Raw genomic sequence first — 72,089 nt, 5'->3', positions numbered from 1 at the left:
CTGGGAGCCAGAGCTTAGCCTTAAAGAAGATGCTTCAGTTCCTGGAGTCCTGAAAGAAAAGCTTAACTCCATCATTAGAAACTGGGGTAGCTACACTGGTGGCCTGTCCTAGGCTCCAAAGTGCTAGTGCTTCAAGGGAATAGCTGCTTTCACCAGAACTGACCCCAGGGAGCAACTTCTAGGCACCCAACCTGGTAGATTCCCATAAAGTGTTTCTGTCAATTATTGATTGATTGATTGATTGATATTTACTATTCTGGGGATTACTCAACTACTTTCTTGACTACTTCTAATCAGTCTGTCCTGGGCTGTAGCAGTCATTTCCTCTCCCAAAGCTTCACCAGGAAGCAGCTTTCTGCTTCATCTTTACCTTTGGCCAAAGTTCAGAAGCTTTCTTTCAGCTGGTCACAGTACAACCATTATGTCCATAGGAAAATGGGGATTCCAGTTTACACTGGTGCCTGGGCCCATGAGCCCTGATGTTGCTGAGAGGCAGCTGGTTGCTGATTTCAAGCTTGGTGAAGCACCTTTGGTCTGGACATGGTCACAGATGATGGTCTTTTTCTGTGCTGGAATCAGGAGACAGCTCTTTCTGATTGAACTGAATTGGAGGATCATGGTCCTTGTTCCTCACAGCAGGGATAGGGCTTGGAAGGACTGGGATAGGACTGCATTTGGTCATATAGGCAGAAGACCTATGTAAGGCTGCAATAACAAGGCACAGATAAAGCCAGCTTCAACAGGAAACAATGTTTCTTCATCCTAGGATATGCCAAAGCTGTGTCACAGCAACCTTGCCCCACCCCCGCCCCACCCCCCTTTTCTGGAATGATTACAACTTTTTTTAGTCACTAAGAGATATGGTGTGTGTGTGTGTGTGTGTGTGTGTGTGTGTGTGCGTGTGTGTGTTGTGTGTGCCAGTTCTGAAACCTGAACTCAGGGCCTAGGTGCTGTCCCTTAACTTTTTTTTTTTTTTTTTGGTCTGGTCGTGGGGCCTGAACTCTGGGCCTGGGCGCTGTCCTTCAGCTCTTCAGCTCAAGGCTAGCGCTCTACCACTTGAGCCATAGCGCCACTTCCAGCTTTTTTTTCTTTTTGCTTATGTGGTGCTAAGGAATAGAACCCAGGGCCTCATGCCTGCAAGGCAAGTGCTCTACCACTGAGCCACCTTCCCAGCCCCTGTCCCTTAACTTTTTTGCTCAAGGCTGGTACTCTACCAATCGAGCCACAGATCAAACTTTCAGCTTTTTGGTAAAGCTCTTGGGCTGCTTTGAACCTCGGTCCTCAGATCTCAGCCTTCCAATTAGCTATGATTACAGGTGTGAACCACTGGTACCTGGTGTTATTTACTAAGAAATTTTATTCCTTCAAATTTTAGACAGTCCAAAATTGTAGTGTTTGAATTATAGCAGCCAGAATTTTCATTTCATTTTGACACAGAGACAAAGGATTTTCCATTTCAGCCTGGACACAGATAAATGGTTTCCAGATACTTTCAGGTGATAAGGATCCTGGATCCACTTCTCTGGCCCAATGCAGACTTTTTTTCACATAGCATTTTTTTTACTTTCATCTCATCCAAACATTGCTTCACTTCAGTTCCACCAAATGCTACCTTTCCCTGCAATTCTCTTATGACTCTAAGAAGCAGAAAACAGCTTCCTGTCATGGGATGGGCCATCATTCCTGGTGGATAGTCTCCCTTATTGCAGCAAGGCAATAAAAGTCTTTGTTGGACTAGGGGGATGTGGCGGTGGTTTTAAGCTGATGATAGGATAATGTGCAATCTGGCACAGGATTTTCACAACTGTGCCTTGATGGCAGATTCCAGTGTACATCATGATATATTTTATTCTCTATTTTACCCCAATTTTTGTTAGTGAATATTAGTTTACAAAAGGGTTTTATTGTGATGTTTCCATACAAGAACATAATATACCCCAGTCAAACTCAAACCCCCTATTGCTCCCCCTTATTGTCCACCCCTCTTCTTAGAATAATTTAATAGGTTTCATTGTTCTATTTTCTTATAAATATTAGACTTTGACCATGATCACCCCTACCCCAACACTCTTGCCTTTTGCCATCCCATCTGCTGCTGGTACCCAAACATAAGCAAAGTATGTTCTGCATTCTTGTCATTTTTAAGTACTAGATTTTGCATATGAGAGAGAACATGTGATATTTGACTTTCACAGTCTGTATGTCTTCATTCAACATGATGATCTCTAGTTCCATACATTTTCCTATAAATGCCATAAAATTTCACTCATTATGTCTGAATAACGTTTGGTAATAGATACATACTCCATTTTGGTTATTCATTCACTAGTTGACAGGTACTTAAATAGGTGGCTACAGAGCATGTTGCTGTCTCCCTTACAGGACTATTATGCCCTTTGTGTCTAGTTGTTATTTCAAGCTGATCCCAACTATTGGCCTGCCTGAAGTGAAGACCATCCATTAATATGATACGAATAATGTTAGAAGTTGATCAAGAATTGTGTTTTTTGCCATGCTAATTGTTAGAGTGTGAGGGAATGGGTCATAGATGACATTCTTCTTCCCTACTTGGGTTATGTATCAATTTCTGTTTATTGATGAATTCACTACTGATAAAGCTGCTACTAAAGAGCATGAATTCTTTTTTGCTAGGGATGTGTAGAATTAGACCATGAACATGGTAATGAACCCAGTTACCAGAGTCTCTGCAGTGCCTTAGGGATGCCACTGTTGCTCTTGTAACAGTGGGAATCATGAAAGAGCGGAGCAGAATGAATGCTTCAGTTGGTTTACATCTGAAGTAGGCAACTAGAGTGTCATATACTGTGGCACTTTTGAGAGTGGAAGTAATGGGAGAGTAATATACTTGGACGATAGGTGTGCACAATAATGTCTGGCCTGGCCTCCACTTGGGCATTGTGAGACAGAGAAAGTAAAGCAAGCAACTGTATAATGGAAGGGCACATCAAGAATGAAGAAAGTTATTCTCTCTCCGGTGATTTGTGTCAGAGAAGAAGGGGAGATTAAAGATAGTCATGATAGTTGCCTCACAAAGCTAAAAGGCTTATATAAAAAGGGAGCCCCATTGTTCTTTGTGACATCCAGGCTTCGGAGAAAGGAGGAGGATTTTACTTGGGTAAAGTTATTTGTGTGAGTCAGCTTTCCATTATGATAGCAAATCCTAGAGATAATCAACTTTTACTTGGGGACTCATAGTAAGGCTACAACACAAAGAAGCAAACCTGGTCCACCATGCAGGGTGTAACTCATCTCCTACCCAGGAAGCAAAAAAAGAGAAGAGGAGAAGCTATCCTCTTTAGAAGCATGTCTTCTATTATGGTTTGATTCTAAAATGTCCCCCAAAGGTTTATGTGTTAAAATCTTGATCCACAGTGAAGCAGTTCTCAGAGGTGGGTGTTTTGGAAGGTGAGTGGACCAAGGGGCTCTGATCTTGTTGATAGATTAGTCTGTTGATGAATTCACGATGTGATGTCATTAGTAAGAGATGTGGAACTTTTAGAAGGTAAGGGCCTATTTGAAGAAATTAGATCACTGTGGTGTGCCTTGGAAGCATATATATTGTCTAAAGCCCCTTCTCATTTCTTATGCTTCCTGGCACTTTTCACCATGAGATTCAGAGTACAGGCTCAGAAATAATGGATTTAACTGGTCCTGGACTGACATGTCTGAGATTGAGAACTACAATTCATCTCTCCTCCTTTTTAAGTTGTTTATCACACATGTTGAATAGGAAAGTTGGTTAACACAGCTCCCCATTGTTATACAGGAATTTGATCAGTGATATACAGAGAAGCCATACTTTAAGAGGTGCATTTAGGAGTCTTTAATAAAATACTGGCATCAGCACAACTATGTTTATTGCAGCATTATTTACCATAGCTAAGATATGGAACCAACCCAGATGCCCCTCAGTAGATGAATGGATCAAGAAAATGTGGTATATATACACAATGGAATTCTATGCCTCCATCAGAAAGAATGACATTGCCCCATTTGTTAGGAAATGGAAAAACTTGGAAAAAATTATATTAAGTGAAGTAAGCCAGGCCCAAAGAAACGTAGGTCCCATGGTTTCCCTTATTTGTAATATCTAGTATATGTATGAGTCAAGCGGAAAAGGTCAGATAATGTGATGTCAGGAAAATGAACCCTTAGATGTGTATTTTAATGTTTTTTTTTCTTTCATGCATGTGTTTCTAACACATTTATAAGATTATCTCTTTGTTGCTTTGTATGTCCCTCCCCCACAGTATAACCCCTGCTTTCACTATATTTGATGTCAGTATAACTTGTGGAGGAGATGGGGAAAAACCAGTTGTTTAAGGATACAGGTGGACCTGTTGCAACAATGAGAAGTACAAGTTGTCATGTCCAAAACGAGCTTTACAACGTTGGTGCAGGGGGGGGGGGGGAAGGAGAAGGATTGGGATTGGGGGGAGAGAGGGGAGGCTGGGAAGGGATGTGAAGGGTAAACAAAGGAGGAGGCTGCAATGCTTGGTAAGAAATGTACGCATTATCCTGCCCATGTAACTGTAACTCCTCTGTACAGTATGTTCACAAATAAAATTAAATTAAATTTAAAAAAAATAAAATAAAATAAAATAAAATGCTGGCATCTACAAGCAGACTCATGCCCAAAAAACTTGCAGCAGTGAATGTAGCTAGCACAAAGCTTATATAGACCAAAACCATATACTTGTGAGGAATTAAACTTAACTAAAGTGTTTTATATAAATAAAGCTAGCCAAGTGAGGAACTAAATCTGACAAAAGTATTTTACATAAGTAAAATAAGTCAGGTAAGGAAAAATTATGGGCTAGAGCAAGAATTCCATGGAGTAAGACTTTTCTGGAGCTAAATAACATGACACATCTGCAATTAAAAGAATGACCTATTTCATCTCTAGAGTTTTTCAGAAAGTCTCCTTCTCTATTAAAATGCCAAGATGGCAGTGAAGACAAGATGTCATTACTTAGACCCAGTATCCATATTTTACAATGACCTGTAGACCACCTCTTTTTTTTTTTTTTTAATTTAATTTTATTTTATTTGAGAACATACTGTACAGAGGGGTTACAATTACATGGGCAGGATAATGCATACATTTCTTACCAAGCATTGCAGCCTCCTCCTTTGTTTACCCTTCACCTCCCTTCCCAGCCTCCCCCCTCCCTCCCACCGAATCATACCACCCCTCCCCCCCTCCCCCCCGACATTGTAAAGCTGGTTTTGACATGACATTTTGTACTTCTCATTGTTGCAACAGGTCCACCTGAATCCTTAAACGACTTGTTTGTCCCCATCTCCTCCACATGGTATACTGACATCAAATATAGTGAAAGCGGGGGTTACACTGTGGGGGAGGGACATACAAAGCAACAAAGAAATAATATTATAAATGCGTTAGAAACACATGCATGAAAGAAACAAAAACATTAAAATACATATTTGAGGTTTCGTTTTCCTAACATCACATTATTTGACTTTTTCCGCTTGACTCATACCTATACTAGATATTGCAAATAAGGGAAACCATGGGACCTATGTTTCTTTGGGCCTGGCTTACTTCACTTAATATAATTTTTTCCAAGCCTTTCCATTTCCTAACAAATGGGGAAATGTCATTCTTTCTGATGGAGGCATAGAATTCCATTGTGTATATATACCACATCTTCTTGATCCATTCATCTACTGAGGGGCATCTGGGTTGGTTCCATGTCTTAGCTATGGTAAATAATGCTGCAATAAACATAGTTGTGCTGGTAGCTTTAGTGTGGCCTTGTTTGTGATCATTTGGGTAAATGCCCAAAAGTGGGATTGCTGGGTCATTGGGGAGCTCTATGTGGAGTCTTTTGAGGAACCTCCATACTGCTTTCCAAAGTGGTTGAACAAGTTTACATTCCCACCAACAATGAAGTAAGGTTCCTTTCTGTCCACATCCCCTCCAGCATCTGTTGTTGTTAGAGTTCTTGATTTTTGCTGTTCTAACTGGAGTGAGGTGATATCTCAATGTTGTTTTGATTTGCATTTCTTTTATGGCTAGGGATGTTGAACATTTCTTCATGTGTCTATTGGCCATCCTTCTTTCTTCTTCAGAGAAGCTTCTCTTTAAGTCTTTCGGCCACTTACTTATTGGGCAGTTGTTTCTTTGAGGATTTGTTGTTGGGTGGTTTAATTTTTTGAGTTCCAAGTATATTTTAGATATGAGACCCTTGTCCGTTGTATGGCTAGTAAAGATCTTCTCCCAGTCCGTGGGCTTTCTATTGATCTTGCTAGCTATGTCATTTGCCCTGCAGAAGCTCTGCAACCTTATACAATCCCATTTGTCCAGCCTTTCTTTGATTTGTTGTGTTTCCGGGTCTTTATTCAGAAAATTTCGGCCTGTGCCAAGGAGACCCAGGGTTTCTCCTATTCCATCCTGTAATGTTTTCAGAGTGTCTGCTTTGAGTTCAAGGTCTTTGATCCATTTGGAGTTGATTCTGGTGCAGGGTGATATATAAGGATCTAGCTTTAGTTTTCTACATGTAGTTAACCAGTTTTGCCAGCACCATTTACTGAAGAGGCTGTCTGTCTTCCATTCTATTGTTTTAGCTCCCTTATCGAAGATTAGATGGCTATAGGTCTGTAGGTTCATTTCTGGGTTTTCAATTCTATTCCATTGGTCCTGAGGTCTGTTCTTATGCCAATACCAAGCTGTTTTGATTACTATGGCTTTATAGTAGAGTTTGAAATTTGCTACTGATATTCCTCCAGCAGTGTTCTTTCCGTTGAGGAGCGTTTTTGCTATTCGGGGTCTTTTATTGTTCCATATGAATTTTTGGATTGCCTCTTCTATTTCCTTGAAGAATGAGGGTGGAATTTTGATAGGTATTGCGTTGAATTTGTAGATAGCCTTGGGGAGTATTGCCATTTTCACGATGTTAATCTTTCCAATCCAGGAGCATGGGAGGTTTTGCCATTTTTTAAGTTCTGTGTTGATTTCCTTTTTCAAGATTTTAAAGTTTTCATCATAGAGGTCCTTCACTTCTTTAGTTAAGTTAATTCCTAGGTATTTTATTTTTTGTGGGGCTATTACATGTAGACCACCTCTTAAAGATTGCAGCACCCTGCAACAGTGCTGAGCTGGGGACTAAGGGAGACACTTGAGTTCCAAATTATAACAGGTGTTGTTAAGGAGGGTAGGATCCCTGGGGAAAAATTCCTTTTTTGGGGGGGGGGGCAGGGGGGGAGGGGCGGAATCCGGTCGTGGGGCCTGAACTATGGGCCTGTATGCTGTCCCTCAGCTCTTCAGCTCAAGGCTAGCACTCTACCACTTGAGCCACAGTACTACTTCCAGCTTTTTTCTTTTTCGCTTATGTGGTACTGAGGAATTGAACCCAGGGCCTCATGCATGCAAGGCAAGCGCTCTATCACTGAGCCACCTGTCCAGCCCTGAAAAATTCCTTTCTTAACAGTTTAAGCCAGGGACTGCTGGTGGCTCATGCCTGTAATCCTAGCTACTTAGGAGGCTGAGATCTGAGGATCACTGTTCAAAGTCAGCCCAGGCAGGAAACTCTGTGAGACTCATCTCCAATAAACCACACAGAAAACTAGAAGTGGCATTGTAATTCAAGTGGTAGAGCACTAGCCTTGAGTTGAAGAGCTCAGGGACAGCGCCCCGACCCAGAGTTCAAGTCCCATGAATGACAAAGAAAAAAATTAGTTTATAAATATCTAATTAGTTCATTAAACAAATATGTATTAAGGACAATTAAGGGAAATATAATGATCAACTAGACACATGATTCTTCCTTTCAATCAAGGACTTTGTATTGAGGTAATGGGGAGAATAAAGAAAGATAAAGGAAAATTAATTATGTGATTATCAACTGCATGGTAGAAAACATCAAAGACTAGAGAAAGAAAACACAAGAAGTAAAGAGATTATTTTTGACATAGGGGCCAGGAGATGACATATAAGGAAGTAACCTTAAGAAAACAGAAAACTAGCCATCATTTGCATTTTATTATTTCCCAAATTAGACTGGTTTATAATAGATGGTATACTAGATTTAATCAAACAATGATTGAAAATTGGTGGTCTTATAAGAAAAAGAAGAGAAACAGAGAGACACATGTGCAACTTTTCTTTTGCCATGAAACAGCCTGATCTTCCTGGAGACTCTGCTAACAATACAGCCATTGTCAGATATAAATCCCTGAGCCTCCAGATTTGTAGGTTAAATAAACCTTTTATCTTTAAAAAAAAAAAAGGATTTCTTCATGTGTCTATTGGCCATTCTTACTTCCTCTTCAATGAAGTCTCTCTTTAAGTCTTTAGCCCACTTTATTTATCGGGCAGTTGTTTCTTTGAGGATTTGTTGTTGGGGGATTTAATTTTTTGGATTCTAAGTATATTTTAGGTATGAGACCTTTGTCTGTTGTATGGCTAGTGAAGATCTTCTCCCAGTCTGTAGGCTTTCTATTGATCTTGCTTGCTTTGTCCTTTGCCATACAGAAGCTCTGCAGTTTCACGCAATCCCATTTGTTCAACCTTTCTTTGATTTGTTGTGTTTCTGGGTCTTTATTAAGAAAATTTTGGGGATGTGAAGGGTAAACAAAGGAGGAGGCTGCAATGCTTGATAAGAAATGTATGCATTATCCTGCCCATGTAATTGTAACTCCTCTGTACAGTATGTTCACAAAATAAAATAAAATAAAAAATTAAAAAAAAAAAAGAAAAAGAAAATTTTGGCCTGTGCCAAGGAGCCTTACAGTTTCTCCTATTCCTTCCTGTCATGTTTTCAGAGTGTCTGTTTTGATCCATTTGGTGTTGATTCTGTTGCAGGGTAATATATAAAGATTTAGCTTTAGTTTTCTACAAGTATTTAACCAATTTTGCCAGCACCATTTACTGAAGAGGCTGTCTTTTTTCCATTCTGTTTCTTGAGCTCTCTTATCAAAGATTAGATGGTAGGTCTGTTGGTTCATTTCTGGGTCTTCAGTTCTATTCCATTGATCCTCAGGTCTGTTCTTGTGCCAGTACCAAACTGTTTTGATTAGTATGTCTTTGTAGTAGAGTTTGAAATTTGGTATTGATATTCCTGCAGCACTGTTCTTTCTGCTAAGGATTGTTTTTGCTATTCAGGGTCTTTTATTGTTCCATATGAATTTTTGGGTTTTGGGTTGCTTCTTCTATTTCCTTGAAGAATGAGGTTGGAATATTGATAGATATCACATTCAATTTGTAGATAGCCTTTAGCAGTATTGCAATTTTCACGATATTAATCTTCCCATTCTAGGAGCATGGGGGTTTTTTCTGCTTCCTTAGTTCTACTTTAATTTCCTTTTTCAGGTTTTTAACGTTTTCATCATAGAGGTCCTTCACTTCTTTAGTTAACTCCTAGGTATTTTATTTTTTTGGGGGACTATTGCAAAAGGAGTTGCTTTCCTGATTTCATCCATGCTTTTCTCGTTATTGGCATACATAAAAGCCATTGATTTTTGAGGGTTAATTTTATACCCTGTTACTTTGCCAAAGTTTCAGATCAGCTTGAGTAACTTGTGAGTGGAGTCCATGGTGTTCTTTAAATACAAGATCATGTCATCTGCAAAGAAGGAGAGTTTTACTTTGTCTTTTCCTATTTGGATCTCCTTCATGTTTGCATCTTGTCTTATTGCTCTAGCTAGATAGGAAATGTACTCATTACCTTACTCATGTAACTCTAACCCCTCTGTACAGTATCTTAATAATAAAAAATATAAATACAGAAAAAAGAAAATTTTTAAAGTTCATAACTGCAGAACTAGGGCAGAAGATCATTCATTATTATTTTAGTGAGTTCATGGTGCTTTCTCTATTCGCAGGCTGTTCAGATATTTTCATGTGCATGAGACTAGCACACATAATGAAATAATGCTAATACTTCACAGGTTTCTATGTAATGTCTTGAATTAGTACTAATTATATCACTATTATTTATAAAATTCAAAAAAGCACCAAACTATGAATAAATGAAATTAGGTACAGAAATATGCCTGATATAGAATATGTAAAAGTTCAGGGAACTTGGCATGATAAAGGAACTGAAAGTTGGCATAACTAAATATAATTATGGAGTTACCTTAAAGAGTAGACAGTTAGTAGCAGGTCACAGATTATCTAGGCAAGCCTGTGAACTGTGGTAAATAATTTGCATTTGGTGGGAGAAAATGTTAAAAGGAGTGACATTGATCAAGAGGCACTGTATTCATAAACTGCTCTGTTGAGTGGCAACTCCTGTTTACAACTACTGAAAGAAAATAAAATAATTAAAAAAAGAATTTGCATTTCCTTCTAAGTACAAATGAAACATTGAGAAAGTCTAAACATTGGAATGACATAGTTATGAAGACATCCCTGGCTGCCATATGGAGACTGGATTTATTTGGTACAATTGTAGACTGAAGGCACCAACCAGGAGCTGATCTACAGCTCAGGTAAGCTATACTGGTATCTTGGCATAGGGTGGTTGGTGGCAGGTTAAAGAGAAATGAATGATTTGCGATGAATTTTGGTGGTAGTGTTTGCAAATTAACTTTTTGATGGAGTAAATGTAGAGATTAGGGAAAAGAATCATCAGAGATAATACCTAGTTTTCTGTCTTAAAAAGCCAAGAAGGGGAAGATTGGTTGTGGGACTAGATAGGTTGAGGAAAATTAAGGATTTGACTTATGACATCCTCTATTTGTAAACTCTGATACAGTACAAACTGTCAGGACGACAAAATATGAAGTTTAAAAGTGAGTTCTGGGACAAATAAATTTGTCATGTTAGATCTAAAATTTAAGGTTATAAAAGCAAATAAGGTTACTCAGAGAAATACTATAGAGAAGGGGACTCAAGGATGATTTCTAAACAACTTCTTCCTTTAGATATCACATGAGAAGCAACCAGTATACAAGAGAAAGCCAGTGAGGCTGGAAAAACCCCAAAGTAACTTGGTCTCCCAATCATTTGCTCTGAATGCTAAAGTATGAGAAGCACAAATGGCATTCAGTGTTGGCTGAGATGAGGAGGGCAGAGCAGCCACAGAGTAGGCAGCAAACAGAGATGCCCTGAATGATGCTTAGAATAAAGATTTGGGTGGAGATGTCAGAGCTCAGAGGTCAGACTGGAGCATGCTGAGCATATTAATAATCTGAGATAAATAAATTAGAATAACCATGACTAATACTGAATGACAACACACTAGGTCAGCAAAAATATTTCTTCTAATTTAAAAGCAAGTCTTGAGCAAGGAGGCATGAACACATCATTGGGAGTATAAATGGGCATAGTCATATCTGAGAATATATATCATCTGTCAAAAATAACACATTTATCTCCATGGTCTCATAATTCATTTTTCTATAGTAAGGAAATAATTGCATGTGTACAGTACTATATTAGTATATTACTGTCACATTGTTTGAAAAAACAAGAAATGAAGGCATGGTTGAACAATTGATATTTAATCCATTTTGCTGGATACACTATGAAAACTATAAAGAATTAGACAGAAACTGGGTACTAGTAGCTTATGTCTGCAATCCCAGCTTCATGAGAGGTGGAGACTGGGGAGACTCATAGTTTGAAGTCACCTGGGCACAAAGGTTCACAAAATCTTTTCTTAACCAAGAGCTGGGCCCAACGATAGGCATCTATTTTATCCTGTTATCATAGCTATGATGGGAAGCCTAATACAGGCAGATTATACTGAACTACTTGCCCAGGAAGAAAGCAAGAACCTATCAAAAATAATTAGCAAAAACAGGGCTGGTGACATGGCTCATCAGTAAAGCATATACATAGCAAGGCCTTGAGTTCAAACTTCAGTATACCCAAAAATAAATATATAAACAAATAAGAATGAGACAGTATCATGCATACCAGTGTAGATATCTGCTCAAATGTACTGTTGAGTCAAAAAAGTACATTAGCAAAAATACAATCCTATACCAATAAGAGAAATGCCTGTGGGTAAGCAACATACAATTACAAATACACAAAAGGTTACACAAAACAACACCATATACTCCTATATTTAATGCATAATAAATGAACCAGAATGATACCAATGCAAATTGATGGCTATCATTTGAGGAGGGGAACAGGAGCCAGGATTTGGCAAAAGGAATTTGGATTTACTGGTATGTTTTGATTATTTTCTTTTAATGCATGTGAATGCATCTGTTTACTTTTATTTTTTCCTGTATGCCATCTTTGGCATCTGTTTATTAACAATAGTTGACAGTTAACATTTTTTAAGTGAAAAGAATAAGTGGCATGTGAGGAAAATAGCTAACAGAGACTGTGAATTTGTCAAAGGTTGGGACCCTGGAGGTAGACACTGCTTGAACTTTCTCTGACAAGATAACCAGCACATGGTCATCGGAGCAAATGGGAGACCATGAATACCTAGGATGACCATTTGATGGTGACAAAACTCTAGGTGTTAAACCACTCTTTTATCCTAGGACTGAGAATAAGTGTGTCCCCCAACTTTTTGTTACCATATAATACTTCATTATTAGATGATAATTGCACATCTGTTTTGATATCAGTATTGTGGCTTGAACTCAGGGCCAGTGGCTCTCAGTTCTTTTTTCACTCAAGGCTAGCACTCTACCACTTAAACTATGCCTCCACTTTTTTTGATGGTTAATTGGATGTGAGTTTTATGGTAGGGGAGAATGATGAACAGGGTGACATTGATCAAATGCTTTGGACCCATAAACTGACAAGGTGAATTAAAATCTCTTTGGTAAAAATAAATAAATAAAGTAACCTCATGGATTTGTCTTCACAGACTGTTCCTACTTGTGTCCTTGTACAGTTACTATATTCATCAGCATAACTGTATCCAGAGCCCTCTTAGAGTCAGGCAGTGGATACTGGGTCATCATGGGCCACTCTGAGCTGTGGTTTGTTCTGCAACTATCATTTCCTGAGTGGACATCTTAACATCATCAGAGTCCTCTGAAGTCACAGTGAACATACAGGGAAGAGGAGGAGGAATTGGGAAGAGAAGTGCCTAAGCAGCCTCTCCCTGCTTTTCTGCTCCAGTCTCAGTTATTTCCTGAAGTTGAGGGCTGCTGGGGCTATTGTAATGCAAGTTCCTCCCAACATATTTCTGTATCAATGGAAAGATACTAATACATGATGAGAATTTATTCCCGCAATATTGTTTGAGAAACCAATACACAGGAGGCATAGAACAATGTATGAAAAGAGAAATGAAATGTGCCTTGAGAAGGCAGAAATGTTGTGACTTAAAGGAGAGATAGTATTGTCTTTGGAAGGAAAGTTGAAGAGATGTCTCTAAACGCTTCAAATAGATCTAAAATGATATGAATAAAGCACTGAGGGCTTGTAGAGAAGTTTGCTTTGATGGACACTCTCTCACCAGAAAACAGAATTCGTGATGAAAAGTGACTCCAAGGAATAGGAAGAGAGGGCTGAGGGACTAAAGTAAGGAAATGAGGAAGCTAATATAAACCAGAGTTCTTGATTCTGCCCTGCCATGTGATTTTGGCTTATTCCTTCTTGGAACAATGTAGAATGTATCTCAGAATTGTCCTGGTAAGGTTTGGAAGAGACTAGCTAGCCTCACCTCTCCTATTCCCCACTTGCAAAGGGTTCCCTGTGAGCAGCCCTCTGCCTCTCTCTGTCTCTGTCTCTGTCTCTACCTCTGTCTCTTTCTCTTTCTGTCTGTCTCTGTCTCTCTCTCTATCTGTTTCTCTCTCTCACTTCCAGGTTTGCACAATGTGGGCACAACTGTACTCTCCCAGATGTCCTAGAAGACCCTTGAAGGGAGAAAGATGCCCATACTGTCAGATTATACCTTCTCAAAGTTCCTTGCACAGAAGTGACAGGACTAAAAAAGGCTAGCAGAATGTAAAATATGGCTCAAGGAGTATTCCTAATAGAATCATGAGCAGGGAGGAGACAAAACAATGCCAGAATACTAGGGTTTTGATTGTCTGAGAAATTTTAACTCAGCAACAGGTATGCATCTGAGAACTGGGCACTTCAGCTGGTGTAGGTGCAGGTCTACTGAAGGAGAAGAGCATATGCTCGTGGTCATAGTATATTTTTTTTTTGGATATTAAGGAGAGCATATATCTTTTTATTATTTAAAAATTATTTTCTTTCTTTTTTTTTTTTTTTTGGGTCCAGTCGTGGGGCCTGAACTCTGGGCATGGGCGCTGTCCCTCAGCTCTTCAGCTCAAGGCTAGTGCTCTACCACTTGAGCCACAGCACCACTTCCGGCTTTTTTCTTTTTTGCTTATATGGTGCTGAGGAATCGAACCCAGGGCCTCATGCATACAAGGCAAGCGCTCTACCACTGAGCCACCTTCCCAGCCCCTAAAAATTATTTTCTTGACAAAATGCATACACACATACAAGTGATATAAATATATTCATGCTATATAACAAAATCTTGATATATTTATACATTATATAATATATACGCTAATAAGCCTATGCATGGTCTCACATACTTATGAATATTTTGTGGGGAGATTAAAAATCTACTCTAGAAATTTCAAAGTATATTCAATGCATTATTATGGCTACAGTCCCTATGCTGTACAAAGAATCTCTTGAATTCATTCATTCTAACAAAATTTTGCATCCTTTTACAACAATTCACCAATCCTCATACTCTGTGTGATCTTTGATAAATACTATTTCACTCTCTGCCTCTGTAAGTTTGACTTTTTGGAATTACATATAAATGAGATCATATAGTTTTTGACTTTTTCTGTTTGGCTCATTTTATTTAAGTCGATGTTCTCCACATTCATCTACGTAGTTGCAAATGACAGAATTCTCTTCTTTGTTGAGGAGGAGGGCGAAGGGCGTGTTGATCCTGGGGCTTGAATCCAGGGCCAGAGCACTGAGTTCCACTTTTTTTTTTTTTAATTTTATTTTATTTTATTTGAGAACATACTGTACAGAGGGGTTACAATTACATGGGCAGGATAATGCATACATTTCTTACCAAGCATTGCAGCCTCCTCCTTTGTTTACCCTTCACCTCCCTTCCCAGCCTCCTCCCTCCCCCCCACCCAATCATACCCCCCCTCCCCCCCACACACCGATATTGTAAAGCTGGTTTTGACATGACATTTTGTACTTCTCATTGTTGCAACAGGTCCACCTGAATCCTTAAACGACTTGTTTGTCCCCATCTCCTCCACATGTTATACTGACATCAAATATAGTGAAAGCGGGGGTTACACTGTGGGAGAGGGACATACAAAGCAACAAAGAAATAATCTTATAAATGCATTAGAAACGAATGCATGAAAGAAAGAAAAACATTAAAATACATATTTGAGGGTTCGTTTTCCTAACATCACATTATCTGACTTTTTCCGCTTGACTCATACCTATACTAGATATTGCAAATAAGGGAAACCATGGGACCTATGTTTCTTTGGGCCTGGCTTACTTCACTTAATATAATTTTTTCCAAGCCTTTCCATTTCCTAACAAATGGGGAAATGTCATTCTTTCTGATGGAGGCATAGAATTCCATTGTGTATATATACCACATTTTCTTGATCCATTCATCTACTGAGGGGCATCTGGGTTGGTTCCATATCTTAGCTATGGTAAATAATGCTGCAATAAACATAGTTGTGCTGGTAGCTTTAGTGTGGTCTTTTTTGTAAACATTAGGGTAAATGCCCAAAAGTGGGATTGCTGGGTCATAGGGGAGTTCTATGTGAAGTCTTTTGAGGAACCTCCATACTGCTTTCCAAAGTGGTTGAACAAGTTTACATTCTCACCAACAATGAAGTAAGGTTCCTTTCTGTCCACATCCCCTCCAGCATCTGTTGTTGGTAGAGTTCTTGATTTTTGCTGTTCTAACTGGAGTGAGGTGATATCTCAATGTTGTTTTGATTTGCATTTCTTTTATAGCTAGGGATGTTGAACATTTCTTCATGTGTCTATTGGCCACCCTTCTTTCTTCTTCAGAGAAGCTTCTCTTTAAGTCTTTTGCCCACTTACTTATTGGGCAGTTGTTTCTTTGAGGATTTGTTGTTGGGTGGTTTAATTTTTTGAGTTCCAAGTATATTTTAGATATGAGACCCTTGTCCGTTGTATGGCTAGTAAAGATCTTCTCCCAATCCGTGGGCTTTCTATTGATCTTGCTAGCTATGTCATTTGCCCTGCAGAAGCTCTGCAACCTTATGCAATCCCATTTGTCCAACCTTTCTTTGATTTGTTGTGTTTCTGGGTCTCTATTCAGAAAATTTCGGCCTGAGCCAAGGAGACCTAGGGTTTCTCCTATTCCATCCTGTAATGTTTTCAGTGTGTCTGCTTTGAATTCAAGGTCTTTGATCCATTTGGAGTTGATTCTGGTGCAGGGTGATATATAAGGATCTAGCTTTAGTTTTCTACATGTAGTTAACCAGTTTTGCCAGCACCATTTACTGAAGAGGCTGTCTGTCTTCCATTCTATTGTTTTAGCTCCCTTATCGAAGATTAGATGGCTATAGGTCTGTAGGTTCATTTCTGGGTTTTCAATTCTATTCCATTGGTCCTGAGGTCTGTTCTTATGCCAATACCAAGCTGTTTTGATTACTATGGCTTTACAGTAGAGTTTGAAATTTGGTATTGATATTCCTCCAGCAGTGTTCTTTCCGTTGAGGAGCGTTTTTGCTATTCGGGGTCTTTTATTGTTCCATATGAATTTTTGGATTGCCTCTTCTATTTCCTTGAAGAATGAGGGTGGAATTTTGATAGGTATTGCGTTGAATTTGTAGATAGCCTTGGGAAGTATTGCCATTTTCACGATGTTAATCTTTCCAATCCAGGAGCATGGGAGGTTTTGCCATTTTTTAAGTTCTGTGTTGATTTCCTTTTTCAAGATTTTAAAGTTTTCATCATAGAGGTCCTTCACTTCTTTAGTTAAGTTAATTCCTAGGTATTTTATTTTTTGTGGGGCTATTACAAATGGAGTTGCTTTCCTAATTTCAGCCACACTTTTCTCATTGTTGGCATACAGAAAAGCCATTGATTTTTGGGGGTTAATTTTATAACCTGCTACTTTGCCAAAGTTTTGAATCAGCTTGAGTAATTTGGGAGTAGAGTCTATGGGATTCTTTAAATACAAGATCATGTCATCTGCAAAGAGGGAGAGTTTTATTTCTTCTTTCCTTATTTGGATCCCCTTTATGTCTGTATCTTGTCTTATTGCTGTAGCTAGGCATTCTAATACTAGATTGAAGAGAAGTGGAGAGAGTGGGCATCCTTGTCTTGTTCCTGAGTTAAGAGGAAATGGCTTTAGTTTTTCACCATTGAGTATAATGCTGGCTGTAGGTTTGTCATATACAGCCTTTATTGTATTGAGGAATGTTCCATGGATTCCTAATTTTTCCAAAACCTTCATCATAAAGGGGTGTTGGATCTTGTCGAACGCTTTTTCTGCATCTATTGAGATAACCATGTGGTTCTTATTCTTGCTCCTGTTGATGTGATGAATAATATTAATTGATTTGCGTATATTGAACCAGCTTTGCATCCCTGAAATGAATCCTGTTTGGTCGTGGTGTATGATTTTTTGGATGAATTGTTGAAGTCGGTTGGCCAAAATTTTGTTGAGAAGTTTTGCATCAATGTTCATCAAAGAAATGGGTCTATAGTTCTCTTTCTTTGATGAGTCCCTGCCTGGTTTTGGGATGAGGGTTATGATGGCTTCATAGAATGTGTTCGGTAGTGAGCTTTCTCTTTCAATTTCATTGAAGAGTTAGAGGAGTATTGATGTGAGCTCTGCTTTGAAGGCCTTGTAAAATTCCGCTGTAAAACCATCTGGTCCTGGACTTTTCTTAGCTGGGAGGTCTCTTATTGCTGTTTCTATTTCAATGCTTGGTATGGGCCTGTTAAGATAGTTTACCTCATCTTGGTTTAGTTTTGGCATGTCAATATTTGCTAGGAAGAGGTCCATTTCTGTCAAGTTCTCAAACTTATTAGCATAAAGTTTTGAGAAGTATTCCCTTATAATGTTCTGAATCTTGGTTGTTTCCGTGGTGATGTTTCCATTCTCATCTCTGAGTTTATTAATTTGGGTGTGTTCTCTTCTTTTTCTGATAAGATTTGCTAAGGGTCTGTCAATTTTGTTAAGTTTTTCGAAGAACCAACTCTTTGTTTTGTTGATTCTTTCTATAGTTTTTTTGGATTCTAATTCATTTAATTCTGATTTAATTTTGATTATTTCTTTCCGTCTACTGGATTGGGGTTTATCTTGCTGCTCTTTTTCAAGGAGGTTTAGATGTGTCATTAAATTGCTAGTTTCAGATCTCTCCAATTTGTTGATGTAGGAGCTCAGAGCTATAAACTTGCCTCTGAGTACTGCCTTTGCTGTGTCCCAGAGGAGCTGGTATTTTGTGTGTTCATTTTTGTTGAATAGCATGAACATTTGAATTTCCTTTCTAATCTCTTCCATGACCCACTCATGATTCAGCAGTGTGTTGTTCAGCCTCCATGTGATACCGGACTTTCTTTGGTGGCTTTTGGTGTTGAGTTCTAATTTTATTCCCTTGTGGTCAGAGAGAATGCAAGGTATAACTTCAATGTTTCTGAATTTAGACAAGTTTGCTTTGTGGCCTAAAATGTGGTCTATTTTAGAAAACGTTCCATGTGCTGCTGAGAAAAACGTGTATTCTGATGCTGCTGGGTGAAATGTTCAGTAAATGTCTGTTAAGTCTAGTTGATCTATGCAGCTGTTTAGATCTGCGGTTTCTCTGTTGAGTTTTTGCCGAGTTGATCTATCTAGTGGGGAGAGTGGTGTGTTAAAATCCCCAACAATTAATGTCTTTGGATCTATATGGGATTTGAGGGAAAGTAGTGTTTCTTTGATAAATTTGGGTGCTCCATTGTTTGGCGAATAGATATTTAGAATTGTAATATCCTCCTGAAGGAGAGATCCTTTAATTAGTATGTAGTGACCTTCTTTATCTCTTCTCACGAATTTTAATTTGCAGTCTATTTTATCTGATATTAGGATTGCAACTCCCGCCTGTTTATGGGGTCCGTTTGCTTGGTAGATTTTGTTCCAGCCTTTAACATTGAAAATGTGTTTGTTTTTACGGGCAAGATGTAACTCCTGCAGGCAGCAGATAGAAGGGTCTTGTTTTTTAATCCAACTAGACAGTCTATGTCGCTTAATTGGAGAGTTCAGTCCGTTAACGTTAAGAGATAGGACTGAGAGGTATTTGGGAGTTCCTGCCATGTTATCTACCTTCTTGGGGGCTGCGAAAACTGGGTTCTTCCTATGGTTCTTGGATTCTCAGTTTGGGTGCAGTTTCTTGGCCTTTATTGTGGTCTTGTTGGTTTTCTATGTGTAGGACATCTTTAAGAATCTTTTGTAAGGCTGGTTTGGTAGAGATGTATTGTTTCAATTTTTCTTTGCTATGGAAGGTTTTTATTTGGCCTTCAGTTATGAAGGAGAGTTTAGCTGGGTACAGTATTCTTGGTTGATAGTTGTTTGTTTTTAGGGCATGGCATACATCATTCCAGGCTCTTCTTGCTTTGATTGTCTCTGCTGAGAAATCTGAGGTGTTTCTAATTGGTTTCCCTTTATAGGTGATTACCCTTTTCTCCTTGACAGCTTGAAGGATCTTTTCCTTGTTCTGAGTTGATCCTGTGTGGATTATAATGTGATGGTGGGATGTCCTATTCTGGTCTGGTCTATTTGGGGTTCTAAAGGCTTCTTGTATCTGAACAGGCCTATCTTTTTGCATGTTTGGGAAGTTCTCTGCTAGGATCCTGTTAAACAAATTTCCTAGACCATTAACTTCTGTTTCTAGGTGCTCCTCTACACCCATTATCCTTAGATTAGGCCTTCTGATGGTGTCTTCCAGGTGTTGGATAGATCTATCATATTTCTTGGACTTGTCTTGGATGGTTGTATGTTCTTTCTCTATAATATCTAGGCTGTCTTCAGTCCCTGAGATTCGATCTTCTGCATGGTCTAACCTGCTGTCAAGACTCTCTACTTTGTTTTTTATCTCTTTTCCTTCTAATTGATCAGCTTTGATGACTTCAAGTTCTTTGTTGAAGCTCTGTTTTAGGTCTTGTATGAATTTCTTTACTTCCTTAATTTGGTGTTCAGTGTTTGTCCTCAAATCACTTAGTTGATTGGTTATGGTTTCTTTGAACTCCCATTCCTTCTGTTGGGTTCCATTCAGCATTCCCTTTGTGGTCTCCCTGACTTCCTTCAGCTCTTTGTTAATGGATTCCATGAATGCCTTTAGTGATCTTTGTGTGTTCTCTACCTGGTCTCTCAATTCCTGTATTACTCTTTGATTAGCTTCCTCCCATTCGTGGGATTCCTGCAGTTCTCTTTGAGTGTTCTCAGCCTGCTCACGCCATTCCTCCCTTTCTCTTTGAGTATTCTCAAGTTGTTCACGCAAATCCTGTATCAGTTTTTGAGTAGCTTCCTCACACTTATGATATTCCTGTATAAACTTCTGGGATGCCTCCTCTCTCTCCCTATCACGCTCATACAGAGTCCTTTGTACATTTTCAAACTTCTCATTTATCATGTTTGCCAGCAGTGTTTGTAGAGCTATTTGGGAACTCTCCTCTGGATTATTCATTATCTGTTCTAACCCCTGATTATCAAGATTGGGAATTGAGATACCCGAATTTGCCATTTTTCTTTTTTTTCGGCTTACTCTGCCCATTTGAGATGAAGATAGCACCAGTTTTGTGCTAGAACACTATCTTAAGGCAACCATCAACCAAAGTTTGCATTTGTACAGTTAATAGTCTACAGATACAATCTAGTTCAACAGATACATCTATTCGACATCAAACAACTATATGTTAAAGGACTTTGAACCGCAGAGAAGAATTTGGAAAACCAGAAATTATTAGGGTTAGGGAGAGATGTGGGTAAAAAATAGGAATAGATTGGTGTGGGGAGGCACAGGGAGAGTTAACTATGTCCTAATCACAATGCAGGAAATAGGTTGGGTAGGATGCAAGTAGAGAGAGAGAGAAAAAGAAGAAAGGAAAGAGGAATAAAAAGAGACCAGAAAAAAAATAGAAATGTAAAAATTAATGTTATTATAGAGATTAAAAGACCATCTATTTAGAGAGGAATGTGAATATGTTGAGAGAAAGGGAGGGACATAGAGGAGATGTGAAAAACTTTTAAAAAATGCTTAAAATATTATATAGGTATAAAGAGGTAGTACTGCTATTAATGAATTTAAGTCTCAGAGGTTTTGAATAGAGTAATAAGTTTGTGGATTAAATGTGTACACAATGGGGGATAGGGTCTACTAGTTAACTACGGGTTTATCTGAGGATGTGCAGGACAAGAGTTAAGTCACATAAAGAAGAACAAAAGAGAGGAAAAGGTGGAAAGGGTAGGAAAGTGAGAAGAAAAGATCAGAAGTTCAGTAGAGCTAGACAAAAAACAAAAAGATAATTAAGAATGAAAGAAAAAGAGAAAGAAGACAAGAAAAGAAAGGAAAACATACATTCACGTATTCCTAAAATAAAAATTATAAGAGGAGAAAAAAAAAGTTACTGGAAAACAATTATTTTTTCAGAAGAGGCAAAAATGAAAGATTAATAAAAGTTTTAGAAAAGGAAAAAATTTTTTTTGTATATATAAGGTAACAAAAAACAAAAAAAAACAAATAAAAAAAGAAAAGAAGAAGAAGAAAAAAAAAGTTCTTTGATTTTTTTTGGGGGGGTGGAGGGGTGGGAAGAATCCTGTATCTCCCTTTTGTCTGTAACCAGAGTCTTGTTGGAGTCTCTGGTCAGCTTGAGGTCCTGTGGCTTGATTGGTTTCTTAAGTCAGTTTGTTGGAACAGGCAGAAAAATGCTCTGCTTTACCCAAGATTTTGAGATCCCCCTCCCAGGTTAGTTTACTGGGAGGATGATCTGCTTTGAGAATCACAAAAGAGGGGGATGCAGTGATGAGGCTAGGTTCTGGGTAGAGTTGAGGCCTTTCAACAAACAGTAGCTTTTCCCTGGGGCTATTTTGTGAAAAAAACTCACAGTACCCAGCCTGGAGCCATTCTCAGGGTTTCTGTTTATCAATTGATTGTGGTGGCTGCTAGAGGGAGGGGCAGCCTCTGGCTCTGGTTACCCAGTGAGGAGAGCCACTCCAATGTCTGGCGCCTGAGCTGGGTGACTTTTCCCTGGATGGAACTGAGTCTGTGAGGTCACTTCGCCATTAAGTTCTTGTGACCTGCTAAATGACTCATTTTATTCCAAGGCCTGAGTTGGAGCTAGCAGCTCCTCCGAGCTTTGTCGGTATCCAAGATGGAGATCACCGGTGCTGGGGGGAGGAGGGGTGGCCTTCCCTCCTCTGGTCCCTGAGAAGGAGTGAGGACGTCGGGCTTCTACTCACGCCGAGTCTTGGATCCTGGGTTGTCTCTGGTCTGCAAAGTGCAGGATGAAGTTGTCCGCTCCTTGTCGGTTCTTGCTGGTGTTGAGTAGAATCCGCTCGTCCGCTGCGTCTGGCTCCTTCGTCCCGGACTTTGTCTCAGGTATGACCCCGCGGCGGTGGTCGCCACAGCGACCCTGCCACCACAGCGGCAGCTGCTGGCAAGCGCTCAGATGTGTCTGCTTGGCTTCCCCTCTCTTGACTAACTCTCTGTCCTGTGATGGCACACTTGGTGTGATTCTCTGGCTTGGGACTGTTCACTGGAACTCTGAAACTGCTTTCTATGCAAGAGCTTGTTCAGATTCCAGCTTCTCCTCCACCATCTTCCCGGAACTCCCCCATAGTCAGTATATTATAATATATTGTGTTCTATGTGTTTGGTTCCTGTATTTATAGGTTGTATTATGGGCTTTAATGAAAATATCCTTCACAAAGTGAACAATGACTTACCATGATGACTCTATAGACTATTTCTATTGTTGACATCCCAGAACACATGAATAATAAGATAATATCTTTCACGCTTCTTTCCAATGTCTTTATAAAGTAAAATTATGGCAGTGCAATCAGTTCTGAGAAGTGGCCTAAAAGAAATTGAAGCTGATATGAATAATTCTTTGAAAAAATGGATTTATTTTATTCATCACAGTTAAAAACCATACTTAATATTGCATACAATTGCATATTAAATTATTAACTAAGAGTAGTTTGAATCCAATATAATAATCAAGACATAAAATTTTGTTTTATATTTGTCCCATTCTTTAGATGTATCCTTTTGAGTATATTTATAATATTTATCATACATAAAGTTAATAATTTTATTGATGTAAACAAAAATGCTTGGAATCCACCTACTCCTTTGACTATGGGTTGGCAAAGGAATAAGAAATATATGGTTTAACTGGACTTGACCGCTGAATGGGTACTGAGCTAAGATCAGGAAGGAATGAAAAGCAATTCTAAGGTTTCCTACTAGAATACTTTCCATCTGAGAGGCACAATATAAACAATGTCTGAAGGACAGGTGGTTGGCATTGAACTATTGGAAACCTCATCAGGCACAGTGTCTCTTAAGGTCACTTAGTATTTTCAAGTAAAAGAGTCTGATGGTTTGATTCTACATCCTGGAATTGATTGTCTATATACAATGTTGGATTGAATTCTTAAGATATGAATAGAAGTTAATAGTAATTTTGCCCCTTTTCCTGGGTGAGAATGATGGAGTGTCTTGCTGTGGAGTAGGTGCCTATGAACCAGCCAGGATAGGAGACAGACTCAAAGACAGGGTGGAGCCATCCATACTGTGGTAAAAGAGCTTCTGTGCTTTGTTCCAGTATGCAACCATGTTGTACATCTCCTGGGAATAGAAAAAATACTTGTTAGTAAGGAAGACTGTAGAGTGGAAGGAAATACGTTTGAAATACATCTTAGCTGCATACCTTCAGTTGCAAAGTAGGTGTTCCCTGATTTCTGTGCAGAAAAGACAGATTTTTGCCTTCAATTCCCAGGAAAACCAGATTATCTTTTTCTCCATCTTGGAATTTTGTATCTCTACATGCTATTAAGTGAAGAACATGTAAGGAAAAGTGGAGAAGATGTCAGGCTCCAAGCACAGAGAAATCTAGTCCTCTGGTCTCATTCTCAGTTATTTCTTCAAACCATAGGAAAGGGAACTTCCAGGACTCCCTCAAGCCAGTGACATGGCAAAGATCCCTTGGTTGTTTTTCTGAAACCCATTTCCTTTTTCTTCCTTCCTGCCAGAATCTCAGTTGTCATTAGGGCACATTGTTCCCCAAAAGTTAAAATAAAACTGTTACTACCATTGCAGCTACATGTGAGCATATGCTTAAATTGTGGCCCAGGAGATATAACTGGCAGTGTTTTATGGAACTTTAAATTTTTTCTAAAAAGAATTGGTTAGTTGCTGCTGCTGTTGTTGTTTGTTTATACTGGAGCTTGAATTCAAGCCTTGTATTCTTGCTTATAGCTGGTGCTCTTCAACTTGAGTCACTCCTCTACTTCTAGCTTTTTGCTGGTTAATTGGATGTAAGATTCTCTCTGATTTGTCTGGGCTGGCTTCAAATCATGATCCTCATAACTTAGTCTTCTGAGTAGCCATGAGCCACCAGTACCTGGCAACATGACTAATCTTGAAAGAGTTTCTTTACTACACTCTTCCTCAGAGAAAGCTTCCATGAGTCCCTTTCCCAGATGCACATTTTGAAGCTAGAATGGTGAGCAAACCCTGAGTGAAGCTCCCATCTCTGGCAACTGTAGTGGTCCTGGGTCTCCAGGATGTGATATCTTGAGATACATCTGGGATGGTTAGGATATTCCCATGTATCACCCCAGGTTCTATCTGGTGCAGCAAATTATTATGGCGAATCCACCATACTCATTACTTTAATCTGAGAACATTTTAGAGCCTGGCAGCAAACTTGCCCCTCTGACAACCTCTGCCATCCCATCTTTCTCCACCCTTCATCCAAAGACATCTTTAAGGGTCCTGTTTGTGGCCATCCATGCTACTTGAGATGTTTGACTCTCAAGGAACATATACTTCTGGGCTTCTGGAAGAGGATGCCAGAGCAGTTTCCTAAGATATTCATGATGAGAAGCAGTTGTTCACAGTCCTTCCTGATTTAAGATCTTCAGAGATTGATTCAATAATTATCCCTAACCAGGGATAAACAAATCACAAACCAACATTATTAAAAGAAACTCCAGTTCCTCCAGTACTCCGTACTTTGGACCAAGATCTCCCTCCAGCTACTACAAAACTGGATAAAGAGCAATGAAAGGTTTGCCACACATGGCTTCTGAGCCATGGAAGCTACCTGTGTCCAGAGGTGTCTTATTGCTTGGGATCAAGCTTCTGGCTTTAGCTTCCTCTAAGGGTTGTGAGAAGCTAGTCTAGAACCCTCAGGCTTTTGAATGAACAAGGAATGCACCTAGTCTCCTGACCCTGGATGTGCCCACTTTGGTAAGAAACCTGAGCTGACACAGAGGTCCTCTGAGACTTTGGAGAGAGCCAGGAAAGCAATACAGGTGTGTCTGCTCTGGGCCCCTAGAGAAACAAGAGCAGAGCAAGCACCAGGAAATAATAGTGAAGAAATGCAGAGGCCAGCTGCTGAGCTAAGAAGGAGAACATCTTTGCTACCACCTCAGAGGCAGAGGTGTAGCTCTCCTAACTCATGAAGGATTGTGAGGCTGTAGTCCTGATCAACTTGATCTCTGAAAAAATCAGTATACTCTTTTTAGCCATTTTGCATATACAGTGTGTCACCCTTATGTTACACAACTGTTGACAGCCTGTTTTGATAAAGGTGTAAGAGCTTTATAACACTTTAGGGGCCATGAATCTAACAGTATCCCTTAGAGATGACAAAATTTACAGTCTAGTCAACGTAGAAGCCAAATCTTTGTTTTTAGCCACTTCATGCTTTGGGTCCCAAATTCTTGCATACTTTACTAGCTGAAACACAAACTGAAACCTCCACTATATTCAGAGGTGGAGAATACCATGAGACACCTTGGAGGTTTGGGACTTTCTAATTATGAGCTAAGAATTACATGGAGCTGAGCGTCAGTGTCTCATGCCTGTAATTTAACTGCTCAGGAGGCCGAGATATAAAGGATCAAAGTTCAAATCCAGCCTGGGCAGAAAAATCTGAGAGGCTCCAGCTTCAATAAACCATCAAAAAGCCAGGCTATAGATATGCCATCTGTGACCAAGAAAGCAGAGTGAATGCAAGGCATCCTACCCCACAAAAAGAATCAGATACAGCATGCACATTGACAATGAAAGAAAATAATTATTCCTGAAACAACATTGCTGATCACCGCTAATCATTCAAACAATTATCAAACAAACAAATGGCTACTTATTCTGTTTTCATGTATCTCCCAACTACTCTACTGGTATTAGTTCCAGACTCTGAAATCTATCAGTAAGTCTTTTCCTTGGAATATTGCAATACCCTCTAACTCCTGCCTTGTTAAAATTAACAGAAGTGACAAACAGGAAGCATAAACATGGTCTTATCATTTCTTTGCTTAGCACTTCCTCATGGCTTTACTTTATACCCAAAATAATAACACACAAACCCACATGAATTGGTTTCTCTATTTTTTTTCTCTGTCTCTGACCCAGCTTAGTGGTTTTCATTGCCCTAGCTACATGGGATTCCTGCTTATTCTCCTAAATTGTTCCTATTTGGGCCACTGAATATATCCATTTAGCTCCTTATTATTGTAGTGTTGTTTAGAACTTTTTTCTTTTACGTTCTGTCGCTGTAGGTTGATGTAAGCTACTCCCGTGTTGAGTATTTTCATGATTGTGTTGAGTATTTTCATGATTGTTATTGCTGTTGAGTTTCATACAGGGTACATTTAAGGTAACTGTAAGGGATTGGATTCTTATGGGCTTGATTTTAAGATTGATATGTGGATTCAGAGAAATATTTAATATAGGCTGAATCATTTTCCACTACTTAAGTAATGTCTTTTTAATTTTTTCACCAGTACCTTGTGAATCTTTTCCAGGCCAGTTGGTAGAAACAAATATTTTTCTCACTAATCCTTTGGAATGGTGTTTTTTTTAAATCCATACCATTAGAAATAATAATTACAATACCATCAAGGGTAGAACTGAAAACTTGTGAAATACCACTATATAAAACTCTTACATCAAGCTTAAAGTGGCTTAAATTATTGGAACTTAGTCTCATTAAGAATATGTAAACCCGAGGGTAGCAAAAATATTTAATATTTAAAGATGTACAGCTAACAGGACAAATAAACCAAAAGAACAAAAAGTATTAACTGAAGAAAAGACAAGAGAAGATAAAGAATGATTGGAATCATAGAAAACAGAATGATGATGGATAGTAATCTATCTACATCAAAACTTAACTATAAATGCTATGAACATAAGAGTTAAAAGATTTTTTTCAGACTGGATAAAAATGTAAGACTTAATTATAATCACAAGACACATAAGTCACTTCAGAACTGAAAGATAAATGCTATTTTTATTCACATATACCTAAAAGGACAAAATGAGGCTTAGAGAGATTAAGTGACTCACCTAAGACCACAAGATTAGGAAGAGATGGACCTAGTATCAATACTAGCAATTTGATTCACATATCAATTAACCTTCATTCCCCAATATGGAAACCAACTGTCCAACCAACTCATTTCACAATTGTAGATTGAAGCAGTATAGTAAAAGAGATAGTAGAACTGGATATCAGGGGATCTCATTGGAAGGAGTTTATTTATACAAAGAACCCAGGGGCTACTGGAGAAGAACGAATGTATCAGGAACCACAGCAGGGACCAGCTGAGTTGTTCTAGAGAAAAGTACCATGCCACTGTGTAGCAAATATTGAACCCGGGGAAGAAATTTGAATTGCTTACTCAACATGTGATGACTTGGAGCATTCACGAGGGCCTTGCATGTCAACAGAGAGACTGTGGTGATACACAAAACAGTCTCCAGAGACCTTGGGCGGAATTGGACCTCCAATTATACCTCAGCGCCTCCTTCTCTGAGCTATACTAAGGAACATCATGGGGAGAAATACGTAAGTTGTTAATTTGGCTCATAACACAGTAGAGAAATATAAGGATGTCCATGAACAGAGGGAGGCTTGTGGGCCAGGATCTTAGCACTGTATAGGGTGTGATATGGTTTTGTTGTTGTACTTGTTGAGTCTTCTGGCACCTTCTGGACTGAGATGGGGTGGAGTGTTGTAATGGGGGCAGGAAACAGCCAGTTCTACAGGCTGGAATTTGAGGGAATGTGTGGGCACCCACAAGACAGGTGAGGCTCCAGTAGTGTACGTAACACCCACATGCAGTTTCTCTTGATTGAGTCACCAAGGGCAGGGCCATAGCCACCTCCTTACCTGAAATCCAGATGAGACCCTGCAAAACAGACCCAGGAGCTTCCCTGTCTGTAGCTAAGAGGCCTTCAAAGCACTAAGAACTCACCTTTCATGAATTTGTAGCTTGTTACTGGAACTGCTGGGCATGAAATTGAAAATAAGCTGATGTGGGAGAAAATAGTAAATGGTCAGGAAGGGTGTGGGTCTGGTTCCTCAAGCCAGTGCAAGCTGCATGTGAGATTCTGACCTCACAGGAGGGGGAGCTCTTGGCCAGGCTGCAGTGAGCATACCCCACTCCCAACATCTCCAAAGTGAATCCCTGTCTCTCATTTTCCATGTCTTTCCTCAGTTAATCCAGGCAATGAGCATCCATAGCAGATGTAGGTATAGAGTAGGTATGAGAGCTGAGGAGGAGTGGCACTTAAGAGGGTAGAATAATCACTTTTCATCTCTTGCTCTCACTCTGCTCTTCCTCTCTGCCTTGCATCTGATCTTTTTTAATACATTTCAAAATTATTATATATGTCTTTTTTGATGTATTGCAAATTTATTATATTTTTTGAATTTTTATTTTTGTTTTGTGTCAGTACTCTGAACCTTCTGAGAATTCTTGGCTTTTTTGCTCAAGGCTGGTGGTCTACTGCTTGAGTGACACCTCCACTTCCAAAATTCATTATTTCAAATTGTGATTATATGTATAATATATAATATAAATAACATTCATCGGGGCTGGGAAGGTGGCTCAGTGGTAGAGCACTTGCCTTGCATGCCTGAGGCCCTGGGTTCGATTCCTCAGCACCACATAAGCAAAAAGAAAAAAAAAAGCCGGAAGTGGCACTGTGGCTCAAGTGGTAGAGCGCTAGCCTTGAGCTGAAGAGCTGAGGGACAGCGCCCAGGCCCAGAGTTCAGGCCCCAGGACCGGACAAAAAATAAAAAATAAAAAAATAAAAATAAATAACATTCATGTTATAAGATAATAATATATTAGATTGTGTCATTGAATATTATATATAATACTTATATAATACCATATATTACAGAATATATTATATATTCCATAATATATAATATGTTATATAAAATATGTACAATATAGAAAAAATATATAATATTATATATAATTGTATTATAAATGATATTATCTATTATAAAATAGAATGTATTTTAGTCATATATGTTATATAATAGATATTATACAATATATAATATGCATCATATAATATATTTAATATATAATTATATATTTATATTATATAAAACACAATATGTTATTATATTATACTATATTAATATAATGTACATAAAATATTGTATTATCTATAATAAAATATATACTATAATATATAATATATTATAGAATATTATATATTTTATATAATATATTGTATAATGCTATATATTATATGATTATTACATTATATAATAAAATATCATGTATATTATATATTACATCATATATGTTATGTATTACATATTGTACAATATTTTATTATATATTATGTACTATATATGATGTATAGTATACATATTATATATTTATATATTTATACATAATATGTATTACATGTATAATATAATATATAGCTGGTATATTAATCTATATCTAACATCTAATATATATATAATCTATGATATATATGCATATACATATATACATATGTAAATTCCATATACATACATAGTATATATTATATATGTGATATATAATATAGTATATACCCTATACTATATTCTATATTGTATATAGAATATATTATATATGATATATTATATTTGATAAAACATATACTATATTCTATATTATCTATTTGTTCATATATAATATAATGCATACATATATAAATATATTATGTTTTTAATATTTATGTAAATATTTCTATTTATATAAATAATATACAATATATAATATGTAATATTGTATTATAATAATATAATACATTAATTCATGTTATTATATATTATTAAAATAGAATATACTAAAATATAATCTAACAATATATTATGTTATTAATTCACTCATTACCACCAAACTGATTTCTTTGTTGCTTTGTATGTCCCTCCCCTATGATATAACCCCTGCTTTCACTGTATTTGATGTTGGTATAATTTGTAGAGGGGAAGGGCAAAAACAAATCGTTTAAATAGGGATACAGGTGGGCCCATTGCAACAATGAGATGTACAAGTTGTTATGTCAAAAATGAACTTTACAACTTTGACCGGGGTGGGGAGGTGGGGTGGGGTCGAAGATGGGAAGGGATAGGAAGGGGAAACAAAGGAGGAGGCAACAATGCTTGATAAGAAATGTACTCATTATCTTGCCCATGTAATTGTAACCCCTCTATACGTTATTTTCACAATAAAAAAATGAATACAGTGGCAATCTCAGTAATATATAGTAATATAATATAATCATGTTATAATAATATGTTCTTTAATAGCATATGATATTTAATATATTTTAATATTAACATCATAATATCAATATAGATAATAATAATTGTAATTATTATTGTATTCTTAGGTTCCACCTATATTTCTGTATGTATCACAATTCCATTGCTTTGGAAGTCTAAATAAGTTTCTAATTAATCTATATGCCACAGTTTTCTATTCTTTCAAACTACACACTTGAGTTTCCATTATTTTACCATTGTGAATAGTGCTGCTATGAATAGGGTAATAAACTGTCTTTTCAAGTTTCTGCTTCCAGTTCTTTCTAGTGTATACACAAAAGCAGAATTGCTGGAGCTTAACATCATTTTTTGCTAAGATACTTGTTTTTGTTGTCAGATAAAGGATTATATAAATACCAATTAAGTTTAGATGGCAGTATTTTTCAGGTCTTGTAAATTCTAACTCCTATAATCCAGGTTTTCAATGTATTTGTCCAATCGATTATGGAGGGAGGAGTTTTGAATTCATCAGCAAAAACTAAAGATACGTCTGCTCCTTGTTTTAGTTCTATCATCATGTACTTTTGAAGGTTTGCTGTTAGGTGTGTGTATATTTAAGGGTGTAATGGGTTTTGGAAGAGTTGATCCCTTTATCATAATGGTATGTTCCTCTTCATTCTCAATAATTTTTCTTATTTTAAAATCTGCTTTGATTGATATTGATCATAGTTTCTTGTTTAGCTTTTACATGGCATACCTTTCTCCATACTTTTATCTTTTAACTATTTTTGTTTTATGAATTTTGTTATCAGTTTATTCATTTAGTTAGTTAATTCTTTTTTTTATTACATAGTATTTCTGAGACAAGGACTCACTCTGTAGTCCAAACTGACCTCAGTGTTATGATCCTTCTCCCCCAGCTTCCCAAGTTCTGGGACTATAGTTGTAAACTACCCTAACCAACATGAGTCTTTTTTTCTTTCTTTCTTTCTTTCTTTCTTTCTTTCTTTCTTTCTTTCTTTCTTTCTTTCTTTCTTTCTTTCTTTCTTTCTTTCTTTCTTTCTTTCTTTCTTTCTTTCTTTCTTCCTCTCTTCCTTCCTTCCTTCCTTTCTTTCTTTCTTTCTTTTCAGGCATGGGGCTTGAACTCTGGGCCTGGGCATCATCCCTGAGCTCTTCAGCTCAAGGCAAGCATTCTACCACTTGAGCCACAGTGCCACTTCTGAATTTTTCTGCTTATGTGGTGCTGAGAAATCAAACCTAGGGCTTCATGCATGCAAAATAAGCACTCTACCACTGAGACACCTTCTCAGCCCTATGAGTGTTTCTTATGAGATAAGAACTCTAGGCTTTTTAACACAGTGCCTGTCAGAGTAACTTCTTGTCAGAAATATGAAATCCTAATCAGTCAGCTGAGTTGAGATGAGCTGGTTCCTGTCTCTGGGCAGGGAAAGCCATACCAGCACATAAAATGAGGTATTTACCCTTGAAACAGCTTCAGAGTTAGGTGAAAGTGAGTTAGTCTGTCCTGTGTATTTGTTGCTGTCTTCACATACCTCTGAGGAGTGGAAGAGAGCTAGGAAAAACTGACAGGTTAGAAACAGGTGACCAGGTTTTGTGCTATGGGTTGACCCAACTCTTTACAGACACATGCAGTTGTTGCAGTGCTCCAATGATGAGTCTATTACTGCCCTCTTTATAGGAAACTAATCTGGGGTAGGATGCTGTGTCAAAATAATGGTGATGACACTGCTGATAATTGTGATGATGATGATAATGATGGTGGTATTGATGATGGTGGTGATTGTGATGACGGTGGTGGTGATGATGGTGGTGACAATGCTGGTGGTGATGCAATGGTGGGATGGTCAGATAGCTCACATTTAAGCACCTGTTATATCCAAGACACTTGATTGAGAAACATACATTAACCCATTTAATTCTGGTAACAGTAGCACTTTCATCTAATCTTTCGTTCATAATTGAAAATTCTAAAATACAGAGAGCTTGAGCAAATAACTTGACCAAAGACACATGGTAGTAAGCAGACTTATGGTCAGAACTGAGGTACTCTTGATCAGAGTTCAGCATTTTCTATAAATAAACATGCAACATCATAGATCATGTGGTCTCATTCCCAAATACTCATCTCTGAAGTCATAGGCAAAAGCAGCCACCGACAACAAGTCATCAAATGAGTGAGTCCAATTAAAGTCTTATTTATAAAGTCTTATAAATAAACCATGTTGTAGGCTGAAAGACCAAAGTTTGCAAACTTATGGTCTTAACTGCTCAATCAAGAAAATGAGGACTCACAAGCATAAAAGCTCTGTGGAAAATAAAGGAATAATTATGAGCAAAATGATAGACAATTCATTGACCTTTACTGTGAAGTGGCATATAATTCATTCAATGTTGATGAAATATTTATTTATTGAAGACATATTGCTTACCAGAAATACTCTAAGTGCTTAGGTTATAACAATCAACACAATAGATGTGAAAATTTCATTTATTTGAGTTTTTCCAGCAGCATTGGGTCAAGGCATATAATAAATAATAAACAGGGGCCAGGAATGTGGCTTAGTTGGAGAGTGCTTGCCTAGCATGCATGAGGCCTGGGTTTGATTCCTTAGTACCACATAAACAAAATAATAATAATAATATATTTTTAAAAAACAAAATAAATAATAAACATAATATATGGATGGATTCTATAATATCTTGTATGGTGAGTATTACAAATGAATCATGATAAGGAGGATGTGGGAGCAGGAGATATAGCCATAGGATGGTAAGCACAGGTCTCACAGAGAAGGTGGCCTTGAGGCAAAGACCGAAAGGAGGTAAAGGGAGTGAACTACACTGGTGCTTTTTTTTTTTTTGAATAATATTTTATTTTGAATTTATTATCAAGGGGAACAGTGCACCAGTTGTCTAATGATGACAGAACTGTCTTCTGAGTCTTTAAAAACTCTGTTAACTTAGTATACAATTAAAATATTAAAGGATATGTCATAGAATATGTCTCATAGAATATAGACATGACATTTTGTACTTCTCATTGTTGCAACAGGTCTACCTGAATCCTTAAACGACTTGTTTGTCCCCATCTCCTCCACAAGTTATACTGACATCAAATATAGTGAAAGCGGGGGTTACACTGTGAGGGAGGGACATACAAAGCAACAAAGAAATAATCTTATAAATGCGTTAGAAACACATGCATGAAAGAAAAAAAACATTAAAATACATATTTAAGGGTTCGTTTTCCTGGTGCTTTTTAAGCAAGGAAAATAGTCCGTGCAAAGGCTTGAGGTGGGACTATGTCTGCTTGTTCAATGAAGAGCAAGGAGAGTCTCCTTAATGAGGAGGAAGAAGAACAAGAGTTAATGAGAGCCCAACTGTGTAGGACTTTGGATACATGGCAAAGACTTGCCTTGTCTTCTACCCTCAGAGGTATAGGAACCAGAGCAGTGACAAGATCAGACTGAGGTGGTTACAAAGATCACTCTGACAGCTGTGTTGTTGTATCTTGGGGTCAATAGCCTTTGGCTGAAGTTTCCTGCATTTACTTTTGACTCTAATACTAATTAAAGGTCAAAATCAGGCAATATAATGAACATTTCTATGTTTGATTCTTTTTCTTTTTCTTTCTTTTTGTCAGTCATGAGGCTTGAACTCTGGGCCTGGGTGCTTTCCCTGCACTCTTCAGTGCAAGACGAGTGCTCTACCACTTGTGCCACAGCATCACTTCCTGTTTTCTATTGGTTTATTGGAGTTAAGATTCTCATGGAGTTTCTTGCCTGGGCTGGCTTTGAACTGTGATCCTCAGATCTCAGCCTCCTGAATAGCTAGGATTATAGGCGTGAGCCACCGGCGCCTGGCTTATTGATTCTTATATCCATTAAATACATCATAATAGTAGTTACCCATGGGTCACTATATGAGCATAAAGTGAAAAATCCAGGCAAACTACCGAATGCTAAGGACATAGAAACAAGAGGATCTTGAGAGGGCTTGGGATGTGGTTCAGGCTTTAGAGCATTTGTCTAGCATTCTCAGGGTCTTGGGTTCAATCCCCACAGCTTTCCTCCCCCTCAATAAAATTTCCAAGAATATAACCAGACCTGAATAAATATTGGCTATTTTAATGTTTATTAAATTTATCTCTCTAACAAGAATTTGTTATCTATCATAATTGTGCTTATGCATTAATAACATGGATAGCTTCATATGTTAAGTCTTTATCTCTGCCCCCTTGCAGGCACTGCCTTCTTCACAAACGTGGTGATGAGTAGCCATGGAGGATTACCAATTTTCAGCTGTGACATATTCTGGGGCACATGAAGACTACAAAGTATTGAGATGTTTGTTGAGAAGGGGATACCCACTGAAGATGTCAGTGAATGAAAAAAACAATAGTAATAGAAACTGTTGGTGATGAAGACAAAGTATATTGGTTACCTATCACATTTAACAAACTATTCCTAACCCTAACAGCTTAACCAAGCAACATCTATTTATTCACATAAGTTTTGAGAATCAGGGAGCAGAAGACTGGCCTCACAAGAGTTCTCATGAGATTGCAGGCCAGATGTCAGCCTGGGTTGCCATCATCTGAAGGTTTGATAGGAACAGGAGGTTCTGCATTGGAGATTGTTACCTCACAGGATGTCAGCATTCCTCACTGTGAGGCCTCTCTGTATGGACACTTTCATATCCTTGTCCTATGGTCTCTGGCTTCCCCTGGGTGATTCAACTAGGAGAGATGAAGGAGGAAACTGAAGTACCTTTAAAAGGAAAAATGTTTATTTGAATCACAGTTCTAAAGGCTGGGAAGTTGAAGATCAGTAGCTGGATCTAGTGAGGGTGTTCTTGCTGGTGGTGACCTTTCGGGTCCCAAGGCAGAACAGGGTATTACATAGTAACAGAGGTATGCCCAAGAGGCAGAGCCACTCAGAGATAATCAATTAGCTCATTCACCCATTTACCATTAAATGGATCCATCCATTCTTCTGTCCTCAAGACTTACCTTTTAAAGATCCCAATTAGTCTCAGTTCTTGAGACCTCATATTTAAATATGTTGGAATTGGGATCAGCATGAGTTGGAGGTTAAATTTCAGCATGAACTATTTTTTCCTTCATTTCCTCTACATTTTTATTAGCATATATTAGTTGTACAAGAAGGTTTCACTGTGATATTTCCATACAAATATACAATATACCCTGATGAAATTCACCATCTATATCATTCTCCTTCATTCCTTCTTCCTTTTTAAATCAATTTCAAGAGTTTCATGGTTCTCTTTTTATATACATATATAAAGTACTTCAACAGCATTTATCCTTTATCCTCCTCCTCCCTCTCCTTATGCCTTCCCCCTCCCACTGGTACCCAATCCCCCAATAAAACCTGCTTTACATTCATGTCATTCATGTGTTAATGTTTATTAATTGTACATATTGGCACCATGTTATGTTACACCTGCATCTATTGTACTTTATTTTTTTATTTTTTATTGTGAAACAGTATAAAGGAGATACAATTACATGGGCAAGGTAATCTATTGTACTTTAATCAGATTAACTCCTCTGGTTGGTATCTTACCATCCCCCACTATTCCCCTACAACAGCTTCAGTTGCTTTTAGCGGGTTTCATTATGCCACCTTCACACATAGATGCAATGTATTTTAATGTATTTCTCTTTCTGTGTCTCCCCACTCATCTCTCATCTATATGAGAGTTACAATGGTCATAAGTTTTGCTGGGGTCATTTAAACCATAGTGATACACTGGAACCTAGTTAATTGTCATTGGAAAGTAAAACCAAAGCATAGGGTCCCAGAGAACAACAACTTCTTCTTTTTCTTCCTCCTCCTCCTCCTTCTTCTCTTCTTCTTCCTCTTCTTCCTCTTCTTCGTCTTCCTCTTCTTCTGTTAGTTGTGGGGCTTGAACTAAGGTCATGGGCACTGTTCCTGAGCGTTTTCACTCAAGGCTAGTGTTCTACCACTTTGAGCCACAGGTACCATTTCCAGTTTTTTTTTTGTGTGTATACACACACACACACACACATAATTTTAAAGATACTGTACAGAGGGGTTACAGTTACTAAGGTAATCAGCCCATTTCCTATGGAGCATTGTTACACCCTATTGGCTCACGCCTGTAATCCTAGCTACTCAGGAGGCTGAGATCTGAGGATAATGGTTCAAAGCCAACCTGGGCAGGAAAGTACATGAGACTCTTATCTCCAATAGACCACCAGAAAACCGGAAGTGATGTTGTGGCTCAAGTGGCAAAGTGCTATCCTTGAGCTGAAGAGCACAGGGAAAGCGCCCAATCTCAGAGTTCAAGCCCCACGACCGACAAAAAAAAAAAAAAAAGAGTCTCACAGACTTTCCTACCCAGGCTGACTTTGAGCCGAAATCCTCAGATCTTAGCTTCCTGAGTAGCTAGGATTACAAGCATGTACCACTGGTACCCGGCCAAGAACTGTTAATGGGGCCAGCTTTGATGATGTGCCAGTATGACATCTAATTGCAGGCTGACATAATTCTGTCTTCTTTTCAAGTTTTATTCTCTATTAGAAAGAAGGTAAAAAAAAGCCTTATAAGCTCCATGAAAAAGTCCACTGGACGCACAGATGCAATTCATGGGTCCCAGGCAGATGGCAGTCTGACTCCATTTGAAATGATACCCACTTCTACAAAAGAAACCTGTTTGCTCAGTACTGCTTTGCTTATAGGACAATTCTTTCTGAAATTTTGTTTTATTTTGCTTTTGCAATTTTTAAATTGTTTTCATTTAGACAATTTTACAGTTTTCTGTAAATAACATTATGTGACTAATGCGATATTTCCCGTCTGGGTATTTTATTTATTCTTAAACACTAAGAACTTTCTGGCCCATGTGTTTGAATATCATCCCTTTAACATTTGCACCTTAACAATAAATAGTTATCAATGATACTCAAGACATGATTAAATTATTACTGTACACTTAAGTTCATCAGACAGAACTAGTGGAGGTATGAAAAGTGCATTGATTATTTTATAATCACATAATTTTTTTTTACTAGTTTTAGGTATTTAAAAGAGGGAGAAAAATGAGGGGGGGGGTAATAAGTTAGACAAGAAATGTATTCACTACCTTACTTATGTAACTATAACCCCTCTGTACATCACCTTGACAATAAAATTAAAATGAAAAAAAGAGGAAGATCTGTGTTGGAATCATAGAGGTCTATCACACCAATTAACAAAAGACAAGCAAATAAACAAAAAACAATAGCAAAATGAAGGACCAGTAATAATAGATTGGAATACAAGATCTATGTTCCAGCTATGCCATAAAATACTAGATTTAAGTTGTGGAGAAAAAAGTGTTGTCATTAGAGTTTGGATAGTACTTTCAAAGACAATGTTTATGTTCTTTTTCTGCTAATCTGGATTTTCCGGTTTTTCTGCAATGAACTTGTTGCCTAAACATTCCCTAAGCAGGAGATCTCCACCTCCCACATTACCATAGGGCTGGCACAGGCAGGAAGAAAGGAGGGACTGGAGGAAAGAAGGAAGAAAAGGCAGGAGGAAAGAGATGTTTTAGAATCTAGTTTTCTTGAGCTATTTCTTATTCTCTTAGAGATCTGGAAAGCACCCGAGAAAGCTCTTGAGGCTTGTGGAGGGAGATGGTCTCCAGAAGACTCCTTCCAGGAGAAATAATGAGGAGCAGCAGGTGTTTCTGTAGGCTTTGGGTGATGTAAAATCACTCTGGGAAACCCTACTCCTCCCTAGGTTGAGTTCCAGGGCTCCTCCCTGGTTCATTAGTATCCTTAAAAGGCCAAGACATCCTTGGAGGAACAGGCAGACACCACAAGCTTTTGCCAGGAGAAAGGAGGTATTCTGAGGTATTCTTTTGGGGGTGTTAGCAGTAGTGGAGCTTCAGCTGATCTATAACCGTAAGATCTATAACCTCTGTTCAGGAGAGGCTGATCCAATGCTAGAGGACTCAGGGGCCTGCTTGTTACCCAGACCTCTATCAGCACAGCCTTTTCTGTCTAAATTTTTTCTACTGTTTGTTTCAAAATAGGGTAGCCTACTGTGGAGCTCAAGATGGTCCTGAGTGGAGCATTGTGCTTTCGGTGAGTATCTGAACCTCTGATGTGGTAACCTTGAGGAAAGTGAGTCCCTGGCAGAGTAGTCCAGCCTAATGAAAGAGGATGGGAGGAGCTCTACTTGCCCAGTTGGAGCGCTCACTAGTACACCAAGTAATCTGGGAAGTTGGGACCAGCATTTTACTGCCTTTAGGGAATTTCTAGCTTTCTTGCATATAGGAATGTGACTGAGCAAGGCATCTCCCTGCTAAGTAGGGGCTAGTAACCCCATTGTAGAGCTGCTGTACAGCTTGGCCCATTCATAGTGAGAATGGATCAGGAGGCCCCATTTTCTAGAATCTTACTGTTGCCACCTACAGCAATGAATTGACATCTATCAGCCACTAGGAGGAAAGTACAATAAAAAACCACTAATCTGTCTTTCCATTCATTGGCATGTGCTGATTAGGCTCTCATCTCTGCCCCAGAATTTACAGTGCTGGGTAAGAAAAGAGTCTTTTTTCTTATTGAAGTCAGTCTGGTTCAGTCAGCCATTTACCTCTAAGGCTTCTGTGGATTGAAAGTATTTGAAAAAATAAACATGCACAGACTGTTTTCTTATTATTTCCTTGAAAATGTAGTACAACAACTGTTTACATGACATTTATATGACATTAGGTATTCTAAGTTATTTGGAGTTGATGTAAGTACATGGGATGGGATGGATAGGTAATATTATGAGCACTTGAGCACCTGTGGCTTTTGCTGGGACTAATTCACGGTGGAAACTAAGGGTTGACTGTGTCCTGTTTTCCGAACGTGTCTCTGGGACTTAGTTACATGAGATGCTCTGATGGAGTGAAGGTGGGAGATAGCCTGTTGTACAAGATCCACAGCACAACTCAGCTATCAACTGAGTCTTACCAGTTGTATAGCTAGTTTTATCAAGTTTGGCCAAACGTCAAACCAAGTTTTATACTACTGATGTTTTCTCTCCAAGTAATACTGGAAGAAAACTGCTTTTGGAAGAAAATCAACTAGTTTCATCTATGAGAAGTATCTAAGAAAATTAAAATATAAGAATTTTAAAATAAGTACTCATTTTGGATAGAATATATGGCCAGATGGAAATAAATGTACCTTGAAATTTTCAGTAATTATTGGTGAATCAGGAAGAGGTCTGAGTAGTATCTAACACATCATCTAGTCTAGCAATAAAGAGACCCAAGTTCAGGGAATGTAAGCAACTTGTCTTTTGTGGCCCAGCAGAAAAGGTAGCTGAGTCTAGGATCCAACTCACAGTCCAGCTTCCTTTCTAATAGAGCACAGAGAGGAGATTGGATAGAATAGGAAAAGTTGAATAGGTAAAGGAGCATAAATGGGAGACCAAGGGATCATCCCATTGTTAGGATATGGCTAGGAAGGAAGGTTGTGCTGTTGTATTAGGTACAATGGGAAGAGGATAAGACAATATGCCTGAGATTGGAGGACACTCTGGAGCCTGAGCAAGCTGGAGCACTAACCACTCCCCTAACAGAGTCCCTTCCTGATGTTTCAGAATGAAGGATTCAGCCCTGAAGGTGCTCTATCTGCGTGACAACCAGCTTTTAGCCGGAGGGCTGAATGCTGGGAAGATTGTTAAAGGTTGGTGTTAGAACATAACTGTGATTCTAGGCCTTTGAATCTTCTGCCTATAGTGGCTCAAATCCCAGGTCTGACATGTCGGAGAGTCATAAACAAGTGTTCTAGCAAAGCAAAGACCCAGGCCTTAAAGTACCTAAAGTCTCTGTGCAGAAGGAGAACATTTTTGAGAACAAGTGGTTTTCCATTTTGTCTTAGCAAGTGCTAAAGAAGGGATTCAATGTGCTGCCTTTCCTTACTCACATGTGGGTGGGCTTTGCCTCTCAACTCTGGGCTCATCCACCCTCTGAAGGTCATGTTCATCCAAAGTGGTGGGATCCAGACAGCAGATGGTGCTATCTGTCCTCCTGTTTATGCATGCCTATGTATGTGCACAATGCATGCATACATGTAATGTGTGTACTCATAAGTGTGTATGGGTGTGTGGGGTGTAGAAGGATATACAGAGAGGAATGAGATATTTTCTGCCCACATGAATCTCATGGAGATTGTGAGATATCTAAACAACTCTAATGGGAGGCTCATCAAATCAAGTTTCAGAGCTAGATGCTGGTTGGTGGTTTATCCCTATAATCTTAGAAAAATAAGGTCTAAGGATAGTAGTTTGAAGCCAGGGAGATCAGAAAAGTCTGAGAGACTCAGTCTACAAAATAACTGGCAGTGTGGCTCAAATAGTAGAGAGCCAACTGAGCAAGAATAGCAAACTAGCATGAGGTTTTGAGTCCAAGCCCTAGTACTGCTACGAACAAAACAAAAATGATCAAAACATCTGGAAAGAGGTGTGAGAGTAAAGGGTATTAAAAGCAGTATTTGGAAAAGTAGTCTCCTGAAATTTATGGAAGACATGATGATTTGGCCCTGAGCAAGGGGTTTGAGGTGGGGAGTGGTAAAACACATTTCTGTGCCTTGATGTCCACTCTGGACTGGTTAACAGAAAATTGTCCTTCCCTGTGTGACAGCTGTTAAGATCCTTCCCTTTTTCCCAGCTTAAAGTCAGGATGCCTCACACTCCTGCCCAGAATCCAAGTCCTGCTGTTCAGAATCCAGGACTTGAGTTAGAATGGACAGACAGAAGGGGAGCCAAGTTTCCAATACCTTGTCTTTACCTGTAGGTGAAGAGATCAGCGTTGTCCCCAATCGGTCACTGGATGCCAGGCTCTCTCCAGTCATCCTGGGTGTCCAGGGAGGAAGCCAATGCTTGTCTTGTGGGATGGAGAAGGAACCAACTCTGAAATTAGAGGTGAGTCCTATTGGGTCATCATCATCTGGGATTAAGCCAATAGATCCTGAACAAACTCTGTCTTGGTGTTCTGTGCCTGGGCACCTTGGGGACCCCTTACAAGTGCTGTGGATCATATCTTTATCTCTCCCCAATGGCCCTTGCCTTGCCTAAGCATCTTCCTACTGCCCCTACTCCTGTCCCTCACTCTTCATACCCTTCTGCTGGCAGCCAGTGAACATTATGGAACTCTACCTTGGTGCCAAGGAATCCAAGAGCTTCACTTTCTACCGACGGGACATGGGGTTCACTTCCAGCTTCGAGTCAGCTGCATACCCTGGCTGGTTCCTCTGCACTGTGCCAGAAGCTGACCAGCCTGTCAGGCTCACCCAGATTCCTGAGGACGCCACCTGGGATGCTCCCATCACAGACTTCTACTTCCAACAGTCTGATTAGGACACTGTGTATCCCCTAAACTCCCTGGGTACTGTCAGCCTGGACAGGGACAGAAGTAATCTAAGAGTCCTATACTGGACTCCCACCTCTGACTTACAAGGCACTCAAGTACTCTCTTTACCCAGTTTGGGTAAATTCTGAGATTTGGGGCACAGTCCATACATCCTTTCTCCACTGGGTACTATTATTGGAGTGGAACCTTGTAAGAACCACATGGGATAAACTGGGAGCAAACTAGGGGTTGGAACTGGTGAAAATCCTTTATTCTTGATAGTTTATGACTCAGTGCCCCACATTTCCACTGGAGTACCTGTCAGTCCCCTCTGTGCAGGAAGTGAAGTGCCACATAATTAGGGACCAAGGTCCATAGCTGGCCTGGCTCCTCCTCTTTCCCTTCAATCCTGTCACCATGGACTGCTGCTTTCTTCCATCTTTGCCTAGCCTGTGACCCTGAGGTGAGAGGGTAGTGGTATGGAGAAAACAGCTTCAGCTGAGAAGCTAGAAAGAAAGAGACAATCATGCCATCTTTAAAAAAAAAAATGAGTCATAATTAAATGCTAGAGGCTGGTCTCCACTCATTTGGAAAGCTACTTATGGCTAATGAAATAAGAAGAGCATGTTACAAAGTAAAGTATCTTACTATTACATTTTTGTATTTTTAAAAATGCTATCTACATGTTTCTGCATTAAAAAAAAGTCTGCCTCAATTGCTTGCATCAATTGTAGCAATGTCTGAGTAGTGGCAGTAATTGAAACTTTTCTTTCTCTTTACTTATTTGTACTTTTCAAGTTTTCCATAATGAAAATGGATTACTTGTATAATAATAAGAAATTAACTCAGGCATCTGTGGTTCATGGCTGTAATCTTAGCTATTTAGGTGTCAGAGATCTGAAGATCAAGGTTCAAAACCAGCCCAGGCAGGAAAGTCCATGAGATTTTTATTTCCAATCTGCTGCCAAAGAAGCCATAAGTGGAGCTGTGGCTCAAGTGGTAGAGCACTAACCTTGAACACAAAAGCTCAAGGACATCACCTAGGTCCTGAGTTTGAACTCCAGGACTGGCACAGAAAAGAAAGAAAGAATGAATGAACGAAGGAAGGAAGAGAGGGAGAGAAGGAGGAAAGGAGGGAGGTAGGAAGAAAAGGAAGGAAGGACAGAAAGAAAGAAAAAAAGAAAAAGAGAAAGAAGGAAAGAAGAAAGGAAGGAAAGAAAGAAAGAGAGAGAGAGGGAGGGAGGGAGGAAGGAAGGAAGAGAAGGAAGGAGAGAAAGAAAGACAAAAAGAAAGAAAGAGAGGGGCTGGGGAGGTGGCTCAGTGGTAAAGTGCTTGCCTTGCATGCATGAAGCCCTGGGTTCGATTCCTCAGCACCACATAAGCAAAAAGAAAAAAGACGGAAGTGATGCTGTGGCTCAAGTGGTAGAGCGCTAGCCTTGAGCTGAAGAGCTGAGGGACAGCGCCCAGGCCCAGAGTTCAGGCCCCATGACTGGACCCCAAAAAAAAGAAAGAGAGAGAGAGAGAGAGAGAGAGAGAGAGAGAGAGAAAGGGAGGGAGGGAGGGAAGGAGGGAGGAAAGGAAATTAATCTTGTAAATATTGCAAACATCATTTCTTTTTTTTCTTTTTTCTTTTTCTTTTGTCGGTCTACCACTTGAGCCACAGTGCCACTTGTGGTTTTCTAGTGGTTTATTGGAGATAAGAGTCTCACGGACCTTCCTTGCCAGGGCTGGCTTTGAACTGTGATTGTTAGATCTCAGCCTCCTCAGTGGCTAGGATTACAGGCATGAGCCACCAGCGCCAGGCTTTGCAGACATCATTTCTAACCATTTTCAGCCTCTACTTTCCTGGAGCAAAATTCAAACTGAACTGAATGTGGCTGCTCCAGGTGGCAGGAGCCAGGATCAAGAGACAGATCCTGACAAAGGCACCTTGAAAGATGTGAAGCATTTTGTGGTTTGAATCACTTGGGTAAGAGAGCTAGAGGAGGAAAACAAAACAACAGCAATAACAAAAGCACAAATAATAAGAAAAACAATCCATTCTGTGCTCTGTCTTGGAATGACCACAGCCTCTGAAATCCCAAAGTATGAGGCCACATCCAGGAGACCTGTTGTACTGGTTTACCAGTGCCCTTTCTTTCCACATCCTTATCCTGCTCTCAATCTCAGACTGTGACTTGACTTGGCTGGTGTAATTAGTTAAAGCAGGCTCATTCTTGATTAGGGTGGTAGACTGATTCCCATATGAGTAGTGGCCTTTGCAAAAGAGGTTATGGGAGGCACAGGGAAGAAGCCTATGTGAAGATAGAGGTAGGAGTCTGAGCACCAAGCATGATGCCATAAGCCAAGGAATGCAAAGAGCTGTGGCAATCACCAGAAGCTGGAAGAGGTCAAGGAGAATTTTTCCCTAGAACCCTACTGGTTCCTTGATTCTAGACTTCTAGGTTCCTGATGTGGTAAAAGACTATCAAAGCTGTAAAAAAAAAGATTAATACACTTGCTAATGGCCCTCATTTCCTGCTACGCAGTGCTCTGTGTGAAATCTGTCTTACCCTGAACCAGTAACAGAAGTGATGATCTCTCCTCTCTCTTCTCTCTTTCTCCCTCTCTGTCTCTCATCATTCACTAAGGGGGATGTCAGCCCCATAGACAGATTCATGTAGGGATAACTGCTAACAGCCACTTGTGTGTCTTCTGTGCCTTCAGTGACAGCAACCTCATGGACCCTAAAGCAGCACCACCCAGCCATGATTCTCCAGGTTCCTGCCCTTTAGCTTAAAATCCCTTGAGCCATTATGTACTGATAATCAATATTCAAAGAAAGACAAATATATAAATTCATTTAATGATGCATATTTTATATTTTCATTTTCTATCCCCAAATGAACACCAGCCCTCTCAATCCAAATATTCTGTTTTAAAGCTTAGCATGCTAAATATGTGAAATATTCTCTGCTTCTACAAGGTTCAGCTCATTCTTGACTACTCATATACATCTAACTCTACAAGCCAGGGTTTTTTTCCAATGCCCTACATAACCTCCTGGAAACTTTCAGTGGAAGCCAATGGAGTACTCTAGATCTGGGATCCAGGTATTCTACCTGCTGCTCACTCGTCAGCCTAGCCTAGTTCAGAGTTTTCAGAGAGGCCAGCAAGATAGAGTCTCAAGGGGCATTCTTCACCAAGTGAAGCTGAGGTTCCATAGGCCACAAGGTGTATAGTTCTTACTATAACCCTCTCAGGGCTTCTGAGAACATGGGCTCAGGTGCCAGGCTGTATTTCTTTTCTTTTCTTTTCTTGGTCATGGGGCTTGAACTCTGGGCCTGGGCACTTTCCCTCAGCTCTTCAGCTCAAGGCTAGCGCTCTGCCACTTGAGCCACAGCACCACTTCTGGTTTTCTGAGTGGTTTATTAGAGATATGAGTCTCTCAGACTTTCCTGCCCAGGCTGGCTTTGCAAGATCCTCAGATCTCAGCCTACTAGGATTATAGGCGTAAGCCACCGACGCCTGGCTCATGTCCTATTCATGAACTATCAATAGTCAACTTCATGATATACCTGTGAGATTGGTGATCTTCACATATACTCTCAGCTTAAAATATTACTTATATTTTAATACTTTGGTAAATGCCACTTCCTCCAAGAAACTCTTGCTACGTTAAGATCCCTGGTCTTTGGCTCTGTCTGGCAATACCTTGTGCATACCTCCCTGCACTGTAATGAGCTGGCATGGAGTCTCTGGCTCTAGGGTGACCTTAATGTTGGGCTGCAACACTTTGTTTTTAAATACTTATTATTGTGCTTGACAAATGATAGAACTTTGTGAATATACAGTGTGGACACTCTTTCCCCATCCTGGAATATTTATTCCCTCTCCTCCACCCATACAAACCCTTAAGGGAATAGCTCCAATTACATCTTATTCTTGAAAATTCCTTGAAGTGATTTCTTAGTCATTTGTGGTAAAAGAGAATTCAAAAAGACTTTAGCTTGAATGAGCTGACATTAGTCAGGAGAGGACAAAACACAAAATGCTATCTTTGGGGATGTGTATGCTGGGAGACTGTGTTCAAGTGACAATGACCTAATGGCTTTAAGTTTCTGTAATTTTTTCTATAGAACACAGGCCTGGGTCTATGTTTACAGAGGGGCATGTCTACATAACATGGGGTTTGCACCTGCTATTGATATTGTTGAGGTTATAGGCAAGAAGCAAAAGTGCAAGAGTCATTATTCTGAAGAAACAAAACACAGGGAGCCCTCTTCAAACACTCAAAGGGACATACCTTTTTTTGTTGTAATTCTAGAAAACTCAAGAAGGATCAATGATGAGTATATATACAGAATCTTTTTTCCTAAATAATTCCAAAATCCATATAAACCATCTGCTTCTTCTACATGTTGTGAAGTTCCTAACTAGGAGTTGTTGAGGAAAAGCCTTATCAACCCATGTCTCAACAATGCTGTTGCATAGGTTTCTCCATTTGGAAATGATGATGTTATGATTCAGGTTATTTTACTTCAACAATCTTTTTTGGTCAGTCCTGGGGCTTGAACTCTGGACCTGAACGCTGTCTCTCAGCTCTTCAGCTCAAGGCAAGCACTCTACCACTTGAGCTACAGCATCACTTCCAGTTTTCTGGTGGTTTATTGGAGATAAGAGTTTCACAGACTTTCTGCCTGGGCTGGCTTTGAACCTGGATCCTCAAATCTCAGCCTCCTGAGTAGCTAAGATTACAGGCATGAGCCACCAGCTCTGACACTATTATCCCCGATATACCTTCGGCCCACAATTTAGAGAGTATAGTATTTTAAACTGTTTTTTCACTAAACATAATGGCTCATGCCTATAATTCCAGCTACTTGTGAGATACATGTTGGGAAAAATCACAATTCAAGGCCAGATGGGGAAAAACAGTTAGCAAGATTCTGTCTCAATAAATAGCCTGACATGATGGTTTATGCTTGTGGTCCTAGCTATGTAGAAGGTTGTAGGTAGTAGTATCACAGACTGAGGATGGTCCTGGGCAAAAACCTTGAGACTCTACATGAAAAATAACTAAAGCCATAACAGCCAGAGGCATGAGGTAGAATGCCCCCATGTAGACAGCATAGGGCCCTGAGTTCAAACTCCAGTACTTAAAAAAAGTCTTTAAATGTTTATTATTTGTTCCCCAGTTACAGATATTTAACAATAGAAACTATGAACTGCATATCTTTGTCACACAGCAGTGTAAATGACTGATACACACTCAAATTCATCACCTGATATAATACCTTAGACTTTGGCTCTTCCTATAGAACAATAAGAAATTGGGAGAAGTTATGAAAACTGAGCACTGGCATTAAAAAGGAAAAAAATCTAGTATCCCCCACACCCCCTTTCTCATTTCTCATCCTGATGTCTTTAACTCTGTATGGAACTTTATAAATGACTTGAGAGAAGAAATTACAATAAGGCTATTATGCCCAATCTTCTTCCTTTAGGAAGGATGGATAGATGAATAGATGACAGATGAGAAGATGGGTAGATGAATACGTAGATGATCTAATGGATGGATGGTGAATGGATAGATGGAAAATTAGATGTATACACCCAATAGTGTAGAGCACATGACATCTGCCCAATTTCAAGATGAATCTGAGGTCCATAACAGATGAGCTTCCCCTTGGACATCAATTTCATCAATGCAATATTTATTAAAACTTGTCAGTTGCACTCATTGAAAAGCACATTTTTAAACAGGGCTACATTTGTAATGTATCAATTCCTATTCTCAGTCTGGCTCTCTGATCAAAGACATGCACTAGAAGTCATTCTGTCCTTGGCCTCTTTAGATGTATTTTCTTGCATTCACCACCTCAGCAAGCCTCAGATGGAGCCCAATGAGCTTCAAAGATGTCTGACCCCAACACTGTTTGTCCACTGCAAACCACTAATAATATATTCAATGACAGTAGCAATAGAGTAGGGTTCAATGCCTGGCCTCTCCTAGGCTTTATGGGTGACTCTCTCCCCCTTCAACAAATACTCATTAATCTCCCCACCTTCTTATTATCCATACTGTATTCAATGCATTGTGAAATAGCTCTTCTTCCTCCCTCTCCTGGAGCCAATTGCAGAGATTGAAGCAGGGCTGACCCACCCTGACCTGACAATATAAACAGTGTTGATGCCGTAGAGAAATCAATCTGAGGTTCAAGGCACCAGGGCTCCAGGCACCTAGGATCTGCAGGTCAGTGGTGGATGTGCAGTACTGATTCTCCTTCATGCTCTTCTTTTTTCTTCTTCCTCTTCTTTTTTTCTTCATTTTGTCAGTATCTCTGAAATGTTCTTATGCCTCATGACATGGTCTCTAAGTAATAAAGGATCATTTCACATAACAGGGTGGGATGCTCAGTAAATCTGGGAATTCGGTTGGGATTGGGAAGTACAGATTAAGTCAAATCAAAATACTTAGGTATTCGGAACCACAGGTTTTAGGAAAGTCATGGAAGAAATCATCTAGGACAGTAGTGTTCAAACAGTGCTTGGTGATGTCTGGAAGTGTTTTAAAGGCCCAGAACCTCTTGCTTTAGTAACAGCAGCAATGTTATACTGTCATCATGCCCTGTGCAGAAGACGCAGATTCCTTTTTCTTCTTTACTTTGATTCAGCTTCTGTGTAAAATCTCAATATGAAACTTAACCCCTCCTAAAAAAAGAAACTTAAAACCATTTTGAAAAATAGTAACCTTGCTAAAACTCTCACTAAGTGGCCCAAGGATGAAAAGAAGAAAGACAAGTTGGTAGCAGAGCTATGTCTAGATTCCAGCCTCACACTCAAAGCCTGCTGTGTGTATTTCTGTTTTCTGAGCATTTAAGTTTATCAACTTTTACAAAGGAAACAACAAAATAATTTAGCAGGAGTGAACAGAAAGGGTACCATAGAAAAGAAAGGATTCATTAAATTCAGAGTAATGGAATTATAGACATTTTTACCTAGAAAGAATTTAAGAACCATATAGTCTTTTCCCATTAATTTATATACACTGGACCTGAAGATTGACAGTTAAGTGAGATGAGCTTGTATGTCTGAGCACTTAAATAGGTTAGTAATGAGACAGAACTAGACACTAAATATAGATAGATAGATCGATAGATATATAGATGCTGTGACCAATGATCTTAATCCTGAGAGAGCTGAATGGATAGTGATAAGGAGGGATGACTTTTGAGGAGGATAATCAAAGATTACACTGAATATTCCCATTGAGAAGATTTTAAAAAGTATCATGTTGCCTGGTGAGGTAGTTTAGCATCTACAAAGAAGTGAGATACTATCATATGAGCAAATCAGGGGCAAATGGTGGTAAAATGGAAACCACTGTGGATTGTCCAGCTGACAGGAGACAAAGGACAAGGGGGGAACCAATGTAACAGCGATATACATAAGACAATATGTTGGAAAGATCTGTATAACTTGGGGGTGGGGTGGAGTGAGTGAAAGGAGGAGAAAAAAGAGGAAAGGGATAACAAGTTTGACAAGAAATGTATTTATTACATTACTTATGTAACTGTAACCCCTCTGTATATCACCTTGACAATAAAAAAATAAAAAATAAAAAACAACCACAAAAACCTTAAACTTAGACCTCTAATTTATGCTATAGTTTTATAAATGTTGTACCTCAACTTTGACAAATGCAATGAATGCACTTTTGCAATTATGGAAAAGATGAGTTCCAAGTTTCTCAAATAGAATGGTTTGGATTAAAGGCAAAAAGTCAATACTATTAGTTACCTTGGTGACTGAGAATGTAAAGTTATTTTTTAAAGGAATAATCCATCATGATGTGTTTGTTGGCATAGCAGACTTAAGGGAAGGAGATATTGGAGATGTTTTTAAATGCTTCTCAGCTTTGATGATGAGGGAAGTATTATGGAAGTATGAGAAATAAAATCGAGAGGCATAGTGGATAGGAAAGAGACCATAATTAACGTGACCAAAGATGTATTTTGGTGAGTGTAATATCCTGTAGACTTCTGGAGATAAAGGAAGATATTCAGTTTGGGTCTGGGAGGCATTAGAACAAGGTAATCATTGAAGACTTGGAAGTCAATGAGTTGCAATTCCATTGAATATTAAATAAAAGTGCTTAGGATAGTTTCTTGTGTCTGTCAGCATTGGGGACAGCATTAGAAGCAGGCAAAATCTATAATGGGCCTGTGCCTGAGACAGAGAGATGTAAAGGCAGTCAATCAAGGTCAAGTGCTCTGAGATGGCAGTGACCAAATAGCAAAGGAATCAAAATAGTCTTCGGATTTGATTCACTATTGATTTGACTCTATTATTTGACTCTACTATTGATTTCATTTGGAGAGAAGAGACACTCCACAATAGATAAAATGTAGAAAATGAGAAGAGGAGTGAACAGATTTGATGTGCAGAGGAACATGGAGGGAGCTCAGGGCAATTTCTTGGTAGTATTTAATCAAAGACAGAACGATTGGAGTATTCTGAAACAGGCTACATCTGGGAATAAGTGACAGGGAAAGAAAGATGAATAAAGATCAAACTCTAGTGAAAAGTCATTTGGGGGCCAATAGGGAAGGTAAATCATTATGGATGGAGTGTGTGATACAGTGCAGAGTGCCTTGGTAGAAACTCAGCCTCAAATCCAGGCTCTCTGATGGACCAGAATACAGCTTCTCATTCCTACTCACTCCATCTCTATCTGGCCAGAATTCAGGCAGAGGGGACCTGATGTGGGAGTCGGTAGAAAACACTGGAATATTGAGCTGTGCCTGGATGGGAGAGTTCTAGTACCCAGTTAAACTAAAGCACTACTCAACTTCCTCTAGCTCTTTGAGTTGATATTGACAAAGAATTGGATATTGACCAAGAACGGGAGACTGTCTGTCCAATATTACACAAGACCCTCCACTTTCTCTGCCCCCTCATTTTGAGCACAGCTACTTGGCTTCCCATATTTCTGCTTCCACAACTAAAAAAGGCATAAGTCAAGCTAAGAGGGATCATAACACTGAATAGACTTGCATAGAGATCAAGCTACTGCTGGGATATCTGGGCTGAACATCCCAGTTATTTCTCTGTTACTCAAAGTGCAGTCCAGGGACCAGCAATGTTCTTATCACCAAGTTGCATGTTCAGAACTGAGAATCAGGCCCCACCTTAGATTTTGGGAAGCATAATTTATATTTTAACAAAAGCTACTTGAGTTTATATGTTCAATAAAGGATGGCAAGCGCTGAGCTAATTTTCTGATTCCCAAACCCGATTCACACTGGAATTATTTCAAGTCAAGACTTTGCAAACAAGGACCTAAAGCCAAGCAAATGGCATTACCAAGATTCCCCTAGGTGATCTGGAACAGGCACACTTGGAGTTCACTAACTTTAACTGAGCAGTTTCTTAAAAAATAAAAACATATTACAAAGAAAATTCATGTTCTTTACAGGAATATTCTCATCAGATATTAAAACACAATCACTCATAATCAGCCATAGGTAAGAGTTGCATCAACACTGACAGTGTGTGTATGTGTGTATGTGTTTGAAGACTTAAATGAGGTTGTATTATGTATATTATTTATAACTTGCATTTTTCACTTAATATATTTGGAAAGCTATAATGCTATAAATTTTTTGTAATGTTATCTTCAGTGTACACACATCTCTTATTTCATCAATTAGTCATACTTTTTAACTGTCTATTGCTGGACATTTAGGTTGTTTTCAACTTCTCTATATTACAAAAAAATGCAATGAACATTTTTATAACTAAATATATTGGCAAGTCAATTTTTTCTGAAATAAAGGCAATGCATGCAATCACAGCATATGTGGGATGTTTTAAGTCTATGCTCTATAATACCAACATCCATCAGAATTTTGCCTGTTATACTTGACTTTCAACAACTCCATATCAAGATCTAGGGATTAAAAATTACTTATCTAAGGTGACAGTGAAGATCCCGTGCCTCTATGGCTACAGACCTATTCCTTCTAACACATAGGTCATAGAGCTCAGCAATATTGAGATGCTCTGAATTCCTGCTCTGAACAGGAATACCTGCATCTTTGAGAATCCCTTGTTTTGAGCATCTACCCCTCTCTGAGCCAACTCCTTTCTTATGACTTCCTTTCTTCTTCCATGATTCATTTTCCTTCTTACATATTCTTCTTTTCTTTCTCCTTCTTACTTGGTGAAATCTACTTAGTATAGTCCAGCTGTGGTCATACTCACATTTACTTTTATTTATTTTGGGGGGGGAGGTGCAGTTTTGCCTCTAATTGGCTGTGGTTTACTTTCCATGCTAGATACTGGGTTGGCCTTTCTTTTTTTCTTTTTTTTCTGTCGTGGGGCTTGAACTCTGGACCTGGGCACTGTCCTTGCTTTCTTCAGCTCAAGGCAAGCACTCTACCACTTGAGCCACAGCACCACTTCTGGTTTTCTTGTGGCTTATTGGAGATAAGAGTCTCACGAACTTTCCTGCCCAGGCTGGCTTTGAACTGTGATCCTCAGATCTCAGCCTCCTGAGTAGCTAGGATGACAGGTGTGAGCCACTGGTGTCTGGCTAGGTTGGCCTTTCTGAAGGTGGTCATTTCAGGGAAGAACTATGGGATGGGATCATCAGCCAGGAGGGAAGAGAGTCCTATGAATTTTTGTGTATCCCTTATATACCTGTAGATTATTTTCTTCAATGTAGATTATTCACTGTCAAAAACTCTGACTGTTAAGCTTGTCTTTTTTTCCCTACATAACAGAGCAGGACAGTTTGGGGAGGTTCTCTTTAAACATCGGGAGAGTGTGACTGGGGATACTTTTAACCATGCTGCTCTTCCTTTGGGCTTTAGATGTCTAAGTTCTTGCTAGATAGGGAGATGGGACATAGTAGCCTTCCAAATGCATTAGGAAGTGGGACTTGATCTGCTCTGTGTTCATCTCCAGTCTTGGGGCTAGAGCACATCTGACTCAACTCTCATCCAGGGTAGCGTCCTACCCTAATTTGAAAAACCTGTTCTCTTGATAAGAGCTAGCCCCAGCTCATGCATACCCCAAGCTCATTCCCGTGCTGGGACTACTTGTTCTCAAAGGAGAGAGAGGTCAGTCTGTCTGAAGCTTGATAGGCCAGGTCTATAATTGCTTTAGTAGCCTATAATTGGGTGTTTCTGAGTCCAGTATGTCTTGCCCCTATTTTACTAACACTTCTCTCTAATAACCTATTTCTTCTTTCCCTTAGTGAGAACCAGATCCCTCAGTTCCAAGCATGTGCTCCCTCCCTATGGCAAGATACTGTATGTAAGTCATTCTAGTGTGTCCCTTGCTTTCCTAATCAGGGTGCTTGGGGAACACATGGGAAGAGGGAAGGAAGGCTGAATCAGAGAGCTGAGTTTCCTTCTCACCATGAAATCATCAGTCCCCCTTAATTGTGCATCTGCATGCTGTAGCCATTCTAATACTTTCTCTATGTCACAAGCAATCTGTAAGGGAATAGCCTGAACTGTTTTACTGGAAATGGACCCCAAGAGCATATATAACTTCCTCCATATCATATATTTCTGATCCAGAGCCCAGTACCACACTTGGTATTCTCTGGGCTGCTACCTCCATGTATCTAAAAGCTCAGAGACAATCCCAGATCTTAGTGACAGCATATTCATGAAAGCTTCTGTGACCTTTCCTTCTAGTCCTGCCTTTCCACTCTTATTTGTAGTTGGCCTCATTGCATCCTCATTGCATTCTTTCTTATAGTTTATTGCTCTCCAAGTAGAATGCTACTGATTGGTGAGGTGTCAAATTCTGGTTGTCAAGATTTGAAGGAGAATGCCTATTGCCAATGCTAGGATCTTTGCAGATCTTTATTTTTATTGTACAAGCAAACCTGTTTTAAACATGCAGCTATTAGCTAAAGGCATCATAACTATTATAGAGGAAGAAAAATCTCCAAGAGATGGTGAAATTGGTTCAGAGCTTCTGCCTTCAGAGGTATTAGAGAGTTCTCCAGGTCCTGAGAGCAGCTGACAGGTACTTTTGAAACCGGCCAGGCAACTGGGCTAATAACTTGCATGGCTTTGATGTTCAACATGCTCAGCATGCTCACCATTTTCTCCGTGGATTCCAAGGTATATATTTACCCTCCCAAGATGGTCATTAGAACCAGAGCTAGTCTCAAATGACTGTAATCAGGCACTGCTTCTGTTCCTCTGCTGACCCTGCTGTACTTGGTCCACCCAGAGCATGTCTCAACCTTGGCTGAGCTGGGATGACAGCCATGTTCGATACTTGTGCAACATAAAATAGTTTTTTTCTTTTTTCTTTCTGATTTGTGGATTTTCTCCTATAAAAAGTGTTTAAAATAAACAAAGAGGAGGTAACAATGCTTGATAAGAAATGTACTCATTATCTTGCCCATGTAATTGTAACCTCTCTATACGATATTTTCACAATAAAAATATGCAAAATAAAAGTGTTTAAAATATCCAAAAAGCAACTCAACACTTTTTTATACAGTCTATCTTTTCATTAAAGAGAGTAAACATCTATGAAAAATTGAGATAGGTTTTGTAAAACCTGGGACAGGGTTCACTCTACCCAAAGACACCTGAGCCCCAAGGAAACATCTCAGAAAAACTTCTTCTACCTCTTTACAAGTTGGCATTAACTCCCCTCACTCCTCTGTGCCTATGAAAAGCATGTACCCAAGATACTTGCTCTTGCTCTAAGACGGACATGATCATTACCTGCTCTTGATGGAGTAGTGTCCTTTTCCTTACCTGTGGAAATAAGAAGAATCTCTGAAAGGCTCAGACTAGGGGGGGGGAGGGGGGCGGTGAAGAGCTTAAAAGTTCTATAATATCTAAAGGCAGTGGGCCATCTGCAATACCATCCTGTTCCAGAATCAAAGATGTGGATCAGAAGGCTCTGTATATACGAGACGGCCAGCTGCTGGTAGGAGATCCAGACACAGACAACTGTACTGCAGGTGAGCTTGTGAGGCTTTTGCAGCCAGGACCTGTCTTACATTTCATCTACCACAGGTCTTCATATCTCTTCTTCTTTCCCATCACTTTCAATGGATTAGCAGCCACCCCTGTGATGGTGAGAATAAGCCCATAGCTCTGCCTCATGAGAGAACCTGACTCTTGTGGAGTCCTATTTCCCATGTGGCCTTGCAAGTAGGGGACATGCCAGGTGTACCTAGGCCTAGTTCTTTCTATTAGGTCTTCATTTGCTGAGAGCCTGCAGAGTGGGGTCATCTCATCTCCTACCTATCGTTCTTCTTCCTTCCCAGAGAAGATCTGTATACTTCCTAACAGAGGCCTGGACCGCACCAAAGTCCCCATTTTCCTGGGAGTCCATGGAGGAAGTTGCTGCCTGGCATGTGTGGAGACAAGAGAGGGGCCTTCTCTACAGCTGGAGGTGAGAGGACATTGATCATCCCAGTGAGATGATGTTGATCACCCAGTCTGGCCCCCAGGATGCTATGGTGTCTCTGCACCTATCTGTGGTTTTCCAACCAGGGCCACATGTCCTCTTCCCTTAGGTTTTCAGCATCTCACTTTATATCCAGAAATGAGGTCCTTGCCTTCTGTAATCTGCAGAAGGAACATTCCTGGATAAAGCCCTTCCCTATTGAGTCCTTCTTTGGCCAAGCCCTCATGGACTCTTAGGCTGACATCCCAGTCAACACATTTATCCTACAGCTGTCAACTCTTTTCCCCACAGGATGTGAACATTGAGGATCTGTACAAGGGAGGTGAACGGGCCACACGCTTCACCTTCTTTCAGAGCAGCTTGGGCTCTGCCTTCAGGCTGGAGGCTGCTGCCTATCCTGGATGGTTCCTCTGTGGCCCAGCTGAACCCCATCAGCCAATACAGCTCACCAAAGATAGTGAATCTTTGGCTCGCACTGAGTTCTACTTTGAACAAAGTCGGTAAAAGGAGTAGAGGCTGAGTTCCAGCCTGCTGCTCCCAAGCCTAGTTTTGTCCACTCATTATATGTGGTGGGAAGGATAATGGCCCTCCAAAACATGTACATCTTGATTTCCAAAATCTGTAAATGCAATATATTACGTGACAGAAAGGACTTTACAAATGTCACTAAGTATCCTGGATTGCTAAAGTAAGCCTAATATAATTATAATGATCCTCATGAGTTAGGAAGCAGGAGTTCGAGTGAGACGAGAGGAAGCTTTGCTCCTGAATGTGAGGGAGGAGGAAGGGACCTGGAGCTACAAATGTAGTTTCTAGAATCTGGAAATGGGAAGGGAGTACATTCTCCTCCAGAACTTCCAGAAGGAGTAGAGCTGTCCTGATATCCATTTCAGAATTCTGTTCTCCAAAACTGTAGAAAAATAAATGTGCATTGTTTTAAGCTAATGAGTTTGTGGTAATTTGTTCTAGCAGCCACAGAGAGGGCTGCAGGGCACTGTGTGTCCTGTCAGAGCCAAGAAAATGAGGTTGGAGGGTGATTGTGGTGAGTTCTTGGAAAGCCACTTACAGCTTCTCTTGGATGGGCTGAGGCCAAGGTGAGGTGGAATCTCTGAATTAGGGTGACTTGTCACTACTGCAAATACTTAGTTATAAGATTACAATCCAGAGATGATATTTGTCCTCAGAGCCTCAGTTATTTCCTCTTCATGAATAACCTTGGGGCAGCTCAAGGGAATGCAGAGAGCTCATGCTTTCTGGGCTCAGAGGAGGGTAGATTACTGACTATCCTCTCTGTTTGGCACAAGTGCTCAGTACCCTCCTGACATATTCTTATTTCTGATTACAGATCAGAACCTTTAAGAACATTAGGTCTTCCCTTTCAGAACTACCTAAAATGCACATGCTTTCATATTTAGCTGAAAGAGAAGGAAACAGAAGATAAGTGAAATAACCATCTGAAGGTACAAAGGCAGTATATGTTGGAGCTCAAGCTCAAGTCTGGCCCAAATGATCTCAAGGGCATTCCACTACTTTTTATTCATTCCAAGAGTTAGGGATAGAAAGATGGTCACACAAAACTCCCTCAGAGCTGATCATTGAGTGGAAGAGCACTGAACTAGCAAAGAAACAGAGAAGAAAACAGGGTGTTCAAGGTATTCAGTAATAAATCAAGCTAGATCATCAAAGCAGGCATTTTTACTTTTCTGATCTAAGGCTGAAAGATTAGCAAGAGCTAAGACTTGGAAAGATCTATGCAGAAATCCATTAAAATAATCCATTAAAAATAATCAACAAAAACATTTCTCTGAGATAGAAAAAAGTTGGTGTGTTCAAATAATGATAGAAGGCCTGACGCACTGTAGCGTCCACAGCAAAGAGAAGCAGGAGTTGATCAGGGCTTAGGTCAGCAGGGTCTTGAAGACAAGGTGTGGATTTTGATGTATTAAGTGCAAAGGAAGTTGTAGAAAGGCTTTAAGTATGGAAGAGATACAACAGGTTTTAATCCTCTAATACGATAGGTTTCTTTCCCTGAGCTGCTTCTCCACAGTCTAAATGTGTACCAGATACTTTGCCATTTCACTAGTCAGTTGCTATTATGTGTTATTGGTTGGAACTGTGGTGTGTGTGTGTGTGTGTGTGTGTGTGTGTGTGTGTGTGTGTGTGTGTGTGTGTGTTGGGAGGGCTTTGTTTGCCAGTACTGAGATTTGAACTCAGAGCCTTGTACCGCCACCCCAGTACTTTTAGCCTAAGTTGTTTCTCAGATAGAATCTTGTGTTCTTTGCCCAGGGGAGACCCCAGACCTTGATCCTTTTACATATGCTTCACAAGTAGTTGGGATAATACATATAAACCACTAAGCTAAGGAGTTGCAATCCTAATATTAGATAAAATGGACTTCAAATTAAAATTAGTGAGAACAGATAAAGAAGGTCACTACATACTAACTAAGGGATCTCTCCTTCAGGAGGATATTACAATTTGAAATATCCATTCACCAAACAATGGAGCACCCAAATTTATCCAAGAAACACTACTTTCCATGAAATTTCACATAGATTCAAAGATATTATTTGTTGGGGACTTTAACACACTATCCCTGCTGGATAGATCAACCCGAAAAAAAACTCAGCAGAGAAACCTCAGATCTAAACAATTGCATAGATCAACTAGACTTAACAGACATCTACAGAATATTTTACCCAGCAGCATCAGAGTACACATTCTTCTCAGCAGCATGAACATTCTCTAAAAGAGACCACATTCTAGATCACAAAGCAAACTTGTCCAAATTCAGAAACATTAAAATTATGCCCTGCATTCTCTCAGGCCACAAGGGAATAACATTAGAACTCAACATCAAAAACCACCAAAGAATCCTGTAACACATGGAGGCTGAACAACACACTGTTGAACCACCAGTGGGTCATGGAAAAGTTCAGAAACAAAGCCAAGTGCCAATGGCTCATGCCTGTAACCCTAGCTACTCAGGAGGCTGAGATTTGAGGATTGCGGTTCAAAGCCAGCCCAGGCAGGAAAGTCTGTGAAACTCTTACCTCTAATAAAAACCACTAGAAAATTGGAAGTGGTGCTGTGGCTCAAGCGGTAGAGCACTGGCCTTGAGCTGAAGAGTGCAGGGATAGCACCCAAGCCCAGAGTTCAAACCCCATGACCGACCAAAAACAAAAACAAAAACAAAAAAGATTAGAAACTAAAATCAAATGCTCATGATATTTCACAAAAATGAACACACAAATTACCAGCTCCTCTGGGACACAATAAAGGCAGTACTCAGAGGCAAGTTTATATCTCTGAGTTCCTATGTCAACAAATTGGAGAGATCTGAAACCAACAATTTAATGAGGCACCTGAAGCTCCTTGCAAAAGAGCAACAAACTAAACCCCAATCCAGAAGACGGAAAGAAATAATTAAAATTAAATCAGAATTAAATGAATTAGAATAAAAAACATAGAATCAACAAAAAAAAGAGTTGGTTCTTTGAAAAAATTAACAAAATTGACAGACCCTTTGCAAATCTTATCAGAAAAAGAAGAGAACACACCCAAATGAACAAACTCAGAGATGAGAATGGAAACATCACCACAGAAACAACCAAGATTCAGAACATTATTCTCAAACCTTTATGCTAATAATTTTGAAAATCTGGAAGAAATGGATGAATTTCCAGCATGCCCAAACTAAACCAAGATGATTTAAACCAACTTAACAGACCTATATCAAGCATGGAAATAGAAACAGCAATAAGAGACCCAAGAAAACCCAGAACCAGATGGATTTACAGCTGAATTCTACAAGGCCTTCAAAGCAGAACTCATACCAATACTCCTCCAACTCTCCAATGAAATTGAAAGTGAAAGTTCACTATCAAACTCTTTCTATGAAGCCATTATAACCCTCAAACCAAACCAGGCAGGGACTCATCAAAGAAAGAGAGCTATAGACCCATTTCTTTGATGAACATCAATGTAAAACTTCTCAACAAAATTTTGGCCAATCAACTTCAACAATTCATCAAAAAAATCATACACCCTGATCAAACAGGATTCATTTCAGGGCTGCAAAACTGGTTCAATATACACAAATCAATTAGTATAATTCATCACATCAACAAGAGCAAGGATATGAACCACATGATTATCTCAATAGATGCAGAAAAAGCATTTGACAAGATCCAACACCCCATTATGATGAAGGCTGGAAAAACTAGGAATCCATGGACATTCCTCAATACAATAAAGGCTGTATATGACAAACCTACATCTAGCATTATACTTAATGGTAAAAAACTAAAGCCATTTCCTCAACTCAGGAACGAGTTCTTCTCTTCAATCTAGTATTAGAATGTCTAGTCCACTTCTCTTCAATCTAGTATTAGAATGTCTAGCTACAGCAATAAAACAGGATGCAAACATAAAGGGGATCCAAATAGGAAAAGATGAAGTAAAACTCTCCCTCTTTGCAAATGACATGATCTTGTATTTAAAGAACACCATGGACTACACTCACAAGTTACTCAAGCTGATCTGAAACTTTGGCAACGTAGCAGGGTATAAAATTAATTTAAATATCAATGGCTTTTCTATATGCCAATTACGAGAAAAGCTCAGATGAAATCAGGAAAGCAACTCCTATTATAATATCGGCAGAAAAAATAAAATACCAGGAATTAAGTTAACTAAAAAAGTGAAGACCTCTATGATAAAAACTTTGAAAACCTGAAAAAGGAAATTAAAGCAGAACGAAAGAAGTGGAAAAACCTTCCATGATCCTGGATTGGGAGGATTAACATTGTGAAAATGGCAATATTTCCAAAGGCTATCTACAAATTCAATGTGATACTTATCAACATTCCAATCTCATTCTTCAAGAAAATAGAAGCCACAACCCAAAAATTCATATGGAACAATAAAAGACCCCAAAGAGCAAAAACAATCTTTAGCAGAAAGAACAGTCCTGGAGGAATATCAATACCAAATTTCAAACTCTACTACAAAGCCATAGTAATCAAAACAGCTTGGTACTGGCATAAGAACACACCTGAGGACCAATGGAATAGAATTGAAGACCCACAAATGAACCACAGACCTATAGCCACCTAATCTTCGATAAGGGAGCTAAAAAAATAGAATGGAAGAAAGACAGCCTCTTCAGTAAATGGTGCTAGCAAAATTGGTTAAACACCTGTAGAAAACTAAAGCTAGATCCTTATATATCATCCTGCACCAGAATCAACTCCAATGGATCAAAGACCTCAAAGTGAAAGCAGACACTCTGAAAACATTACAGGAAGGAATAGGAGAAACCCTAGGTCTCCTTGGCATAGGCCAAAATTTTCTTACTAAAGACCCAGAAACACAACAAATCAAAGAAAGGTTGGACAAATGGGATTGCATGAAACTGCAGAGTTTCTGCATGACAAAGAACATAGCTAGCAAGATCAACAGAAAGCCCATGGGTTGGGAGAAGATCTTCACTAGCCATACAACAGACAAGGGCCTCATATCTAAAATATACTTAGAACTCCAAAAATTAAATCCCTTAACAACAGATTCTCAAAGAAAACAACTGCCCAATAAATAAGTGGGCTAAAGACTTAAAGAGAAACTTCTCTGAAGAGGAAATAAGAATGGCCAATAGACACATGAAGAAAGGTTCAACTTCTCTAGCCATAAAAGAAATGCAAATCAAAATAACATTGAGATACCACCTCACCCCAGTTAGAATGGCTATAATCAAGAGATCTAATAACAATAGATGCTGGAGGGGATGTGGCCTAAAGGGAACTCTACTGCATTGTTGGTGGAAGAATAAACTTGTTCAACCAATTTGGAAAGCAGTATGGAGGTTCCTCAAAAGATTTCACAAAGAGCTCCCCTATGACCCAGCAATTCCACTTTTGAGTATTTACCCAAATGGCCACTAAAGCTACCAGCACAACTATGTTTATCACAGCATTACTTACCATAGCTTAGATATGGAACCAACCCAGATGCTCCTCAGTATATGAATGGATCAACAAAATGTGAAATAAATATATATATATATATATATTTATTTATTTATTTATTTCACATTTATATATATATATATATATATATATATATGTACACAATGGAATTCTATGCCTCCATAAGAAAGAATGGCATCGTCCCCATTTGTTAGGAAATGGAAAGGCTTGGAAAAAATTCTATTAAGTGAAGAAAGCCAGGCCCAAAGAAACATGGGCCCCATGATTTCCCTTATTTGCAATAACTAGTATATGTCTAGGTCAAGTAGAAAAGGTCAAAAGCTATGTACATATGACCATATAAGGTGATGTTAAGTGAAATGAACCCCAAGATAGGGACACAAGTGGTTTTTTCTTTCTTGTTTTTGTTTTTAATATATTTATAATGTACTATGTGACTTTTTTGTTTCTTTGAATGTTCTTCCCCCACAGTATAACCCCTGTTGTCACTGTATTTGATTCCAGTGCTTTGCATCTTGTACATACATTTTTCTAATTTGGGGAGGCAAAGGGAAATAACAAAATGCTGAAATAAAGATACAGGTTGACCCATTCTAACAATGAGATGTAAAAGACAGTGTGTTGAAAACAAACTTTACAACTTGGGGCTGGGGGGAGTTAGGAGGAGCTGGGAGCTATAGAGGGAAGGGATGGTAGGGGAAAAACAAAGGAGGAGGTAACAAGTCTCAATAAGAAATGTACGTGTTATCTTATTCATGTAACTGTAACCCCTCTGTACAGAATCTTTATAATAAAAATATATACAAATATAAACCACTATGCTAATCCAGAACTTTTTTTTTGTCAGTTGTGGGGCTTGAACTCTGGGCCTGGGTGCTGTCCCTCAGCTCTTCAGCTCAAGGATAGCGCTCTACCACTTGAGCCACAATGCCACTTCCAGTTTTCTGGTTGTTTATTGGAGATAAAGAGTCTCACACATTTTCTTGCTTGGGCTGGCTTTGAACCACGATCCTCAGATCTCAGCCTCCTGAGCAGCGATAATTACCAGTGTGAGCCACCAGTGCCCAGCCAAGACTATGCTTTTCTGAAATCGTATTTTTTCTAATTTTGTATCCCCAGTGGCCTGAACAGTATCAGGAACACAATTTGTAAATGGATGGGTAGTGGGCATTGCTTGGTTCCAGTTGGATACTCCTGATACAAGATAGCAAAGTGGGCTAGTGCTACTGTGCCATTGTAGTAAGAGCTACCCAGCAAGGGCTAGGCAAGGGTATTTGAAGGAAAAGATGTCTAATCTGGACCTTCCAAGATCTGGACCTTCCAAGAAGAGAACATAGAATTGAACTCTGTAGGCAAAAACATTAACATAGGGAGACATAAAGGCGAAGACTTCCTGGCATGCCTAGAGTGTAGTGAGTCACTCAAGTGGCTGAAATCATAGGCTTGTGGCTGAGGAGTTGCTGAAAATTAAAATGGGAAGGTGGGTGAGGCTTGTGAAGGAGTATACTCCTATATCTGGTAGGCCCAGAGAAATCATCTGACTTTCCAGCAGGAGATTTTTAAGTCTTGTCCCCTTCAATCATCACTGGATGATCCAGATGCAGCAGAGCCCCAGGTGATCTCACACTCCTCCTCCACCCCCCAGTGGTCTTCTTCAGTGCTCTGTTTCCAGTCAACATATTTTTTCCTCATCTTCACTGGTATGTTGAGAGACAAACTTATAAACACTGGAATTTTAGAGTTTATTTGAGTGGTTCATGAATCAGCCAGCAAGTGGTAATAGGTATATGATGGAAGTGTGTTTTGGGGGGATTCTTATAAAGTATTTGGGAAGAAAGAGGAAAAATATGATTGGTTAAAGTAGAAAGTCCTTAATTGAAAGTTAGGAGGTAGTTGCTAATTGGAAGTCTCTAATTAGAGGAAGTTGACAGTTTCTGGTTGGTTAATCTAAGTTTCATTTTCTTAGGCTATGACCAATACTCTGAGTTGCATGTCAGCTTGCCCAAAGCTCTGGAGCCCTGTCAGCCTAATCACCTCCTAATTAATTACGTTAACAATACTAACTCAGGTTGGCTCCTCTTGTGACCTAGACATGCTCAGGCTCCTCCCAAAGGGAGCCCTACCCCATATTTGATCATCTTTTCCATGTAAGAAAAATAAAATCAAAACACCCTGAGCATCTAATATACACTAATTTAATATTAATGCTTGGTAGAGGAAGAGGGTACAAAGATCTGGATGATAGAAGCTCCACTTTTTAGAAATGAAGTATGTAGCTGAGGGGAAAAGGAGAAGATGTTAAAGATAAAAGTTAATATTTCTTGACTACTTTCTACAAATGATGAGGAAACATTCTTCAGGGAGCTTTGACTCAAACTCTTAGCATGGGGTTGAGAGTGTAGCTCAGTGGTAACACTCTTGCTTAGCATACAAAGCGCTGTAAATGAGACAGAAAACAACAGAATTTCTTCAGCACTCTGGGAGAAATAGTGATAGAATATGTTCAGGAATTGGGGACTTGAAAGTAAGAAATAGAAGCAGCTTCTGACAGGTGAAGTTCAGGGATGCTAAAAATATTTTCTTGTATCTCCCAGTTTGTCTGTTAAATTCCTCCTCCTCCCTTCACAACTAGGCCATGAGAGCTATAATTATATAACAATGTGGGAGAGGCACAGTTTAAGGCTTTATCCCCTCTTTATGTCTCAGAGTGGAAGGGGTGGGTTGGGGTGAACAGGGACCTGGAATGTAGTATAACAACCTTTCATTCAGGCAGCACCAGGGCTCTCAGTGTGTGGGAAGGGTAGATGCATGTGTTTCTGTGTGTGGTGTGCATGTGTGTGTATACATGTGTGCTCAGATATCTGTTCATGCTGTGTGGGTCCACAGGCGCTCCCCATATAGGTGACATTGATTCAGCGTTGATTCCTCTTTCTTCCAAGAGGTTTTGGAACAAGTTTACACAAGAAGTTGATAATGTTCAGTGTCTCCTAGAACCCAGGTGACCTAAATAATTCCAACCAGGATTCAAAATAAAGTCACACTTCCCTTTGGTCTCAACTTCCATCTTAAAATCCGAGCCTACATATCACTGTAGTCCATATAAGTAATTTCTTAAAATGTCATACACAAATCTCCATAGGATACATAACACACATTGGTTTTAGGAAAGAGTCTGTCTGTCCTCAGAATATTTCCAATCTTTTCTGTAAAAGGAGCAGACTCTAAGAGATCCAAGGTTAGGGTCCTAGAGTTCATTTCAGAGCCAAAGAGCCTGCAGTGTGGCTTTTGGGCTGCAGGTGGCAACAAAGATCAACTTAGTCCCCTTTGAGAATCTCCAGCTGCAGTGTGCAACTATAGTACTTTTAGTTCTAACACTGTATATCTCCGTGTATTAGTCCCTGTGCTCCAAGTCTCTGCCTTATTTCCAATGGATTCATCTTTTTTTTAATTTATAATTTTTTATTGTGAAAATACTGTACAGAGGGGTTACAATTACATGGGTAAGATAATGAGCACATTTCTTATCAAGCATTGTAGCCTCCTCCTTTGTTTCCCTTTCCCATCCCTTCATATCCTCCCCCCTCCCAGTCCCCCCCATCAAAGTTGTAAAGTTCGTTTTTCGACATAATGGCTTGTACATCTCATTGTTGCAATGGGTCCTCCTGTATCCCTGTTTTAGCAATTTGTTTTTTCCCTTCTCCTCCACATATACCAACATCATATATAGTGAAAGCAGGGGTTATACTATGGGGGAGGGACATACAAGGCAACAAAGACATAATCTTATAAATATGTTAGAAACAATCGCATGAAAGAGCTCTCTCTCTCTCTCTCTCTCTCTCTCTCTCTCTCTCTTTTTAATCAGTTGTGGGGCTTGAGCTCTAGGCCTGGGAACTGTCGCTGAACAATTCAGCTCAAGGCTCATGCTCTACCTCTTGATCCATAGCCCCACTTCTAGTTTTCTGGTGTTTTTTTTTTTTCATTGTGATTAAGGGATTACATAATTTCCCAAATGATGCTCATTTAAAGTCACAAACTCATTCTAACTTTCCTGGAGCAAATTGTCTATCACGGTCTATAATATATAATGGTATATACATATACACCATACATGTGATCAGCAGCATGAGATTATTTAGTAGTGGTTCGACCAGATAAGTGGAAATTCTTTGTTTCTTAAGTCCTGTTAATTTTGTCATATCATCTAACATTTTGGATTTAGCATCCACTTATCTGGGAGACCATGTACCGTTTGTCTCTTTGCTCTTGGCTTAACTCCCCAATGGATTCATCTTTTAAACAGCGAGTGCAGATCTGGATCATGTGAAGACTTCAGGCAGGCTTCTAGGTGCTTCTCCCTGTTGATAAAAGGATTCTTAGCATTCCCTGATGAAGAGGGTTTCAGTGCGGCCCTACGGAGCTTGAAGGCCATGGCTAGGGGAAACACATATTAACAGACAAACGTCTTTTACACAGGTGTGACTTGAAAGAGGTCATCCTAGCCCCCTTGAGTAGAAAGTTACCCAACCCCACCCTAAAGGGAACAAGGGAACAAACAAAAGGCACCAGCCCTGTTCCAGGAAACTGTGTCTAAAAGGTCACTGCCCCATTCCAAGGATCCGGGCGCACATGCAGCTTGGCACATATCTCTTACTAGCCCAAATTAGGACATGTATCTCTCCTTAAGATGATTGGTAAAAGTATGTGACTCAGTGTAAAATGATTGGCTGCCTGCGTGCAGACCCCGATTCGATACTTTAAATCTATTGGCTACTAATGCGCGGGCTTTGCCATAAGGGATAATAAAGTCCTATATAAGGACACCCTCAGGGAAGCTCGGGGCTCTCAGCTGCTGACTGGTTTAAGGTCAAGCTGTGAGCCCGAGCCTGCTCCAATAAAAGCCCTATGCTTCTTGCTTGAGAACGTCTCTTTGTGTCCTCCATTCAGCGTGAGCTTCTCGACCAAGCACAATGTATACTCCTGCTCTCTTCTCCCTGTGACAAGAGATGCAGCACAGATTCATTCTCCCCCATACATAGCCCCTCAAGCTCCCTTGGGACACCCTTGCCCAAGCTCTGGTCATAGAATTAGCGTGACAAAGAGAGACTAAGAGCCCTGAATTCCAGCATAGCCTCTCCATATCAGAGCATCTAGTATAGACATTTTCCATGCCATGGGACCCTACATAAACAACTTTAAAAAATAATACTGATCACATATGATGGAAAAGGCTGTGGTCAGTGGCCTTGTAACAGCTGTGCTTCCACTCTTTCCCCAGGGGCCTGATCAGTTTTCCTGGAGGCTTAAAAAGTTCTCCAATGGATCAGCTCTTTTATTCCAGCTTGTATTTTGGTGCTTGTTTTTGTGTTTTAACCTAGTTAGTTCTACCTAATAACCACTTTAAAAACTCTATTTTCTTGTTTGGTAGTAATTATGACAGTTACACACCTTTTTCTCTCCCTTCATCAGAAGGCACATGTAGTAATAAAGTTATTGGTGTTTATTTTGGTAGACTCTTCCTCCTTCAAGGCAAAAGACTGCACTTCACAAAGGAGTTTCTCCACTCTTTGGCATCCCCACTGTTCCTTTGTAGATGGGTGAGGTATAGCTGTAACTAATTCAGTCACATTTTTAGCTGCCTTTAAAGACAATGGAACTAACTGGGAATTGAGGAATTTCCCAAACTACTCTGGCTTAGTTGAGTCTTTGGCCCTGTTTCCAGTGAACTAATAGGCCTTTTGCCTGTGGGCCTTACTAAATGAGTCCCTATCCCTAATTCAAACTGACTCTGGGATCTGATCCAGGAAGAATGGAATAAGAGGGGCACACTGGGCAGCCAAAACAGACTAGTGATTTCTGAGTCCCAGTATTCACTCTTCTGGGTAGCCTTTCCCTTTGTGCTTTGTTAGAGTTTTTTTTTTTTTTTTCTATAATGTTTTGGAAAACAAGAACCCACTGGGTCACATATAACATGAGCATATCTTTATAAAAGACCACAGACTCAGGTGTCTTCTAGCTAAGTGTTTTCCAGACTGGCTCCAGAGAACACTTTTGTGAGGGCTTATATGTTTATGGGAAAAATGGGTGATCTCTGATCTCTCCTGCATGTCCCTCTCTGTTAATGGCTTTAGTCACAACAAACTTCTTACCAATGACAATCACATCAGGCTCTCCAGAACTTGTGCCATCCTGGGGTCTTTGGACAAATCTTCTGTTTGGAAGGATTTTCCTCCATGTTATTCCATGGCTTACTTCCTAAGTAAGGGCTACCTTAGTTACACCATTTAAAACTGCAACATATACTTCTTACACCCAGAACTCCCAAATCACTTATAGGAGATTTAGTATTATTACCTGCTAACACATTCTATGATTTACTTATTACATGTTTTATCTTTACTTTCTACTATAACATGAGATCCAGAAGACAGAGACTTTGGTGTACTTTGTGTGTTACTGGCACGTACAAGAGCTAATGACATGTGTCAGACTCTGAGCGACATTTGCTGAATGAATAAAGGAATAAATGTACAAGTTTGGAGAATACCTCATTAGTTGTATCTTTATGGACATTAATTCCAATAAGCCCAAATAGAATTCTCAGAATGGCCCAAGTTGGAAGTCAGATTCTGTAGAGAATAACATCCAGAAATCTATCCAAATTCATCAGAAAAAGACCATCAGCAGAAGATAGAGGTAATGGAGAAAGATTTAGTCCAGAGAAGAAGTCCAGAGACCTGTGGTCTCTGAGCCAGTGCCAACACTGACAGGAATAGTACCTCAGTTATCTATTACTGCGTAATAAAAATTCAAAACTTAGTGACTTAAAACTATTTGTCAGTTTTCATTGTTCTGTGAATTGGCTGGGTTTGCTTCAATGTGCTGACTTTCAGCTGGGTCTGTGGCCCAAGATAATATATCCTTCTACTGTGCTGGAAGGACCAAGGTAGTCTTAATTATAAGACTGCATTTGGTGCTGACCATTGGCTAAAGTCCTTGCCTACCCTCTGGGTGTCCTCTCATCTCCTAGTAGACCGTTGTGTCTTCTTCATATGATATTCTTGGCATTGTTTTTCTAACTGACAAAGATGAATGTAAATCTCCTTGAGACCTAGACTCCACAACTCACATAGTCACTCCTGACACTTATTCTGTTGGCAAACGCAAGGCCAAACAGATCCAGGGGCCATAGGTGGAAAATGGATTCTAATTCTTGGCAGAGATGCAGAGAATTTGTAGCCAAACTCACTGTGAATAAATAGTATAGGAGTAAGCTAAGTCCAAGCTGGCTAATTCTTGTGCTCCTGACATGTTATACTGCCTGCACATATGACATGAGCTATGTAGCCAGGTAACCATCCCTCCCTCCCTTCCTTCCTTCTTTCCTGCCTCCCTTCCTTCCCTCCCTCCCTTCCTTCTCTCCCTCCCTCCCTCCCTCCTTCCCTCCCTCCCTTCTTTCCTTCCTTCCTTCCATCTTTCCTTCCTTCTTTCCTTCCTTCATTCCTTCAACAAAATGTTACTGGGCACCCAGGATGGGAAAGACAACCTTACCCAAGCTCTCTCAGATGTTTTTACCTTTCTCAGTGGGTTCCTTGCAAACTGGAATTGCAAAGAAATCTGTTCTTGGACAGGCCTATAGAGGGAAGTGAAATCCAGCTAGAGCCCCAGCCTAAGAAGCAGACTAGGAAAAGCAAGGGCAGGGTTAAGGCAAGTTGCTAAGTGTGGGAACAGATGCCTAAGAATTTGGAGGAGGAACAGAAGAGTACGAAAAGACCATGGCCCAAGAAATGCATCCTGGTTAGAGAAATTCCTTCTGCCTCAGAACAACAATTCTCTGGTTCCACTACTGATAATGTTATAAAAATTAAACTTACAGTTGTTCTTTCAATGTTTCCTTATTTTACTTTTTCATTCTCTCTTTCCTTTCCATGTCTACAATTGCTCCCAATGTGTCTATGCCAAACATCCACAAGCCTTTTCCTTGTCATATTATTTAGCCAATATAATATAAAGGCATTTATATACATGCTATTAAGTATCATACATAATCTATAAGTTAATTAAAATGCACAGGAGTATATGTGTATGATACATGAAATGGCATATGAAACACTATGCCATTTTGCATAAAGGATTTGCATATCCCCAGGATTTTAGAATTTACAAGAGTCCTGGAACTTTGAAGGATACTGAGGGATGCCTGTATTCATTGAGTCTGCTTTAAATTCTATGGTAGGAGCTGTGTGCCAGGCTTGACTTCCCAGCCTTTTAAAATTCAAACACTGATCCTTATTCTTTTTTGGGGGGGCGGTCTTGTCGGGGGGCCTGAACTCTGGGCCTGGGCGCTGTCCCTCAGCTCTTCAGCTCAAGGCTAGCACTTTACCACTTGAACCACAGCACCACTTCTGGCTTTTTTCTTTTTGCTTATGTGGTGCTGAGGAATCGAACCCAGGGCCTCATGCATGCAAGGCAAGCGCTCTACCACTGAGCCACCTTCCCAGCCTATGATGCTTATTCTTTTGTGCTCCCACTACCCCTGAATTCAATGTTGAGCATGTACTGAGAGCTTAATTAAGGACTTTGAGTGACTCTGAGCCACTGATGCCACCTGAGAGAAAGACCAAAATATGCAAACACAGATATTGGAAAGACTAGCTTGACCCTAGCCCAAGAACACCTCCTCTGCTTTGCCCTTTCACATTGGCCAACCCGTGGGATGCTATTCACACTGTCAACGGTACGTATTTTCATAATTTGTCCTTAGAGCATCACTGGTTTTCAAATTTTCTTGTCCACGTACAGTAAGAACAGCTAGAATGCTAGTTAAACCTAGGATTGCTGCTAATTAATGGGGCTGAGCCCAGAAACCTAAATTTCCAGAAAACCTTCAGATGGTTCTTGGAAAAAGCCTGCAGATTCCCAACATCTATTGAATATCACTTCTGGCTTGACAATTTCTGCTATTGATGCTAATAAACAGATTTTTCTCCTTTATCCCCAACAGATTTAAGATATGCTTGTCATACTACTTAAAGATGAAGTCACCTGTTAGAAATTATGAATCAGCGTCACAGAAGTTAAAATCTCAACCACGAGACCTAATGCTAAGTGTATGTGTGTATTTCCATGACACAAGGGAATAATTAAAACAGGAAGCTAAAAATCAAAACATAACTTCTGTATAGAACCATGTGCTACAATTGTAATCCAACATGACATTCTCGGCTTTGGCTTGTTAGTCATACAAGATCACGGAAAAACATTCTCATTATGAGAGGCTGTTCTAAGTTATTACTTCCCCACATATATCTACCAGAGAGGCAAAGTAGATGGCCCAGAATAGAAATTCAGAGAAGTGTAGTTCTGAGAATTTGCCTTCCTCTCAATAAAATAATCAAGAAAACCAAGAACTTCAGTCCTGCTCTGAGTGAAAAGTGCTTTAAATAGAGCTGTCTGTCACAGGAGCAGGTGTATGGTTTTAGAGAGTTCAAGTTTAACTCTCCCTGAATTGGACATATGCAGAAGGAAGGAGGAAGTGATAGATGTTGGTGATTTGTGTGTGTGTGTGTGTGTGTGTGTGTGTGTGTGTGTGTGTGCGCCAGCCCTAGGGCTTGAACTCAGGGCCAAGATGCCACAGCTCTCCACGTGTGTGTGTGTGTGTGTGTGTGTGTGTGTATGTGTGTGTGTATGTGTGTATGTATGTGTGTGTATGTGTGTGTATGCATGTGTTGTTGATTAATTGAAGACAGCAGTTTCACAGATTTTCCTGTAATCCTCAGATCTCAGCCTCCTGAGTAACTAGGATTACAGGTGTGAGCACGAATATACTGCATGTTGGTGATTTTTTTAAATGCAGAATGAGAGACACTGTAGGAGTGTTCATTGATAGATATTTTCATTGATGGGTATGATTTTATTCACAACTGCCTTCTTCCATATTCTGGTAGTAGGATCTCTCTCCTTACTCTATGATTTTTAATACAGCTTTGTTGTCCATTACGTGTGTCACTTCCTAGATCTTTCCAATTACTTTACCAGAAAGATGAGAAGCCTTGCAGTTAAAAGAGCTGACAAAGCAATGATGATTTAGTAGAGTTGTTTCCCACACACCTTAATGGCAGTAGGTAAATATTGATACTTTTATATCTAGCATTAGACTGTGAGCTTCTAAAGGCAGGGTCTTTGATGTTTTTATTAATTAGCTAAGTAATTAATTAATTTTTTCCAGTCCTGGGGCTTGCACTCAGGCCTGGACACTGTCCCTGAGATTCTTTTGCTCAAGTCTAGCTCAAGTCTACCATTTGAGTTACAATGCCATTTCCTGCTTTTTCTATTTATGTGGTACTGAAGAATCAAACCCAGGGTTTCATGCATGCTAGGCAACCATTCTACCACTAAGCCACATTCCCAGCCCTGATGTTTTTATTTTATATGCTCTTTAAGAACTTGACCTGCTGAGCCTTCCATATGGATATATGGGCCTTACATCATATGACTGTAGGGAGCACTACCACATTCTGATGTCA

At 39.5% G+C, this 72,089-nt stretch overlaps 3 protein-coding genes across 3 annotated transcripts; 2 read left to right on the top strand and 1 right to left on the bottom strand.

The window, feature by feature from the left end:
• Positions 1-23,629: 23,629 nt before the first annotated feature.
• Positions 23,630-24,016, bottom strand: Il36b (interleukin 36 beta; the record flags this gene model as incomplete). Its single annotated transcript, XM_042670922.1, is given in 3 exon segments — positions 23,630-23,733; positions 23,736-23,805; positions 23,888-24,016. Coding segments are annotated over 3 exon segments (303 nt in total), but the record flags the coding sequence as incomplete, so codon positions are not given.
• Positions 24,017-38,843: 14,827 nt separating this feature from the next.
• On the top strand, positions 38,844-42,144 carry Il36rn (interleukin 36 receptor antagonist). The gene is made up of 4 exons (XM_042670951.1): positions 38,844-38,876; positions 40,387-40,472; positions 41,582-41,709; positions 41,920-42,144. Exons 1-4 carry the CDS (start codon positions 38,848-38,850, stop codon positions 42,142-42,144), a joined length of 468 nt encoding a protein of 155 aa, XP_042526885.1. The 5' UTR covers positions 38,844-38,847.
• An 11,264-nt stretch (positions 42,145-53,408) lies between these two features.
• Il1f10 (interleukin 1 family member 10) lies at positions 53,409-56,080 on the top strand. Its single transcript, XM_042670952.1, has 4 exons — positions 53,409-53,440; positions 55,039-55,124; positions 55,434-55,561; positions 55,868-56,080. The coding sequence occupies exons 1-4, from the start codon at positions 53,409-53,411 to the stop codon at positions 56,078-56,080; spliced, it is 459 nt and encodes a 152-aa protein (XP_042526886.1).
• The last annotated feature ends 16,009 nt before the right edge of the window (positions 56,081-72,089 follow it).

This window comes from Dipodomys spectabilis, unplaced genomic scaffold (genome assembly GCF_019054845.1).
Source record: "Dipodomys spectabilis isolate Male_0828 unplaced genomic scaffold, ASM1905484v1 ptg000588l, whole genome shotgun sequence".
In the NCBI taxonomy this organism is placed as follows: Eukaryota; Metazoa; Chordata; class Mammalia; order Rodentia; family Heteromyidae; genus Dipodomys; species Dipodomys spectabilis.
This window is presented reverse-complemented; position numbering and strand designations above follow the sequence as displayed.

Coding starts and splice junctions, on each gene's coding strand:
- Il36rn (XM_042670951.1), top strand. CDS start 38,848: ATGGTCCTGAGTGGAGCATTGTGCTTTCG. Junction 38,877..40,386: donor AGTGGAGCATTGTGCTTTCG/GTGAGTATCTGA, acceptor CTGATGTTTCAG/AATGAAGGATTCAGCCCTGA. Junction 41,710..41,919: donor AACCAACTCTGAAATTAGAG/GTGAGTCCTATT, acceptor TTCTGCTGGCAG/CCAGTGAACATTATGGAACT.
- Il1f10 (XM_042670952.1), top strand. CDS start 53,409: ATGTGCTCCCTCCCTATGGCAAGATACTGTAT. Junction 55,125..55,433: donor CACAGACAACTGTACTGCAG/GTGAGCTTGTGA, acceptor CTTCCTTCCCAG/AGAAGATCTGTATACTTCCT. Junction 55,562..55,867: donor GGCCTTCTCTACAGCTGGAG/GTGAGAGGACAT, acceptor TTTTCCCCACAG/GATGTGAACATTGAGGATCT.